Consider the following 68709-nt stretch of genomic DNA (forward strand, 5'->3'; position numbering starts at 1 on the left):
ATTTCTGGGCATGTCTTCTGTTTGCAGAACCTGAACGGGGAGAGGTCTCTGCTATGAAGAGTGCAGATGTGGATGCTTCTGTCTGGGTGCATGGAGCTGAGAGGCTGGCCAGGCCTGGCCCATGTGCTGCTGACTTTGCAGCCACTCCCTGGGCCAGAGGGGCTTCAGGCTAGAGTCTGAGCCTCATGGGTCAGCAGCTGTGATGTCACCAATTGTGACCTCAAGGACTTATGACCTCGCAATGGGCTTGTAGGCACTGCCTGTCCGGGGGTCCTGGGGCTGCTGTTCCTGTGGTAGTGTGGCAGCTGGGACCATGGCCAGCTTCAGTCCACCTGGCATCACATAAGCCCGCCCAAGGGGTCCTGCTGCTTGTCCTTTCTGGCTGGAAGCTCCGGGCATAACCTGGGACTGGGTCTCCCCAGAGAGGGTTCTAGCCAGGGCCCTGCCAGCCTCGGGGGCCACAGCGGCTCTCACACCAGCATCTTGCTGGGCAGAAGCAGTTCCAGGACACTCTGATCACACCTCATCATCATCACTGCCAGGATTCAAGGCAGCTGCCTGGTGAGCGCTGGCAGCCTGCGTGGCTGGAAAGGACAGTCCCAAGTCGGTTAGGGACTTGGGAAGCAACAACAGGGTGGTGAAGAGCCTGAGACGGGGTCATGATGGCAGAAGGCAGCCCTGGACTCTGCAGCAGCCCTGCCCCTGGGGGCAGATTCAGCAGTCAGCTTACAGGGTCATCCCCATGACCTAGGGGTCAGGTGGGAGGGTATGGGATGGGCCTGAGGGGCGGCGCTCCTGCCTCCCTTGATCCCTCAGTTCCTGTGGTAATGCTGCTTCCCTGGTCCAGGACTGTCTAAGGCTGCGTGGCCCAGCAGGAGGAGCACAGGCCACCCATCCTGAACCTCTCCCCCCACTCACTGTGTGAATGCAGGCAAATCGGTTAACTTTCCAGAGCCTCAGTTTCCTCACCTGAATTACGGAGGTTAGCATAGTATGTTCTCCATCAGGCAGAAAAATAAATGAAGTAAGGTTATGCATAGAATGTAGCAGACACTTAGCAGAGGCCACAGGCACCATTTTACAGCCTCCCATTGTGGCCCTGCTGCCTGTCTTGGCCCGGGCTTCCCCATGCCCCGCACTCCTCAGGGTTGAGCCTAGGCTGGAGGTGACTCGCCCAAGTGCACCTAAAAGGAAGGGGCTGAGCTGGGGCCTGGCCCAGGCTGTGGCTGCAGGACCGTGGGCTTAGGCCCAGCGAAGGCATCCCAGAGTCCTCAGGACAGCCAGGGCTGCAGGGGTGGGGGCCACCAAGACCCCCTTTAGCCAGCACTGGGGTAGAAAGCTGCACCCTGTACTAGGCTAGTGGACAAGTCAGTGGGGAAGCCCACCCTTCAGGGCCCAGGGACTTCTTGGTGCAGGCAAGGGACAGGTCATGAGCAGGGCTGGCAGTATTTCTGGGCCAGGGCAAAGGCCCTCTGGATGGCTGATCTTCCAGAGTCAGAGACGGGGTGCGGAGGCGGTAGGTGGGTGGGTGTGTTCTGGCTCACAGACAGGCTGGTCTCCCATGCCATGGCCATGGTCCTGGGGGCCTGTGTTCAGTGTCCAGTGTGTAGCCTCCTGTGTAGGGCCTTGAGTCATTCCACACTTGGCAGCAGGCAGCCTTCTAGCTGGCCCCGTACCCCACCCTCAGAGGGATGGATGAGCAGCATGGCACATTATGGAATCACTGCCGAGCAGGCTTGCCCAAGCCCACTGGCTTTTGGGGGGCCCCAGAATCCCAGATTTGGGAAGGGCTACCCGTGTTCCCCGGGTGCTCCTCCCCAGACATCATTGGATTTTGAATCATGCCAGGTGTGGTAGTAGGCCATGCCAGCTGCTTTGAATTAGGAAGGGAGCAAGGTACATTATGGGCTGGTGGGGGCAGCCTCTGCCTTGCACCAAGGAAGCGAGGAGCTCCCAGGTCAGGTAGCAGAGGATGGGGACAGAGCTGGTTGCAGGCAGAACCGTGACGGGGAGAGGCCAGCCACGCCCAGATGGCCATCTGCCTGTGTGTGGGGCTGTGTGTGAGGGCAGGTCTCAGTGTGAGTCCATAAGAGTGTCTGTATGTGTCTGTGTGTGTGTGGGTCTGTGTGTATGTGAATCTGTGTGGGGGGTGTCTGTGTGTGTCTGTGTGTATATGAGTCTGTGTGTGTCTATGTGAGTCTGTGTGTGTGTCTGAGCGTGTTTGAGTCTGTGTGTGTATGAATCTGTGTGAGTGTGTGTATGTGAGTATTTTAGTGTGTATCTGAGTTTGTGTGTGTGTGTGTGAGAGTGAGTGTGTGTGTGTCTGTGAGAGTGAGTGTGCGTGGGAACGGCAGTCAGTGAGGCGAGGTGGGAGACCTGCTTAGCGACCTCCTTCTCAGCCTGGGTCCTCTGAGGCTGGGGCGTTTGCAGCGGTTGCTGGGCATGGGTGTGTAGATGTGCAGTCCCCAAGCAGGCCCTGGACAGGTGCGAGTGCAGAGCTGCACTTGGGAGCTGTACCCAGGAGGCACTGAGAGGAAAGTGGGATGTGGGGAGGGAAGGGGAGGAGAGGATGCACTCTGGGGTGTGTCCTCACCACGGCTGCAGCTCAGCCAGCCCCCACAGGCTGCTGTGAGTGACTGTGCAGAGCATAACTCTGAGCTGCCCCCACAGAGGGGCAAGGGAGCTGGGGTATTTATCCAATTCCCTGCCCTCATTGGTGAGGGGTGGCTCTCACTCTCCGTGCATGGCCTAGTGTGTCTCTGCAGCCAGAGAGAGTCAAAGGCCTGGCCTCCAGGTGTGGAGGTGAGGGCGGAGAGGCTGTGCATGGGCCCCTGACAGCATCTGCTGCAAATCTCTGGCTGAAGCCAGGTCCTCACTGGCACGCAGGCTCCCTGCTCCTGAGGCATCCCCACCAAAGCAGCACATGGTCCTCTGGGCTGATGGCCTTCAGTGGAGCACCAGGTAGGATGGGACAGGGTGTGGTGTGGAGGGACCAGCTGGCCTGTGAGCTGGGCTGTCCCAGTGCTGCCCACTGGATGTGGGAGGAGGCAGACATTCCTCAGGGCCACACCCGTGCCCCTCTAAGGCACACCGAATGGCCCTATCCATCAAGGAACCTCCCAGAGGGCAGTGGGGCTGGGGGAGCCTGCGGAGACAAAGCCGGCTCAGCCCTGGAGGCGCAGGGTTGGGAGCAGGGAGGCAGGGGTGGCTGGCAAGGGTGTTAGAGGGTCTTTGAGGCCGGGGGTTGCTCTAGAGCAGTGGTCCCTAACCTTTTTGGCACCACGGTTTCATGGAAGATAATTTTTCCATGGACACCATGGTGGGTGGTGGTGGCTGGTTTAGGATGAAAGTGTTCCACCTCAGATCATCAGGGAGGAGCTGGATTCTCATAAGGAGTGTGCAGCCTACGTCCCCCACATGCTCAGTTCACAATGGGGTCTGCACTCCTATGAGAATCTAATGCTGCCGCTGATCTGACAGGAGGCGGAGCTCAGGCGACAATGCTCACTCACCTGCCTCCCACCTCCTGCTGTGTGACCCAGTTCCTAACAGGCTGCTGGTACTGGTCCATGGCCCAGGGTTGGAGACCCCGGCTGTAGAGTACCCACCATGTTGGAGCAGGGTGTAGCCTGCACCATGTCAGGTCTCCTGCAACTGCACCATCCTGGCCCCACACGGCAATGGCCCCCAAAGGCTGCTCATCTCTCCTCTTCATGGGCAGGCTGCTCTGGTAGGGGTGATGCCTCCTCAGTGTCATACACGTGGGGCTTCAGCACAGCAAGGCTGATTGAGAACCCCCAGCAGCCAGGGAACTATGCATCAGGGGTCACCTTGACCAAAGGGCTGGCCCTCCTGAGAGAGGACAGGAGCCACACACTCAGGCCTACGGTTCTGGTGAAGCACAACCTCCAAGCTTGTCGCTAGAACCACACCTGGGGAAGCAGCAGACTTCCTCCGAGTGGCCAGAGCTGTGCTGTCCAATGCAGCAGGCACTAGCCACGTGCAGCTAGCTGTTCACAGTTATTAGAATTAATACAACCGAAAACTCTTCAGTCCCTCAGTCATGCTCAGCCAATGACCTCATGTAGCCAGCAGCGGCCATCTCAGACAGCATGGACCTAGGGTATTTCCATCATCTCAGAAAGTTCTACTGGACAGTGCTGGTCCCAGAGAAAGGCCACCACCTGGCTAGGCCACAAGGACCCAGACCCCCAGACCAGGAATCGGCCCCCTTCCCTGACCAGGGCTTTACTCACCCGCTCAGGGGACCAAATGTGGCGCCCGGGGAAACTGGCAGGCAGTCAGCGTTGTCACAGCATGCTTCAGGGTCCGTGTGGTGGCATGCTGGCTGAGGTAGCTACCATGACGACCCACCAGTGAGAAGGAGCATGTGACATGCTGCCACAAAGGACACCAGGGGTCAGACCTTACCCTCCACTAGTCTCAATGCCCACCTAACTCTGCTCACCTGGGGTGCTTTAAAATGTATGTACAGCAGGACCGGACACGGTGGCTCACGCCTATAATCCCAACACTTTGGGAGGCCGAGGCAGGTAGATCACCTGAGGTCAGGAGTTCGAGACCAGCCTGCCCAACATGGTGAAACCCCGTCTCTACTAAAAATACAAAAATTAGCCAGGCATGGTGGCAGGCGCCTATAGTCCCAGCTACTCGGGAGGCTGAGGCAGGAGAATCGTTTGAACCTGGGAGGCGGAGGTTGCAGCAAGCCAAGATCGCACCATTGTACTCCAGCCTGGGGACAAGAGCGAGACTTCATCTCAAAAAATAAATAAAAACAAACAAAATGTATGTACAGGCTGGGAAATATAGTGAGACCCCATTTCTACAAAAAAATTAGTGGGGCATAGTAGCACACGCCTGTGCTTCCAGCTACTCGGGAGGCTGAGGTGGGAGGATCACTTGAGCCCAGGAGGTTGAGGCAACAATGAGCCATGATCACACCACTGCACTCCAGCCTGGGTGGCAGATCAAGACCTTGTCTCAAAACAAACAAACAAAAAACTAGAAATGGACTTACCATGTGACCCAGCAATGTATCTCAGAGAAATGAAGACTTATTTTCATGCAGAAACTTGCATCTGAATATTAATAGTGGCTTTGTAAGTGCCCCAAGCTGGAGGCCTGAGGAGCTGCACAACTGTGCCCTGGAACAGTGCTCAGCAGCAGGAGGGACAGACTGTGGGTGAAGTTTGGGCAGATCTGGAGGAAAGCAGGATGAGAAGGAGCCAGTCTCAGAAAGACACCTCGCGTGCAGTTCCTCTGCATAGCGCTCCTGAAATCACATGGCTGCCCCATGATGAGGACAGATGAGTGGCTGCCAGGGTTGGGGAACTCGGCTGTGGACAGGTGTGGCTGTGGAGGGGTAAGCATGAGAGAGCCTTGGGGAGAGCATCTGGTGAGGACCTTGATTATGGTGGTCACTACACCACCATCATCAGCTACACACAGGAAACAATTGCACAGAGCGGTGCATGCACAGGGCAGTGATGCAGGTCATTTGGCGGTCCACAGGCATCCCCAGCCCTGCTGGGCTGCTCTGTCACTCTGCCTTCTGCCCCCCACCACTCCTGCCTGTTCTGACGTCTCCTCCTGTCTTCCAGCCATGGATGAGAGGTGTGCTACAGCTTAACCTGCTCAGTGATGGACTCCAGTGCCCGCAAGAAGTCTCACTTGAGTAAGAAGTGGAGGATCCAGGCCCAGGAGAATTTTGCCAAGAAGTTTCCATACAGGTGCAGGACACTCACACCTCTGGAGCCCAGCCTTGCCTCCCCCAGGTCACCCCAGCATCCTGGGAACCCAAATGCATTCTGTGGGCCTGCAGCTGGGAGGGGGTTTATCCATAAGGAGCCCCTCAGCAGCCCTTGCCCAGCTGACAGTCTGGGGTCTGCCTTCATTACCCCCATCACAGCCTAAGCCGAGGGGTCTCTGGGTGGGCTCAGGCCTCCTTGGGTCATTCCAGAGCCCAGGCCAGCTACTTCCCCAAGTCACCCTAGGAGCATGGCCACAGACGACTGCCCCTCCTGAGCTGTGTTGGAATCGGTGTGCTGGGCACCCATTGTTTGTGAGCTCCTGGGACTCGCAACTAGCCAGGATAACAGGCTGCCCAAGGGGGCCTGGGCCAAGTCTCCATGGAGCACTCCACATAAGGACAGAGCCACAGGCCCAATAGGCAAAACAAACACAAGGGAAACCTCGCCAGCAATGCCCAGGGCGCAGGGCAGCTGGCCTCCCACCTGCAGGACAGCAGGCAGCACCTGGCACTGGGGCTCACATTGGCACCCTGCAACCTCAAGCTTCCCACTCCATGCTCACCTCCCACCCCAGAAACAGGTGTTGTGTGCCCAGCAGTGGCCCTGGATGCTTGGCAGGGCTGCCCACAGGGACCATGGGGTACCATCTGGGCAGCGACGCTCAAGGGAGGTGGGGATAATAAGCTCCATGCTGTGCCCCTGTGCCCGGCCAGCTGAGCACCTGTCCTTGTCCTTGCCCCAGGAGACTCTAGCCATAGCCTCGCACCCCATTCTGTCCCCCACTGCAGACACTGTCACATGAGGCCCAGGTGGCAGGTACACACCGCACAGGGTGGCCTCAGGTTGAAAACAGGGGAGGCCAGCACCTGGGGGCTCAGGTGCTCTGGACCGTTTGGCTGCTGTGGCCATGACAAGGCTCTGGAGGCGGCTGCAGCTTAGCTCCCACCTCCTGGCTGTGGATCCTCTGTGCCTCCGTTTCCTTGTCTGTAAAGTGTGAGTAACAACTGCCTCACAGCCCGCTTGTGAGATGACATATGGGCTAATATTTGTGAAGCACTTAGAACAGTACCTGGCAGATGGAAAGTTCCAGATGAGTGAGAGCTACTTCAGGAGGCTGGTGGCTGGTGGACATGTTGACACTCCAAGTGCTGTTGCAGGTTCTCGGGGCTGACAGAGCCTGACCCTGAGCCCCTGCAGCCCTGGGAGGTCGGAAACAACTTGAACGCAGTGGAGCTGCCTCTGCAGAAGAGGTTGGTGCCAACGAGGTCCATCCCAGTCCGAGGGTAAGTGCCTGCCCTGATGCCACTGTCCCCACTGGCTGTGTGCGTGCTGCCTGGCCTTCTGTCCCCCGGTTTTGCATGCAGAAGTTCACGTCATCCTCCCAGCATGTGCCACTTTAAAGCTGAGGAAACTGAGGCAGAGAAGGGGGATGCTAAAGCCTGGTGACTGTTCCCACAACCAGGCAGCATCCAGACAAGGGCACACAGAACCTTCCCTGGGCAGGGCCCAGGCCAGCGGGGGCAGGCCTAGTTGCACGAGTGGTGGAGAAATTGGCCTCGGTGCAGCAGGAGCTTAGCCAAGTCCTCTACATGGGAGAGCAGCAAGGGAAGGAACCGGGAGCTTCTGTGCTCAGTGCAGCTGCACTGGGCTGGCTAATGCTGTATTCCAAGGGTAGAGGCCCTGGCTGGGACCTCTGCACTGGGAGGCCCTCAGCTGACCACAGCACAAACTCTCATGCCCCCTCGTCACCCCATGCATGGGGTGCTCAAGGAAACCCTGGACACCTTTGGAAAGATCCAGTCACAGAAAAGCAGACCCTCAGGCACACCTGCTCCCTCCTAAACAGATATGGAGAAAGAGCTTCTGACCTGGTGGCTCCTCAGTCATGTCCGGCACGGGGAACAGCTGTGTGGCACTGAAGGGCTTCCTCCTCTAGCGGTGCAGGATCCCTAGCCTCCTGAATGCCCCTGCCTCCAGCTCACTCCAGTTAATGTCAGGGGCAAGGCAGGATCTGTGTTGACTTTTCTGTGCCCATTGTTTACTATACTGCATGTCAACTCTGGCCAGCCATAAGGACGCACATGAGCTCCCCTGAACGGACACCTGGAGAGACAGTAGCACCACACACACACACACACGAAGAACAGACGCACACGCACACTCAGCATACAAACAGAGCAAACAGCCCTGGCCTTTGCCGGGCGTCACTCTCCGTAGTTTGGCTATAGGCGCATCGGATCCCTGGGCTTTTGTCCCACATCTCCAAGCTGAAGCAATGGGGCTTAGCGGCCAGGGCTGGGCTCTGAGAGCTCAGATGTTCCTGGTCTCAGATTCTACCCATGCAAAATGGAGTGGCTTAGAGTCAGGGGCAGCTGTGGGGTCAGAGCAGGGGCCTGGGGCCGAACCCCTGCTGTTGGGAACATGTCAGGGAGCTGAAGGGGGCAGTGTGCAGAGCAGAGATGGGGGAGAGATAATTGACTAGGGACTGAGCAGCTCCCAGAGCCCAGTCACAGTAGGGAGTCGGTCCCATGCCAGGGCTGGAGGAGTGGGCATTGGTGAGTTTCCACATCTCTACAGCCAGGCCCATGAGCACAAGAGCTAGGGAAGGGGCTGTGGGTGTCAGTCTTGATCAAATGGCAGCAAAATCGTGGGGAGCAGACAGAAGGGAGCTTTCCCACCTGTCCTGTGGGGGAGCTGCGGAGTCAGTCAAGCCTGCGGGTGGCATGCTGGGTCCTGCATGTAGCTGCCGGGAGATGGGCGGGAAGGAGTGGGAGAGAGAGGGTGGCCTCACACTCAGGTTGGCGTGGCAGAGAGGTATGCCTCCAGCAGGCGCTAAAAATAAAACTCTCTTAGTGGATGGGCAGGACTCGAGACCATGTCCCCAGCCACTTATGGGTCAGGGGCCCAGGAGGCACTGGGGGGCTCCTAGATTCTGGCTTGGATGTCAGGCGGCTGGAGGAGCCTGTGTACCCACACAGGCTGCGTGAGTGTGCAGTGCCCCCATGGCTTCCTGGGACACCAGGCGGCAGCAGCTCTTTGTGGAGGGGCCAGGCCGAGCCTGGTTGGGAGCAGATGTTGGTTGGAGCCCTCCCAGATGTGGCCCTGACTGACTTCTCTGGGCTGCAATGGCTGCAGCCAGCAGGGATCCTGAAGGCCAGGTGTGGCTCTGTATGGCTTCTCTAGGCTCGGGGCTCCAGATTTTACATCACCGTCCAGCTCCTGCCCGACACCACTACCAGCACCACTGCCACCTCCACTGTGCAACCTTTGGGAACTTAAGTTGCTGAGTCGCCGCTTCCCCAGACAACTCGCCTTCCTGCTGTCCGCTCGGCACACTGAGCCTACCTGCCCCCAGACCAGCAAGGCGGCAGGGCCATCCAGGGGCCGCTCCTAGAGCCTGGGCTCTATGTGGCCTCCTTATTGGCCACCTTCTCCTTGGCAGGCTCTGGGCAATGGCCACAGAGACTTTAGTGAAGCGATCGGCCTTCATGGCCATCATAGACCAGGAGAACTTTGCGGTCCCCCCAAAAAGCTACGCCAAGCTAATAAACTTCGGGTTCCCACCTCACTTCCAGTTGGAATGATCACTTTGCCTCTCTGAGCCTTCATTTTCTCATCTCTAAAATTGTTGTAATAATGTTTAATCTTGCAGAGTTGGTGTCAGAATTAAAAAGTGTGAATGTCACTTCTAGGACTTTATCCCAAATGTACACTCACACAGGTAAGTAAATGCTGTTAACTCTGGTACTGCTGGAAACAGCGAAGGATTGGAAAGCAGCTAAACCGTTTCCTAAACACTGACAGGAAGCTGCTAAATTATACAGCTACTCCCAGAAATCTTAGGCAGCCATTCAAATGTAGAGGCAGCTCTTTATAGACTGACCTGAATGGTCTACAGGTTTATTACAATTTTTGTTAAAAAGCACAGCAGAAGAGTGTGTCTGATATGCTGCCATCTTGTGTGTACTAAAAATGGTGTGTGTGTGTGTGTGTATGTGTGTGTGTGTGTGTGTGTGTGTGTGTGTTGTGGATGAGGAGCAAGCAGCAATCATTACCTTTGAGAAGGAGAACAGGGACCCTGGGGATAGCACCAAGAACGAGGCACACCATTTTATGGGTTGTCATATATGAGCCTAATGCCGTATTCCTGTATTACAACATCAGTAATGTAAGGCGCATGGTGTGGCTACTGGAGGCTGGTGATGCCTTTGGAAAGCAAGATAGCAGCACTGGGAAGCGGGGTGCCTGCTGAAGATTTAAGGGTCCCCCCACTGTGTTCTACAGAGAGGAGCTAGAAAGTCACCTTGGAGTCCTTGGGAGGGTAAATAAAATCAGGACACTAATTGCAGCCCTCTCCCTGGAGAGGGAGTGGAGCGGGCAGGTGGCTTTATTGTCTCAGAAAGGAGGTGGAGTGAGGACCCTTATGATGAAAAGATTGAAGGGGGTTGGCTTCCCAGGCCCGGGGGGCAGGACAGGAATGGGTTCCCAACCTGCAAGAAGCAGACCCTGGAGTCACATCTGTGGTGTTCAGGGAAGGGCAACTAGGCCGCACTGTGCCGCCCCAGCCAAGACTCCAGGCTCCCTCTCCAGGTGGGGCCTCAGGTTCATGCAGGGGACTCACAGCATTGCCTGGGGGTGGAGTACAGCTTCCAGCAGCATCCGCAGACCTGCAGGAAGCAGAGACCCCTAGGGTCCCCTCCTGTGGGGATGGGAGCCAGGTTGATCTTCATTTGGACTGTATAAGCCTTGAGGAGATTGTCTCTTGAGGTGTAATGTATGCGCTGTTTGATATCAGCAAAATACAGCAACGCATGTCTACCATGCAGCATAACCAGGGAAAGAGACCCACCCTTACCCCTGCTGGGTGCTCCTTCCCCCACTTCCCCCCGTCCTGAGTTCCTCCTCCTCTGCCCATCAGGTCACCACATCTTTCTCCCTGCTTTAAAAACGTTATATCTTGGCCAGACGTGGTGGCTCACGCCTATAATCCCAACACTTTGGGAGGCTGAGGGCAGGTGGATCACTTGAGCCCAGGAGTTCGAGACCAGCCTGGGCAACATGGTGAAACCCCGTCTCTACTAAAAATACAAAAATTAGCTGGGCGTGGTGGCGCACCCCTGTGATCTCAGCTACTCCGGAGGCTGAGGCAAGAGAATGGTTTGAACCCAAGAGGTGGAGTTTGCACTGAGCTGAGATCACGCCACTGCACTCCTTGAAATAACACATTGTTTGCTTTTTTCAATTATGTAAGATGGTATCAAACCCCTTGCAACTTTTTCCCCTCCACAGCAAGTTGCTAAGAGTCATGTGATGATGATGCTACCGCTGTAGTTCCTTCATTTTCCACTGTTTCTCATTCCATGATGTGTCCATTCTCTTTTGGGTAGATGTCTGGGTTGTTTCCACTTTGTGCTACTGTGGGTGCTGCTGCTCTAGGTATTCCTGTCCCCGTCCCCTGGGGCGTACTCTCTCCCCTTCCCAACCCAGGATAGGATTTGCTGGTTGGTTGGTCGGAGGGCTCCTGAGCACCTCCTTTACCAGCTCGTGCCAGATCATTTTCCAGATAGTTCCCAGCCTCTCCATTCCCTCTGGTCCACATCTACACTACATGCAGGGCCCAGAGCTTTTGGGGCTGGAGCAGGCGGAGGTGCTGGCTGCCTGCTCTTCCACTCGTGATAGCAAAGCTGGTGACGGTTTGTAGAAAAATTTGGTAACTCTTTACCTGAATCCAGAGTCAATTATAAAAACATACATGGTCTTTAATTCATGCCTCCTCTCCTGGGCGTTTAAAGGAAGAATCTGAGGGCAGCCAGGATGTGTTTGCAGCCCCTGCCTTGTGCACCAAGTTTAGGTTTATATGCATGTTATTCCTACAAAGAAGAAAATGAGCCCCCAGGAAGTTGCACCACATGGAAGCCCTTGCCGAGGAGCGGGCGACAGCTGAAATGTTTAACAGGAGAGGGATGGTGCAGCAATACTCTCTAAGCACAGCTACTCCATATACTTTAGAAATGCTCATGCAGTGGCCCAGATAGCAACACAGGCCCTGTGCCCTGCATCTCAGTGAGGCCATCTGGGTCCCCATGTGCCCTTAGGCTGTGAGCAGTTACAGTCAAACACAGATCCACAGGTGGAAAGGAAAAGGCACGGTGGAGGTGCATTGGCGGGTGTGGACCCTCTCCTAGGAGTTTATCCTGCAGTCACACTCACACCCGTGCAGGAGGAGGGTATGCAACAACATGTCGGCATTGCCACAGAAAAGGATCCAAACTAACCTAGCATTTAAGAGCAGTGGGACAAATCAGCACGTCGTCGTGGAATTACGGTTGATTCCCTCTTTGTCTGAGTCCTGCAGAACCAGCTCTGGAAGCAAGGATGGAGTGTGAGTAGTTTATGTGAGGGACAATCCCAGTTAGCTCATAGAGAAGTAGGGAGGAGACAAGGAAGGGACCAAACTGGACAAGGAATGTGCTCTTGAGCTGGCAACCACAGCTTAGTCTGCTGGGACCACTGTAGCAAACACCATAGGCTGGGGGTAGTTAAACAATGTTTATTTTCTCCCAGTTCCAAGGAAGGCTGGACGTCCAAGGTGAAAGTACTGGCTGCCTTGGTTCCCTGATAGGGGCTCTCTTCCAGGCTTGTAGATGGCTGCCTTCTCCCTATGTGAGAGGGAGAGGCAGGGAGGGAGAGAGAGAGGACTCTCCAGTGGCTCTTCTTTTGAGGTGGGATTAGTAATCCCACCATGGAGACCCCACCCTCATGACCTCATCTCAATCTGATCACCTCCCAAAGGCTCCATTGCCAAATAGCATCACATTGTGGGTAAGGGCTTCCACATAAGACTCTGGGGAAAACATAATTCAGTCCACAGCAGCCACTGAGGGCATTTGCTGCCCAGTCCCTGTGGGGAAATCTTGGGCACCATGCAGATTGTGTCTCAGTGTCCTTCATGCAGGGATAAAAACTGAAGCATTTATCCCCCAACTTCCATCAGATGTGAGTGAGGACTGCTCCCAGGGGGCACTAACTCCTGCACACCCAACCTTCCTGTGCTCAGGCCAAGAGGCCCGGTGGTCAGAGGGAGCCTGTGGGAGGGTTGCAGATGCCAGGGAGTCCATTGACGCACCCGACCTAAAACTGGCTGTCAGTTCCCAGACTCTCTTGCTGCTGAGAATGGCAGTAAGGTAGGTTCAGGCCAATGGCATTGCACTGGAAATGGAATGGACCTCCAGTTTGTGTCTTTTTTTTTTTTTTTGAGACGGAGTCTCGCTCTGTCACCCAGGCTGGAGTGCAGTGGCGCGATCTCGGCTCACTGCAAACTCTGCCTCCCGGGTTCACGCCATTCTCCTGCCTCAGCCTCCCGATTAGCTGGGACTACAGGCGCCCGCCACCACGCCCAGCTAACTTTTTTTGTATTCTTTAATAGAGACGGAGTTTCACTGTGTCAGCCAGGATGGTCTCGATCTCCTGACCTCGTGATCCGCCCGCCTCGGCCTCCCAGAGTGCTGGGATTACAGGCGTGAGCTACCGCGCCCGGCCCTAGTTTGTGTCTTTAAAGCAAGCTTGGGTGCCCTTCTTTTCCCTTCGACATTGGGATACTTGAAAAGTGAATTGCTCACTCTCATGGAAAAGGGCCAGACCCTAGAGACTGGGGAGCAACAAAAGAGAAGGGTCCTGGGCTCCAAGTGGCCCAATGGAGCATCTGTCCCACCAGCCCTGAGCCCCCTTCCTCTAGATAACAGAAAACACGTTAAACGACTGTCATCAAGCCTTTGTCCCAGACAGCTGCACCTTTTTCCTCATGCAGGAGCCACAGCATGATGGAGAAAGGCGGCATCCTGAGATCTGGGCCCACTGACCCCTTGGAGTGTGCTGGTGACACACATTTGGAGCTGCACCCAGCAGCCCTGGGCCTTGCCTTCACCCTGCTGCTGTCACACTCATTGCTGAAGCCCACAGAGGCATTCAGCTGTGCTTCTAAAACAATAATGCATGAAATTTCACTGTTTGTGAGAAACCAGGGATTTATTTTAAATTTTAAGCGTTGGAAACATCCCTCTCAGGAAGCTGCCTAGATGATAAAGACACAGAATAAAACTGAAAAAAAAAAAAAAAACCCTACCCCATAACTGCAGAAAAATTTTTGGTTAACATTTTCCTGACAATAAAAGCCAGAAAAAAAGCAAAATAATACTTACACTTATTTTAAAGAAGTCTGTAACCCAAACCAGCAATGGCATCCCATCCTGGGAAGTGTCCCACCAGCACTGTCCAACTTTAAGAGACTGAAAACCTGGGAAGTAAAAGACAATGTCAAGGAAGTTAAAATGCTGCGTGACCTTGGGTCTGTGCCATCAGCCCCTGTGGGCACTGGACTATGGTTTTGACAATCACTTGCCTGAAGGAGGTGCCAGATGGAGAACCACCTGGGCACCCCCCTGTGTTGTCTAGCTCTGCACATGTGACCCTGTCTTTCTTGGATCCTCTAGTGATCCATCTGGGACCCCACAGGGTGGTCATCCTGTGATCTGTGAGGACACAGGTGTTCTGGCACCAGCCAGAGAGGAAACAGTCCAGAGCAGGCCAGAGCAGGTGGAGTTCCCCAAGGACAGCCTCCAGAGCTGCCCCAACTCCCTCAGTCCTCGAGGGCCTTGGCTGTGGCCCTGCACACACAGCAGAGGGTGCAGGGCTACATATGGTGGATATGGCACCTGCGTGACACTGGGTGCCTGTAGTGTCTGCACATGGGGACATCAGTGGGGGAGCAGTGGAGTAGCTGCCCACACAAGGGACTGTGAATGTGACAAGTGCCAGCATGTCCAGACGCTGAGGGCATGACAGCAGGAGGTAGGGCACATCTAATTGTGAGATACCTGGGAGTGAGACATCCAGATTGGTGTCAGTTTCAGCAAACAGGTCCCATCCGGGGCTGTGTGGGAGCTGAGTGAGCTGGGGACGAAGGCATGTGTCATCGAAATGGGTGTGCAACAACTGCACACACAGTGGCCTAGAACACAGTGTGTGTGGCCTCTGAGGGAGCATGTGAGGGCCAGGGAGCCCCTCACAAAGACAGTGGCCCCAGTGTGGCCAAGGCCCCACCCTTCCCTCCTCAGCCTGTCGCTAAACAGTGGGGCTCTGGCCCAGTGTCTTAGTCCCTTTTCTATTACTTATAACAGAGCTCCTGAAACTGGGTAATTTATAAAGAAAAGAAATTTACTTCTTACAGTTATGGAGGCTGAAAAGTCCCAGTATTAGGGACTGCATCTGGTGAGGGCCTTCTTGTTGACGGGGGCTCTGGAGAGTCCAGAGGTGGTGCAGAGCATCACGTGGCGAGGGGGCTGAGTATACTACCTCGGGTCTCATTTACTCTTCTTATAAAGCTTCTGGTCCCACTCCCATGGTGACTTATTAATCCATCAACCCATCAATCCATTAATCTACCTATGGAATAATTGATCTGTGAGGGCAGAGCTCTCATGACCCAATCGCCTCTTAATGGTTGGGTCACCTCTCAAGACTGCCACATTGTGGATTAAATTTCAACATGAGTTTTGGAGGGGACAAATATTCAAACCATAGCACCCAGGGAGCCCTGGAAATGGTGCAAGACCCTGGGCTTTGTGTATCCCTCCTGTGGGGGAAGGGCCCAGGCTGGGGGAGGCCTCATGGGGAAACCAGTGGCCGCAGCAGCCCCTTCCCAGGTCCACTGGAGTTGGCCACCCCATTCCTGCTGGCAGGTTCTCTGGACACAGCCCTGGGAGAGCTCAGAGACAAATGGCCCAAGACACACCCACACTCACACATTCACATACACACAGCACTCACACACTCATGCACACATGCACACTCACATGCATATACGCACATACTCATGCACACTCACAGTCACACACGCACGAAGGTGGGAGGCAGCACAAGGCCCAAGGCCTGGCTGAGCTGGTGTGGGCTTCAGTCTTTGGCCCAGGTCAGGGTGAAAGAGTAGATGTTCTCCAAGTTGTCAGTGCCAGAATTTAGCACCCCCTACACAGTGCACCCTCTTCACCTCACGCCCCATGTAGCCCCTCACTCCTATCACCACTGGGAGGTACCCAGGCTCTGTGGGCACTCTCGTCTGATATTCTTATGCCACTTGGCAACAGGGAAACAAAGGCTTGGAGACGGAGTGGTTCGAGATCAGACATCTCCAGGCTCCCAGAGAAAACGGCCCAATGAAGCAGACAAACTCCAACAAATCAGAAAGTAACAAAATACATTTATTTCAAAACCATGACTGCCCAGCTCACCAAAGTCCCATAAAACCTGTGACTGCATTGCACCAGGGGCTCTGTTGGCATGGAGCCTCAAGACCCAGCGTCTTGCCAGACTGAGACCGAAGGTGGTGCCTGGGCAGGGCCAGCCACATGGGAGAGGAGCAGAGGCCCGATGGCAGTGGAAGGCAGCTCCCAGCTGGCTCCCGGGATGGCCCCATCGTGAGGCCAGCCAACGGAGGGCTTTCGTCCTTGGCCACACCTGTCCTTGCCAGGGTGGGCCAGGTGGGGAGGGCACAGGCTGGGGCCACACCAACACGGGTGTCAGCATTCTGTTCTGATGCACCATAAACAGGTTCAGGGGCAGGGCTGACCCCCCAAAATGGCCTTTAAAAGCCTAAAACCCTGGTTACCAAGTCCTTGCCCATCTACAGGGCCTGGAGAGGTGCCTGTCAGCTGGAGCAAGTGGATGAAGCAGGCCTCAAGCGACAGGCCGAAGCAGGCACACGCGTACAGGGCCACGGGAGATGGGCTGCCCCCAAGCCCGGCCAAGTGTGCCCTGCGCCCGCTGGGCCGGAGGCCAGGTGAGTGCACGCAGTGGCTCTTGAAGAGGGGTCCTGGGGCCAGCAGCACCTGCATTCCCCGGGGGATCCTGTCGGAAAGGCACTTGCCCCGTGTGGCCACAGGCCCTCCAGGACCGCTAGTGCAGCCGCAGGTAGGAAGGGGTGGAGTAGTTGAAGAGCAGGAAGTCCATCTTGTAGAGGTCAAAGAGGCGCCGTTGGTAGAAGGGGCTGATGTCCCGGAAGAGGCGCACTGCCAGGTCGCGGGAGGCGGCGGCCCCCCGGGGCCGCGGTGGCCCGGGGAAGCTCAGGTCGGGTGCGCCCGCCAGGCCCAGCACGAAGGCCGCGTCCTCCGCCAGCGTCTCGAACTTGCCCACGACGTCGTAGCGGAGGCGGCACGGGTGGCAGAGCGCGTGCGCGCGCTCCCAGTGCTCGTTGAAGGGCTCGTCGCGCCGCGTGCGCGGGTCCAGCAGGTAGGCCAGGAACTCTGCGAAGCGCACGTCGTGCCCGCGGGCCCGGGCGTCTGGGAGCGCGCGTGGCCGCAGGCGCTGAATGATACGTGCGCCGTAGCGCCTCTGGAAGGCAGCGCTGTAGGGGCGCGCGAGCTTGTTGCGGTAGGCCGACGCCAAGCGCTCGAAGGGCTCCCGCACGAACAGAAAGGTCAAGTAGGCACGCAGGCGCCGGTTGATCTCGGCGGGGCTGAAGTCGGCCAGCGAGGGCAGGCGGCCGGGCGCGTGCGCCTCGTGCGCGGGGATGGCGCGCGGGTCGCCGCGGTTTTGGCCGCTCAGCGCCAGCAGCACGCGCTTCCAGTTGGTGCACGCCACCTTGGGCACGTAGCAGTAGAGCAGGCCATGAGCGTCGTCCACCAGCACGTGCCGCAGGTCCTCTGGCTGCAGCAGGTGCTGCCGGCGTGTGTGGCGGCTACAGGCGCTGCTTAGCAGGTCGCGCCGCTGCCGGTGCACCTCCGCCAGGGTAGAGCGCGGGTTCTGTAGGCGACAGGGGACGAGACGGGGACGCGTCAGGGCAGCGCGGGCTTCCTGACTCTGGCTTTGCCCCGGCGGGATGCGCCCGAGAATTGGGAGCAGGAGCTGGACCGGGCACCCAAATTTGAACCCCAGGGCTGCCACTGATCACTGTATGGTTTAGGGCCCGGGCATCTGTCCTGGGCCTGGATTTGGGAGAAACGGATTCTGACCTTGCTGAGGCTGGGAGAAGGACGCGCTGGGTATGTATGCTGTGGGGCACTCAGAGGAGGAGTGATAAGGAATTGTGGCATCAGAGTGCGCTCCGTGTGAGTACAGGCACACATGGACTCGTCGCTGTTTACTAAAAGCAGGATGCTGCGTAAGAAGCAGCGCTGTTTAATTCCACACCCAACTGAAAACTGCAGCCGCTTGTGGGCTGTGGAGCTGCTTTGCCTCAATAACAAATGGGCTGATTCTGTACTTACCAGTCAGCACTCTCCTTTGCACCTTCACTCCTTTTATTCCCACAGCAAATTCTTATCTCAGAGCTGGGGCAGGAAGCCTGCCCCTTCTGAGCCTATCCTTCCTATGAGAAGGAACACCAACTGGCTTTAACCTAGCACCTGCTGCGGGCCAGCAGCCTCATCGCTCTCCGAATTAGATCCGGAGCCCCTCACAGCCTCAGCCATGCAGAGACCCAGGCCAGTGCTCTTCCATGCCTCCAGCTCCCCTTTCTTCAGATCCCTCCTGCCCCACCCGGGGTTCTTATCTCCAAGATTAACACCCCTGCCTATGATTTTTTGTGTAAGAATTCATAAAAGAAAATGTTTTAACTTCTTAAAATTACATTAAGAGGCTTCAGGATATAATTAAAAAGACAATAACGAGTTGCTGAGGATGTGGAGAAAGTGGAGCTTTCACGCATTGCTGGTGGGAGTGTAAAGGGGTGCCGTTGCTGTGGAAAGCAGTTTGGCAGTTCCTCAAAACCAGTAAACATGTGACTCAGCAATTCTGGTCCTAGGCATATTCTCAAGGGAACTAAAAACATACGTCGTGCAAAAACTCGTACATGAAGTTCATAGCAGCAGTATTCACATTAGCCAGAAAATCCAAGTGTGCACTGCTGAGTAGGCAAATGTATGCAGCCATCCATGCAATGGAATATGACTCAGCCATGAAAAGGAATGCAGTGCTGACACATGCCCACATGGGCTGACCTGGAGGATGTTATGCCAAGCTAATAGGACAATCACAAAAGGACGAGTGCCGAACAGTCCCACTTAGTGAGGTCCCTAGAGCAGTCACATCCAGAGAGAACGAAACTAGAACCTGAGTGAACTGTAGAGGACTGCTGATAGACACTGGGCTGCTGATAGACACTGGGCTGCTGATAGACACTGAGCTGCTTTTGAGGGTGATCACAATGTTTGAAAATTAGGTAACGGTGATAGTTACAAAACCTTGTAAAAATGCTGAAAACCAATTGTAGCGTTTGAAAGAGTGAGTTGTATGGTATGTAAGTTCTCAGTTAAGAAAAAAGCCTTCAGGGTGTTTCCATTTCAGAGGAGGCCAAAGCAGCCTTTGGGGGAACACCAGAGTCAGGGTCTGCTTAGGAGGGTCTGCCAGTGGGGTGGGAATGCGTGTCTGTGGTGTGCGTGTGTGGTACACGTGTGTGGTGTGTGCCTGTGGTGCATGATGTCTCTGGTGTGTGGATGTCATGTGTGTGGCATGCATGTGTGGCATTTGTGTGTGTGTGGCATGTGTGGCGTGTGTGTGTGGCATGTGTGGCGTGTGTGTGTGGTGTGTGTGTTGTATGTGTGTGGTTTGTGTTGTATGTGTATGGAGTGTGTGTGGTGTGTTTGTGTGTAGTGTGTGTTGGTATGCATGTGGTACGTGCATGTGGTGCACACTTTTGGTAGGTGGTGTGTGTGTGTGTTGTGAGTTGTGTTGGTGTGTGTGGTGTTTGTGTGTGGTGTGTGTATGGGGTGTGTGCGTAGTGTGTGTTGTGTGTGGCGTATGTGGTGTGTGTGTGTAGTGTGTGTCATGTGGGTGGTGTGTTTGTGGTTTGTGGGAATGTGTGGCATTTGTGGTGTGTGTGTAGTGTGCTTGTGTGGTATGTGTGTTGTGTGTGTGGTGTGTAGGGGGTGTGGGGGTGCATGTGTGGTTTGGGGTGTGTGTGTGTGTGTGTAGTGTGGCATGTGTGTGGTGTGTCTGTGGTGTGGGGTGTGTGTGTGTGATGTGTGTGGTGTGTGTGGTATGTGTGTTTGTGGTGTGTGGTGTCTGTGGTGTGTCTGTGGTGTGTAGCGCGTGTGTGCTGTGTGGTATGGAGTGTGTGTGTGGTGTGTGTGGTTGGGTGTGTGTGGTATGTGTGTGGTATGTGTGGTGTATGTGTGTGGTGTGTGGTGTGTGGTGTCTGTGGTGTGTGCCATGTGTATGATGTGGGGGGTGTGTGGTGTGTGTGGTGTATGTGCTGTGGGGTGTTGTGTGCTGTGTGTGGTGTGGAGTGTGTGTGTGGTGTGTGTGGTTGGGTTTGTGTGGTGTGAGGTGGTGTGTGTGGTGTGGGGTGTGTGTGTGGTATGTGTGCAGTGTGTGTGGTGTATATGTGTGGTGTGTGTGTGATGTCTGTGGTGTGTGTGCAGTATGTGTGGTGTGTGTATGGTGTGGGGTACGTGGGGTGTGTGTGGTGTGGGGTGTGTATGTGTGTGGTGTGTGTGCAGTGTGTGGTGTGTGTGTGTCCGTGTACGCTCCTGCACACATGTGCACACTGTGCTCCTGATGCCTTTAAAACTATCCCACAGACGTCTAAGATACACTAAGTGAGAAAACCAAAGGGCAGAACAGGGCTTCACACTGATGTTGAAAAAGGGAAAGAAATAAAAACCGTTTCACAAAGGGTGGGTGGAGGGAGACTTATTCTTTTAGAGATACGTTCAGACTTAGTCACAGAATCCACAAGCCTGGGACTGGCTTCACAATCATCCCAGGTGGGAGTAGCTGGTGGGAAGGCAGCGCTTCCTTGAACCCTACGTCTTGCATATATTTGAATTTTTCAAAATGAAAAGAGGCAGACAGACATAGGACAGACATGCCTGTAGGTGAGATTCTGAAGAAGTTACCATAAGCACACGGCAAACCAGTGTACACTACTTACACTTACACACCTAGAGCATGTCTGGAAGGACACCCAGGAACCTGGTGGCCTCTGAGAGGACAGGTGCTGGACAAGGAGACCTACTCTTCACTGTACCTAACCTTCTGTAGTGTCGAATGCCATGTCACGTGCTTACATTTAAAAAATCTCGCCATTTTGAGAAATGGTGAACCCTGAGGACATCATGCTAAGTGAAATAAGACAATGACTTAGCCACCCTCACCATGGGAGGCCTGCCAGGTCCAGCCATGCTGTGGGGGTCTGGGGACACCTGGGAGACCCTGATTCCACTGTCAGGGCTGACCTCAGAAGCCTAGCTCCACCTGGTGCCAGGAGAGGCTGTCCTCCCGGGGCCCACAGCCAAGGTCTGCTTTCAGCTTTTAGATGACCCAACACATTTCTTGTGGCAGGGAATGTTGGCCATCCGGCCACCTGTCAGTCTTCCTCCTTCCTTGCCGGCAGACCCCGGCTGTGTCAGGGCATGCGCCCAGCTTCGTGTGCCGTTGCTGAAGCACTGGGTCGGAGGTTTCGGAGGGGATGTGGCTTGGCTCTGCCTGAGGTGGTATCAGGGGAAGTTAGCCAGATGGCTCCCAAGAAAGTCTCCCTTAGGGTGAAAAGTCAGGGGAAACCCTTACCCCACCACTCACTTTCTGCCTGGGATGCCCTCCTGTGAGGTGTCTGCAGCCCTGGCAGTCTCTTACAGCCAGGAGGCCAACTCTATAACAGAAGTCAACATCCAGAGGACGATGGTGGGCACTGGCTGCTGCTGAACCGTGGGCTGCCGGTCTCCGAGCAGCTCAAGAGTGAGCACTAACAATCCTCATGGCTGGAAGCAGCTTGGGCTGCCACTGCTGTTGCTCATAGGTCCATGAATACCCATTTTACAGAAGAGAAAACTGAGGCTCAGGGGAAATGAGTTGCCTGAGGTCACACAGCGCTCAGTGGGGAAGCCGGGGCTCCAACTCAGGCCCCTTGGGACTCTAAAGCTAGACCTATGCCCAGTATCCAGAGCTGCACCTACAGCTCCTGTCCTCACTCCCCACCCCGCTCCCCGCCGCTGGTATGGCTGCCTGGATTCCTCACTGGCTCTAGTCCATAGAAGTTCTGTGATCTTTGCAGGGCACTTGCCTCCCGGTGCCTGTTTCCTTGTCTGTAAACAGGGGCAATAACGGCCCCACCTATGGGTTGCCGTAATGAGTCCACAGAACTAAAGGGCCTGGCACGAGGTCAGCACTTGTTGGCCAGATGGTTTTTATTACTTTCTTTCTCCAGCCGCAAGGTGCTAAGCCTCCAGGGACTTGACACCCAGTGGTCACAGGGTCCTCAGGGCGTGAAGGGCCATCTGCCCCTCAGAAGCCGCCAGAGCTAGTGGAACCCAGCGCCCTACTGAGTGCCTGTCCTACCGTCAGCCTGCTGTGTGGCCCAGGGCCAGTCAGTCACTCTCTCTGCGAAGGAAGGCCTCCCTACCTGCTTTAGGCTTGGGCCAGATGAGCTCCACAAGCCCCTTCGGCTCAGCCCTCAGGATTTGGTGAGCAGCCACCTACCCAGCACCACCCTGATCTTTCTCTACACAGCAGTCCAAGGGATACCCCCAAAGTGAAACTCTGATGCTGTCCTTCCTGGCTTAAAACCTTTCATGACTCGGCCGGGCGCAGTGGCTCACGCCTGTAATCCCAGCACTTTGGGAGGCCGAGGCTGGCGGATCACGAGGTCAGGAAATCGAGACCATCCTGGCTAACACGGTGAAACCCCGTCTCTACCAAAAATACAAAAAATTAGCCGGGCGCGGTGGCGGGCGCCTGTAGTCCCAGCTACTCGGGAGGCTGAGGCAGGAGAACGGCGCACACCCGGGAGGCGGAGCTTGCAGTGAGCTTGCAGATTGCGCCACTGCACTCCAGCCTGGGAGACAGAGCAAGACTCCGTCTCCAGGGGGGCGGGAAAAAAAAACACCTTCCATGACTCCCTGCTACCCTTGCACACGTGCAGGGCCTGCGTGCTGCCCCCACTTCTCCAGGCTCCCCTAGTGCTCCCTCTCCTGTCCTCCACTCCCCGCCAGGCCTTTGGCACAGCTATTCCCTCTGCCTGTGGTGCTTGGCCCCTCCTGTCTGCCTGTTGACTCTTGCTCTTCAGTCTCAGCTCCAATGTCCCTTCCTTGGAGAGGAGTTCCTCTCCCCCTTCTAAACTAGGACCCTCTCAGGAGAGCTCTTGTTGCACCTCATACTCCCCTTTAGAGCAGAATTAGTTAAGTATTAGTGTGGGTGGGGATCGGATGACATCTTCCCCTGCTGAACTGGTGGCTCCACTAGGGGAGGGACCTGGCTGACCTGCTTGCTGCTGGATCTCAGCATCCTGAACACAGTCTGCATGAGTGGGTGCTCAATACATGCTGTCTGAATAAGTACTTCTGTGTGTGTGTGTGAGAGAGAGAGAGAGAGACAACTAGAGTGTGGGGTTCTTGGTGGTAGGGTACAGTTGTATGTGTGTGTTTGGGGTTGTGCATGGTCCCTGCACGCCCCCAGCTGAAGTTGGGTGTGTGGGCCAGCGAACCACCTGGTCCATCTGCTTGAGAATCACGCCGGGGCTGGGGGTCCCTGCACACCTCCCCACTGCAGCATGCACTGAGATTCGGTCTCCCACTAGACTGTGAACTTCCTGAGGGCAGGTACAGGGTCTGTTTTGACTCCTTTTTATCTGCAACACAAAGAACTGTGCCTGGCCTCAGATTGTTGATGGATGGGAAGATAGGTAGGTAGAGACCCCAGGTCTCTCATGTTACCCCCAAGATTTGCCCTTGTCACTGCTCTCTGACAAAGCCTGGGTTTGGGGAGGACGCCCTTCCATGCCTCAGTGTGGGGTCCAGTCTCATGCCAGCAGGCCTGCACTGTTGCTGTCAGGCTCCTGGCTGGGATGGAGGGGGGCATGCCTGGGTTGGGGGGTCTGTCCACCTACCTGATTCAGGTCATAGAGCTTCTGCAGGGGGCTTCTCCTCTCCCTTCCAAGCCAGCTGGAGCTCAGGGCTCTGTTTCCAAATACTGTGGGCATAAGGAGAGAAGCGTAGCCACCACATCAGAGGGACTTGCGTGGAGCTGGGGGATTGGCCAACCCATCTAGGCACATTTGACCCACCTCTGGCACTCAATTTCCTTCCCGGGTCTTGCCTACCCCCTAGGGGCACGGTGGAATGGTGGACGGCAGGGAGTACTAATGGGGCAGAATTACACCAGGGTAGTGTCTTGTGTCATTCCTGCTCCCATGCCCTACCCTCCAAAGTTGGAGGGTACCAAGCAAGAGGGGCCAAGTGGGAAGGTGATACCCAGCCCACCAACCCTCTAGGAAAGGCCAGATCACCCAACCTCACCCACTGCCATCTGCCCTGGCCTCATGTCCCACCCCTGTGGGGCTCACCAGGCTGGCTGGCTGCCCAGCACCCCCAGATCCTGTGTATGGGCAGCCAGAAAGGTTTGGGCAACAGTGTAGATGGCACAGTAGGCTGCAGCCTCTCAGCGCCACCTTGCTAGGCTGGGTGACCCGCTGTGGATGCCTGTGGCAGCTTCCCCATCAGGGAATATGCTGCTTCGCATGGAAGGAGGTTCAGTCATCTCCAGATGAGGAGAGGGATGACGTCTGTCTGTCTCCTGGCTGAGGAAAGTGATGCTGTCCGTCTCCCGACTGAGGAAAGTGATGCTGTCTGTCTGCCTGTCTCCCGGCTGAGGACAGGGATGCTGTCTGTCTGTCTCCCGGCCGAGGACAGGGATGCTGTCTGTCTGTCTCCCGGCCGGGGACAGGGATGCTGTCTGTCTGTCTGTCTCCCGGCCGAGGACAGGGATGCTGTCTGTCTGTCTGTCTCCCGGCCGGGGACAGGGATGCTGTCTGTCTGTCTCCTGGCTGGGGACAGGGATGCTATCTGTCTCCTGGCTGGGGACAGGGATGCTGTCTGTCTGTCTGTCTCCCGGCCGGGGACAGGGATGCTGTCTGTCTGTCTCCCGGCCGAGGACAGGGATGCTGTCTGTCTGTCTCCCAGCCAGGGACAGGGATGCTGTCTGTCTGTCTCCTGGCTGGGGACAAGGATGCTGTCTGTCTGTCTCCTGGCTAGGGACAGGGATGCTATCTGTCTCCTGGCTGGGGACAGGGATGCTGTCTGTCTGTCTGTCTCCCGCCTGTGGACAGGGATGCTGTCTGTCTGTCTCCTGGCTGGGGACAGGGATGCTGTCTGTCTGTCTCCTGGCTGTGGACAGGGATGCTATCTGTCTCCTGGCTGGGGACAGGGATGCTGTCTGTCTGTCTGTCTCCCGGCCGAGGACAGGGATGCTATCTGTCTGTCTGTCTCCCGGCCGGGGACAGGGATGCTGTCTGTCTGTCTGTCTCCCGGCCGAGGACAGGGATGCTGTCTCTCTGTCTCCCGGCCGAGGACAGGGATGCTGTCTGTCTGTCTGTCTCCCGGCCGGGGACAGGGATGCTGTCTGTCTGTCTCCTGGCTGGGGACAGGGATGCTATCTGTCTCCTGGCTGGGGACAGGGATGCTGTCTGTCTGTCTGTCTCCCAGCTGAAGACAGTGATGCTGTCTCTCTGTCTCCCAGCTGAGGACAGGGGTGCTGTCTGTGTGTCTGTCTCCTGGCTGAGGACAGGGATGCTGTCTCTCTGTCTCCTGGCTGAGGACAGGGATGCTCTCTGTCTATCTGTCTCCTTGCTGCAATCCTCAGTTTTCCTAGAACTATTATGAGTAAAATTCTGTTTACCTATAAGTGTATTCTGTTACTCAAAATCTTTTTAAGGAATATCTTTTTAAGCATAGTCAATTAATATTAATATGTTCTCAGTAATATAGCCAATATATATGATCATATGCTTCTGGATCCCATTCTCATGAATATGATGATGCATATTAATAAACTAATAAGGTGTAAGGTGATCTTTGAAAAGATCTCAAAAACTAGTGAGGCTTTTGCTAGACTGACCAAGGAGAAAATAGAAAAGACTCAAATTACTAAAAACAGGAAAGAAAGAGGGGATATTACTACTGACCTAAAAGAAACAAGAAAGGATTACAAGAGAACTATGAACACATGTAGCCTAACAAATGAGAAAACATGTAAGAAATAGACAAATTCCTAGAAAGACAGAAATTCCTGAAATTGACTCAAGAAGAAATATAAAATCTCAGCAGACCCACAAGTCAAGATGTTGAATTACTAATAACAACAACAACAAAAAATCCCACAAACAAAAGCCCAGGATCAGAGGGTTTCACTGGTAAATTTTACTAAATGTTTGAAGAATTAACACCAATCTTTCATAAACTCTTCCAAAAAACAGAAGAGGAGAGAACACTTCCTAACTCATTACATGAGGCCAGTATTATCTAGATGCCCAAACCACACAAAGACATCACAAGAAAAGGGAACTACAGAGCCATGCCCTTTATGAATATAAGTGCAAAGTTCTCAAGAAATACAGGCAAACCAAAAATAACATCCTATGAAAAAGTTTATTTTCCATGACCAAGTAGAATGGATCCCAGGAATGCAAGATTGGCTAAATATACACAAATCAATCAATGTAATACACTACATTAATAGAATCAAGAAAAAAGCCCACACGCTTATCAAGAAATGCAGAAAAAGCATTGGACAAAATCCAATACCCTTCTTCATGACAAAACACATTGAACAGCTTAAGAATAGAAGGAAACTTTGCCAAACTGGGAAAGGGCATCAACAAAAAACCCTCAGATAACTTCATAGTGAAAGACTGGCAGCTTTCTCCCTAAGATCAGGAGCAAGGAAAGAGTGCCTGCTTTTGCCACTTCTATTAATTGTACGGGAGGTTTTATCCAGGGTAATTGGTCGGGGAAAATAAATAAAAGGCATTCAGATTGGAAAGTAAGAAGTAAAACTATGTCTATTCATAGATGACATAACCCTATATATATAGAAAACCCTAAAGAATTCACAAACCATAAGAGCTAATAAATGGGTTCAGCAAGGTTGCAGGATACAATATTAATATACAAAAGTCAATTATATTTCTATATACTAGCAATGAATAATCAAACAATATCAAAAATAATAAAGTAATAAAGAAGAAGTTGATCACAAAGGAAGTATAAGACCTGTACACTGAAAACTATGAGACACCATTGAAAGAAATTAAAGACCCAAATGAATGGAAAGACATTTCAGGTTCGTGGATTGGAACACTTAATGTTGTAAAGATGGCAATACTCCCCAAAGTCATCTACAGATTCTTTGCAATTCCTGTCAAAATCCCAGCTGCCTTTTTCTGCCAAAACTGACAGCTGATCTTTAAATTCATGTGGAAATTGAAGGGATTCAGAATATCCAAAACAATCTTGAAAAAGAACAAAGTTAGAGGATTCACATTTCCTGATACCACAACTTTACTCTATGGCTACAATAATCAAGACTGTGTGGTGCTGGCTAGGAGAGACATACAGATGAATGAAATAGCATTGAAAGTTCAGAAACAAACCCTTACATTTATGGTCAGTTGATTTTTGATGAGGATGCCAAGACAATGCAATAGGGAAAGGACAGTCTACAAGAAGTGGTGCTGAGACAGCTGGATATTCGCATGCAAAAGAATGAAGTTGTACCCCTTCTTCATACCACAAAGAAAAACTAACTCAAAATGGATCATAGTGCTAAACACTGAAGTTAAAACTATGAAACTCTTCAGTGAAAACACTGACATAAATCTCCATGACCTTGGATTAGGTGATGATTTATTAGATATGATGCCAAAAGCACAAAGCAACAAATTTTAAAAAACAGATAAATTAGACTACATCAATATTAAAAACATTTGTGCTTCAAAGCACACTATCAAGAAGGTGAAATGACAATCCACAGTTGGAAGAAAATATTTGCAAATAATCTCTCTGATAAGGAACTAGTACCCATAACATATGGAGAACTCTTACAATGGAACAACAAAAGACAGCCCAATTTTTTAAATGGGCAAATAATCTGAACAGACATTTCTCCAAAGATATACATATGGCAATAAGCACATGAAAAGGTGCGCAACATCACTAGCCATTAGTGAAATAGAAATCAACACCATGAGGATGGTTATTTTAAAAGACAGTAAATAACAAGGATGTGGAGAAATTAGAGCCCTCATATATTGCTGGTGGGGATGTAAAGTGGCGCATCCATGAGGGAAAACAGTTTGGCAGTTTCTTAAAAAGCTAAGCTTAGAATTACCATACACCCAGCAATTCCTCTCCTGAGTATGTTCCTAGAACTGAAAACTTGTTCACACAAAAACTTGTACACAAATGTTCCCATTGGCATTATTCATGATAGCCCCAAAATGGAAACGACCCAAATCCATCAGCTGATGAATGAATAATAAAAATGCGGTATATCCTTAACATGGGCTATTAATTGGCCATAAAAGGAATGAAGGACTGACTCATGCTTCCGTGTGGCTGAACCTTGTAAACGTTATGTTAAGTGAAAGAAGCCAGACATAAAAGGCCACCTAAGACACGATTCCATTTATATGAAATGGCTGTCTTAATATGTCCGTAAGAGTTCATAAGAACATTGAATATTCATAAGAAGAATATGTTCAAGAATTCAGGAACATGTGAGAAAAGAAGAATAAATGCTTCTGTGATCCTTGGCCTTCAACCAAATGAAGAGTCTATAAATGTCGCTAAGAAGAATCTCTTCACTTGAGACAAACTTCTGGCACACCAGTAAACTTGGGAAATCTGAGGAACTGGTCTGTTGGCAAACTGACCTAGAGCAGTGGTTCCCAAACTTCAGCTTGTGTGAGGCCCATTAAACTCAAGAGTCCCTGGTCCCACCTCTGGAGTTTCTGGTCCAGCAGGTTGTGGAGCGGGGCCCAAGAATCTGCATTTCCAGCAGCTCCAGGTGAGGCTGCGGCTGCTGGTCTGGTAGTGTGCTTTGAACCGGCTGCGCCGGTGCAGTGCCCAGCAGGCAGAACATGGTCTGTGCTGAATAAACAGAGGTTCGTGGAAGGAACAGATGGCAGCTGGATGGGCCTTGCGCTAGCCTCCAGAACCCTGCTGCATGTACCTAAAGCCCATCGTCCAGAACCCTGCTGCGTGTACCTGAAACCCACTGTCCAGGGTCCTGCCGACCCCTGCCTGCCTCAGGCCCCCTCTGCGCCCCCGGGCATATCCTGTAAGGCCCAGGAACAAGGGCCAGATTCCAGTGACCAGGGCATGCAGAGGAGGCTGAGGCCCTCGGAGGTTCAGGACTGTCTGTGTCTTCAAGCCACTGACCAGCCCAGCATTTGACCTTGCATCTCCAGACAGTCAGGGATCTAAACTGCCGGACATGTCCCAGGAATGACACCGTCATCAGAAAAGGAGCTGACAGGCTGACACGAGAGGGCAGCAATGCTGGCTGGTCATGCAGGTGCAGGGAGACCCAGGCTGGGTCTGGCCTGAGTCTAGCAGCAGCCATGGGGAGCTCCGCTGGTGCCACACCAGGCAGGACAGGGCCAGGCACCCCATGAGAGGAGGCCTGACCTTCTCGCCATGTTGCAGATGAGACGCGTCCCTTTCCTGAGGACTGTGGCTGGGGACTGAGGAAGAACTGGTGCTCAGCAGCCTGTGTTCTCTGGGCAGGGGGTGGAGGGGCAGTCACAGTGACTAACAAGCAGACCCAGGCCTGTCTCTGCCCCAGGGTCCTGCTACTCAGAGGCTCCCAGTCTTCCGGAAATGCCAGCCCTTGCATAAGACCTCTCGTTTCCTGGCCAAACCGCAGCCTGCAGGAAAGTGGGTACCATAACAGACCCCAGGGGCCAGTGGGTAGAAAGGAAAAGGGAGCAGGCACCAGAGAGAGGCCCAGAATAGCTGCGGCCAGTGATTACAGGGCTGGGCCACCTCCACCCAGCCCCACCCTGCCCCGAGGAGCCTGGGCCCTGCAGACAGGCAAGCTGCCATGGAGGGACAGATGGGCACAGGAGGTCAGAAGGGGGGTATCTTGTGGATCCCTGGGTCCAACCCTGACTTGGCCAGCTGGGGACTGGCCCCAAACAGGGCCACAATGGGGCATCCACCTCCTCCACCCCCATCATCCCAAACCCCCTTGCCTGTATCCTCTGTACCCCAGCACCTCCACTGGGCCCTAGGTCCCAGGTTCCTGGCCACCCCCTGCCAAGGGGACAGTGGAGCAGACAGGACAGGGAGAGCCAGGCAGTGTAGCCCAGGAGAGCCAATCCCAGAGCGGCACAGGGAAAGCCACGTGGTGACTGCTTAGAAAAAGGAAACAAAGCCAGCAGGAGGTTAGGGAGACAGGGGAGAGAGGACAGTGGGAGGGGAGGAGGGACGGGAGGAGTGCCAAAAACAGTGACAGAGACCGGGAAACAGTGCTGGACGACAGGGCCCGAGGCTGGGAGAAAGAGGAGGAAGAGACAGAAGGAGATAGAGGGTGGTGGGGGGTGCAGACCCCAGCACAGCGCCAGGTGCTTAGTGCACACTGACATACTTATCCCTGTCATGTAGAAACCATCATTATCCCACTTGACGGGGGGAAACTGAGGCAAAGAAGTTTGCCTGAGGCCTCATAGCTTCCTTGCTGTGCCAGAAATAGAATTTGACCCCAGGCCACCGGTGCCAGCGTCTGTACCCTTAACACCCATGCTGTCCTGCCTCTGGGTGCCCCCTCGTCCTGACCTTGACAACTGTCCACCCTCACGGCACCCATAAGCCAGTGGGCCCCACTTCACTGACCCACGAGGAAATAGCAGCCCAGGGAGGGAGAGCAGAGAGAGCTGCTCAAGGCCACACGATTGCTGCACACAGGACACCTGCACACATCATGTTGCAAGGCCTCCTCTGCCAATCAAGATACCGGGCGAAATACCACACTGGAAACCTACAGCAGAAGCACGACCATCATCCTCGGCATGCCCACCACCCTCCACACGCCCACCTCAGCCAAAGCAGGGCTCACACCCTGTGCAGGGTGAGGGCACAGCCATCATGTAGGGGGATGCTGTTTGGAGACTTCCCAGTCCAGCAAGCAGAGATGATGACACCCGGCTTCTGGTTAATAAGTTCCAGCAGGTCACAGTGTTGCAAGAGCAGACAAGCAGGGCAGCCGGGCCCCAGCAATCTCCCGCCAGTAGGCATGGGCTCCCACATGGCCTCCGAGGGCCTCTGCCCTGCCCCATTCCTTTCCCCAGGGGCTTTCTGGGGTGACCTGCATGTCTCAGAGTTAGGGACATTCCTTCTGGGGATCAGGCCCAAGGGAGGGACACGGACAAGCCCTTCACGTATTATAAGAAGCAATTCTGTTGTTTAGGGGGAGAGAACTAGAGATCTCTCCACGTGTATTTAGTTCAAACTCCATTTGCTGAACTCCACAGACCATCTGGAGTGGAACCCCAGTCTGCCCAGATCCTCTGTGGGCACAGTGCCGTTGGCTGTGCCTCCAGAACCCTCCGGATCCCCACTTCCACCTTCCCTGCCCCCAGCCAGCCCTAGGTAGGCCTCAGGGCTCTCCCTGGGACAATTACCAAGACTGGAAGGAGACACCTCACCTGTCTCCTATTTCTCCTCGCCCCACCTTGGTGATCTCTAAACCCATGGGGATTCCCACTACTTACAGCAAACCCTGGTTCCCGCCCAGGCCCACCAGTACACCACCCTTCCAGGTTCACCACTCGGCTCCAGCCACAGCAGTCTTTATTGCTGAAATATTTTGATTTCTGTGTAGGTTGACCCCTCTGGAAGGGCAGTTCTACAGGGAAGGAGAGTTTTTGCTTTTCTGTAACCCCTGTACCTTGCCCAGTGCCAGTGACTATTTACTTAAAGACTGATGCCCTCTGACAGCCATAGGAAGAACACCCCAGACCCTAGCATCCCATTCAAGGCTGTTCATGACTGAGCCCCAACTTAGAGTATCTCCCTGCCTCCCATCCCACCATTCTCTCTCGAGGACCCAGAGCCCCACCCACAGCACATCCCTTCACACCCCAGGCCATTTCACTCCTCCATGCTTTTCTCTGTGCCATTCCTTCTGCTTGCAGTTTCCTCTCCTCATTTTCCTACCTGTTAAACTCCTATGCAGCTTTCAAAGGCCAATACAAGTGCCCCTGCCCCGTAGAATGGAAAGAAAAAGGATTTGGGGTTTCAACTGGGATTTAAATCCTGGCCCTATACTTCCTGACTTGAGCAAGCAACTTCCTTTCTCTTGATCTTTTCTCTTCTGCAAAACAGGATTGCCAATTCCTGTTCTGCAGAGCTGCCCACATGCCAGCTTGCCTCTTCTCATGGTACTCTCTGGAGGTACGCCGAACTTGGGACACTCCAGCAGTACCTGAAGATGGACAGCAGCACGGGGAGCATCTACCAATTTGGCCCCAGCAGCCACTCCCACTCCTTCTGCCCACCCACCAGAGGAGGAAGCCTGCCAGGCCTTCAGCCCACGTGATTCCAGGCCTTCAGCCCACGTGATTCCGATAGGCTCCCCTCCGCCTCCGCCACCTGCTAGGATAAGCATGTGGCCTAGGCCTGTCCAGTCACAGCCTCCCAGCCCTTCCTGCCACCTGATTGGCTCTGAGATGGGCACTTGAGACCCAGACCAGGCCAATGGATGCCTCCTTGGGACTTTGGCTGGAATCAGTGGCAAAGGAGCCCTCTGTAGCTTTGGGTTGAGTTGCTGAACTGTGCAGCTGAGAGTGAGGCTATGGCAGAGAAAAGCTAAACTACAGCTGGAGGTGTGATCTGAACCCCAAGATCTATGCTTGTCTGAGGCAGAGGCACCTGGCCTTTTCAGTCACAGGCACAGACCCACTCCCTCCCAGCTGAAGGGAGTCTGAACTGGGTTGGGTTTGTCCTCACCAAGGCTACCACTGTGTGTCAGCGGGTGGCCCACGGTCTTAGCTTCCTTGCCTGCCTAGGGGTGAGCAGGGGCTGGGACGGGATGCAGAGGCCCACCTGGCTCCAAGAGGAACACCTGTGACTCCAAACACTAGGACAGATACTCAGCCCTGCAGCCGCGGGAGTGGAATGGGGGAAGGGGGCTAGTGACCACACTGCTCTTGCCAGTGTCTCAGAGGCAGAAGACATAGAGCTGAGATCTTGGATTTTCATATTAAAAATGTAAGCTCCTCGAGGCAGGGGTATTTCTAAGTTTTGTTCCCCACTGTCTCTCAGCACCTAGATGTATGCTTGGCGTGAGCAGGCAACCAACAGGTCTGTGGTCCGTGGTGTGCCAGCCAAGGGGAGCATGGCCACCATGCCCAGGCAAGAACACAGAGGGAGCCAAGGGGCCGCAGGAGACCCAGGGGTCTGCCTTTGGGCGCTGTCGCTGGGCACTGGGGGTGAGGGTGGGGTGATGAGGGCAGCGGTGCTGTGGGCAGCTGCCCCACCTTTCTGGAATCTCCTCCTCCCTGGGATCCTAGGCATTAGGCCAGTGCTGGTGGTGGAGCCCTGGGGCTGAGGCTGTGGGTGTGGAGGGGCTGCCGCACACCTCCCCCTACTAGAATGTCTCCGAGCTCCCTGGGGCAGCAAGAGCCCCAGGCCTGAGCCAGTAGCCCTTCAGTGGCCCCTTGCCCAACCTATGACAGCACCTCTTGCTCTGGAGAAGGAGGGGACAGTGCTGGGCCTGCCCTTCAGGGAGAAGGGGCTGAAATTCCTCCTGGGTTCTGGAGCCCTCACCCCCAGGTCAGAAGCCCTCACAGGGCACAGACCACATCCCTTCCAACTCAGGCATGGCTGCAGAGACACTGCAGGCCCTTGTGAGGCCATTTCCAGAGGCCAAGGGCAGGAGATGCCCCTCCAGCAGGACTAGCCTGGCAGAAAAAGACCTTTCCCAGCTGAGTGCCCTCCCTGCATGCCACCTGCAGGCCCACAAGCATGGTCTCAGCCAAAACTTCAGCTCAGGGCTTGGGAGGGAGAAAAACCAGTGGGAGAGGCTGGATAGGTTGGTCTGATTAACTCTTGCTCGCCCAGGGTCACTCACAAAGCACGATGGCTGGAAACAGGCCATGGGAGAGGTACAAGAGAGCCTGACAGAAACAGAGAGAGATTCTGAGAGGCTGGGTGAGAAGGTCATGGCCAAGGGTAGGACAGGCCAGGTGCAGAGCCCAGACTGCACAGAGGCTGGGAAGGGAGGTTTGGAGCCACCCTCCTAACACCTGCTGTCTCTTCTCAGGCTCTGCAGGAGAGGGAGGGAGGTCAGAAGGAACAAAGCCCAGAAGGAGACTAGTACCTTGGTTTGTTTCTCATCCCTCAAACCTGGGTAGAGTAGGTGACAGGAGAGAGGTGTCCCACAGAGACATGGGGACACAGACATTCCATGCAGTCACTCAAAGATGTATGCTCCTTTGCAGACACTCCCCAGGACCCAGGCGCTCAGGTGTCCTCTAACATCCCACGCTGAGCCTTGAGGGGCCAGTAGCCACCAAGCCCTGCCCTGTCTTAGTACTGGGTAAACATCTGTCTACTGAATGACTGGGTGGACAGAGGCTGTGGCAGTCACAGACACTGAGTCCACACCCCAGACTGCCAGGAGACTGTCTGCTCTATACCAGTAGCCAGCTCACGGAAGGGGTGGTGGGGTGCTGGAAGGAGAGACCCCAGCCCTATCCCATGGGCTTGGGGAGGCATCCAGGTTTGACCTGCTGTGTTCTGGGCACACAAGGGGTAGGGGGCAGTGTGAGGGGCAGGGGGAGTGGGCAGAGGCCTCCCCAAGTCCTGATATCCTCAAGTCTTGGGCCACTCCCACCCCCCACTGCCCAACATCCCAGCCCACCCTGGACCTAGTTACTTACTCCCTGGGACTGTGTCTGCCAGGTTCCAAGGGTGGGGTCCAGGATTCTCAGAGCCCACACTGGGGGTGGGGAGGCAGACCTAGATGTCCCACCTGGCACACATACCACATATAAGGAAAGGCAAACAGCCCTGAGGTCAGGAGGCGGGGGTGCTGGCTGGGCCCCTCCAGCCCCAAGTAGATTGTGTAGCCAGCAGGTTGCCACCACACCCGTCTCCCCACCTCTCTGGCCTGCTTCAGTTTGTGTGAAATGGGTTGATGGGAGCCTTCACATGAGCTGAGGAGAGACTCAGAGCAAAGACTCAGCACTGGTGGAGCCCAGAGCACTCAGCTCTGCGGAGTCATGGCTAGTTGCCTCAGTTTCACCAGCCAGACCACGAGGTGACTGCACAGGAGTCCCAAGCCCTACCCGGTGTGGATTTCAGGGTGGAGCAGGGAGTGGCCCCCACTGCACAGTAGGACAACCGAGGGACCCGACCGAGTGGCCCAAGCTTCCCCTCCTATGCGCATGGGCCGAGCAGCGCTCACGTCCAGGGGCTCCCGGGTGCCCAGGGGAAGGGGGCGAAGGTAAGGGAGACGGCCTTCCTGGATTGGTCAAATGCCCTCTACCCCCCACAACTGACCCCGGTCTCCAGGCACCGGCTGTGGGACCCAGATAGTCACCGCTCTGGGAGTGAGGAGATAACTCCGGAGGAGGAGCAAGAGCCTTTGCTCGTGGTGGCGTCTAGAGCCTTTCTGTGCCCCACCAGCGCCCCTGCCCGCCACTCCTAGCCCCAGCCAGGAAGGAGACGGCAGGTGTCCCTGCCGCTGTCGAGAGGTCAGGCCGCGGTGGGAAGCGTTTGCTTGCGGATGTGCGGCTGAGCTGGCGAACACTCACCCGGGCGCAGGGTACGGGGCGCGGCGCACAGGAGCAGGAGCGCGGCGCCTAGACAGGCGGCAGCCAGCACGCGCTGCCGCCAGCAGCGCCTCCCCATGCTGTGCCCGGCGCGCGGCGGAGGACAGTCCGCTGGGTCCGGCTGGGGGCGGAGGTGCCCTGGCCCAGGACCCGGCCCCGGCAGCGCAGCGCCTACCAAGACGCGCGGCGCCGCGCAGGGCAGGGGAGCACGGCGCCTGGACTGCAGCCCTACGAGCCCCTGCGAGTCACTGGGGACTGAGTAGATGGGACACGGTGGGGCGGCAGGCCCGGTTTTCTTTTCGTATCCGCACCCTCACCAGATAGAATGGGGCCGAAGTCCAGGGCGCGAGGGCGGAGACTGATTGGGGAAGCCCCTCGCCCCTAGGCTCCGCCCCTAGCGTTTGCCCAGGGGTGCAATTATCCACCCAAGGCCAAGAGGTATTGTCGCGCTGGCGTGCGCCACCCCGGGCGGTGTCCCCTTGCCTTTTTGCTGCCTTAGATGCCAGGGGCCCAAGGGCTGATCCGAGATGAACCAAGGATCCTAGTAGAGCCTTGCCCTATCCATGGCTCTCTGGGACCCCTGCCCTTAGTAGGAGGCCTAAGAGTGTCCCTCTCTCCCCGACCCAAAGCTTGCTTTCCCTGTAGCCTTGCTTTTCTCTGGGGTTTCCAGGTCCTGCCTGAATCTAGCTCGTGCAGGTGGCTCTAGCCTCTGGACAGAGAGAGAGAGGGTCTCAGCTTACAACTCCCGGGGAATGGAGCTTGTTGTGCCTCAGCGTGTCACCCACAACTCTCTGGGCACCACGTGAGCACTGAGGACTTGCCAGGGACTCTGTGTGTGTGTGTGTGTGTGTGTGTGTGTGTGTGTGTGTTGGGGAGTGGAGGGGGCGAGGTGAGAGTAAAGTCCAGCCTTTGGAAGACACACACATCCAGCTAGCCCTGTGGTGGGAGCCCACGCCTAACTGCAGGGTCTTGCTGCCCGGAAGTCAGGCTAGCAGGGAACCGGAGGGTGCGGCTGGCACTGTGAGCGCGGATGAGTGTGTTGGAGACAACATTTAGCAGTGTGAGTGCATGGGATAGGGTACTGCATTAAACTCCAGGGTTTTTTGGAGTTTTTTGTATAAATGTAAGGGACACAAGTGCAGTTTTGTTACATGGATATATTATGCAGTGGTGAGGTCTGGATTTTCTGTGTAACCATCACCTAAATAATGTTCATTGTACCCATTAAATAAGTCCTCATCCCTCCCACCCTGCTCACTTTCCTACCCTTCCAAGTCTCCAGTGTCTATTATTCCGCACTCTAAGCTCCAGTTGTTAAACTGCTTTTGAAAAATCTGGTGACTCCAAACTCACCTGGTACCACTTATTGCTGTGGGAGATTAGGAAAGTCACCGCACCTCTCTGTGCCCCATTTCCCTGTACAGGGGGATAATCCTAAACTTCACTGCTGTGAAGATTAAATGAGATACAGGAAATGTTTGCAACAGTGCCTGGCACTCAGTGAGTGCCAGGTAAGTATTTGATGTTAGTAATTAACTTGTTTATGGTTACTGCCTGTTTCTGGCAAATGACTGGTTTCTGTTACAGTTGTGAAATAAAAATTTCTTCCTATTACATTTATTTAAGTTGTGGAAGATCTATTTAAGTAAGAATATTAAGCAAATAATAGTTCTGCTGATTCTGAGATCAGTTTTAAATGCTGATGATGGTCTCAAAGGACAGAGGGGTGGGAGTCCCCATTCACAGTAAGCCAGAGCTTCTTATCATGACTTTCCTGGCCTTGGGGAGCCTCCAGCCCACCCCCAGACTGGCCCAGGACCCAGGAATTCCAGGTCATCTGCATTCCCTGCCGGACCTAACTCGCATCCAAAGGTGGCTTCCAAATTTCCCCAGACCGGCATTCCCTGGCCCCACTGCCAGTCTGGAATCCTCAGCGCTCCTTGCCCTTATGTGCTGCCACCTGGTGGTCAAAATTGGGAATAACATCTCAGCCCTTCATCCGGAGATGGCCCTGGAGATGGGGTCCCTGGAGAGAGGAAGAGATGGTCTTGGGTCTTGGGATGGGAGGGTGCAGATGCCTGGCTAGACACCCAGGACCTTGAGAGCTTCCCTGTGAAGACGCTCTCTCCCAGGGACTCGCATTCATTCATTCATTCGACAGATACAGAACACCCACTCCATGCTGAGGTTCGCGTGGAGAGGGTGAGACCCCTGCAGTGTTTGCCCTCACAGCATTTCCATTACAGATGGGAAGCACGGAAAATCAGGATAAAGAGAGAGCACGGTGAATGCTGCTGTGAAGAAAACAGCAGGTACCAGGATGGGAAGTGTGTCCGGTGTAAGGAGGGTGCTGGGGCAGGCTTCGGGGAGGTGGCATTGGAGCAGAGATATGACTCCAGGAAGCAGAAGCCAGCAGGTACCATTGCAAAGGCCCTGAGGTGATGTTCCAGTTGCTGTTGCTAGGTAACAAACTGCCCTAAAAATTGGCCGCTTAAGACAACCATTTAAATTTTGCTCACAATTTTGTGTATCGGGAATTGGGGCATGGGCTTGGCTGAGTGTTTCTCATGGGAGTCTCAGGCTGCTGCAGTCAGAAGGCAGCTGGCACTGCATCACTGGGAGGCTCACCTAGGTCGAGTGTCCCGCTGCTCACACTGGCAGGTGGTGTCCGTCTGGGAGCTCTGCTGGGCAGCGATGCAAGGATCCCCTCAGGACACCCTTCATCCTGGGGGCCTCCTGGGGCACCCTCCAGCCTGGGGACCTCCTCAGGGCACCCTCTGGCCTGGAGTCATCCTGGGGGCACCCTCTAGCCTGGGAGTCTCCTTGGGCCACCCCCTGGCCTCCAGTCCTCCTCGGGGCACCCTCCGACCTGGGGCCCGGTATGTTGCTCCCACAGAGCCTGGCCATGTGGCCATTTTCTGACTTGGCCTGGGGCTGCCTTTTGTTAGTTACCCGAAAATCGCTGAGGCTGGACCAGACCCAGGAGTGGGGCCACACCAACCAGCAGTGCCCGAGAATTTGCAGGCATGTTTTAGAACCACTGCTGCCTGTCCCAGGAGCAGCAGGGAGGCTCTGGAGTGGGCAAGAGTGAATGGGTGAAGTCAGAGAGGCAGACAGGGAGTCCAGATCCCACAGGTAGGTTTTTCTAAGCACAGAGGGAAGCCGTCCATGAAGAACAGCTGAATCACAGACGCCACCTCTGCTGCTCTGTGGGAGGCAGGGAGGAGGTGGGGACCAGGAGGAGCCAGAGCTGTCTCTGTGAGAGATGCTTTTTTCTCGTGGAGGAAACCATTAGAAAAATAATACTTCATCTTGTCTGGCGTGTATCCTGTGCGAGGCACTATTCTAAGCCCTCCATGTGTGTTATCTCATGTGATCCTGAGATGCATCCTATGAGGTACATAATAGACTTTCATTTTATAGATGAGGAAACTGAGGCACCGAGAGGCTCAGTAACTTACCCAAGGACAAGCTAGGGAGTGGTGTAGCCAGGGTTGTTTGAGCCTAGCAGCCTGCCATATTTAACTTCTGTGATCTTCATTCTCTCTCTCTTTTTTTTTTTTTTTTTTTGATCTTTTGCCTAAGCTGGAGTGAAGTGGCGCAGTCTCGGCTCACTGCAACCTCCACATCCCAGGTTCAAGCAATTCTTCTGCCTCGGCCTCTCAAATAGCCGGATTACAGGCGCCCACCACTATGCCCGGCTAATTTTGCTTTTTTAGTAGAGACGGGGTTTCGCCATGTTGCCCAGGCTGGTCTCAGACTCCTGACCTCAGGTGATACTCCCTCCTCAGCCTCCCAAAATGCTGGGATTACAGGCATGAGCCACGGCGCCCAGCCAAGATCTTCATACTTTTAAATAGTTAGGCAATGTTTGTTTTTAATGAAACTATTTTGGGGTCACTAGATTTGTGTGCAGTTGTAAGAAAGAGAAATCCCTTGTCCCCTTTACTCTCTTTCCCCCAGTGCTGAGATCGTGCAGAACCACAGTGCAGTAGCCCAGTTGGGATGTGACATGGACGCCATCCACATGAGTTCTGCACAATGTTCACCTTTTCTCAAATTGGTTGCTGATGTTTAAAACTCAGGAGATTTCAGAAAACCTGCTGGATTTCTGGCTGTTCTTGGGCCATGAGACGCGGGACTTCCTGTGCAGTGGGCCCTGGGACCAGGTCTCGGTGCAGTTTGTTGAGGCTCTGTCTGTTGGGGAGTGCAAGGTGAGCTGGGCATGGGAAGCCGCTGACTGAGAAGCAGTCTCCCCACCCTGAGGGGCAAGGGACCTGCGTGCTTAGGGGCTGCTCCCTGGGCAGGTGGGGAGGGGCTGCTAATTCTCTAACCCTTGCAGCTGCCCTCTGAGTGGAAGAGGACACTCAGGGTCACCAGAAGACACCCTTGAGAAGGCAGCCGAAGGTGCTGGCCATTGGCATCCAGGCCGCACAACGTCTGTCTTGTGCACTCTGTTCCCAGGGCCTGCAACAGCACCTGGCATAAGAAAGACTGAGTGTGGGATGCTTAAGCCTGAGCACCTTTCTGCATGCTCTGTCCCAGGTGGCCCGGCTGGTGAGGAGCAGAGATGCCACAGGCCCACTATGAAAACAAACCTTTTCCTTCTTCATTCACACAACACGATGCGCCCCAGTCACCAAAGTATATGTGGGCTTTTTCCAGCAGCCAGCTTTTCAGCTGGGTGTCTCCTCCAGCTGGGTGTCCCAGTCAGCTCAGCTCTGACACCACCTGCTGGGGATGGCATGAGATCCCACAGGTTGAGGGCTTAGTCCCACAAGATCACCCCCTACTTCAGATGCTGCAAACATGGGTTGTGGTCTATGGACTGTGGTTTTGACCACAGTCTGGCTATAAACTGGGGTTTCCAGGGTTCATTTAATTTGCTACTGTGGCTCACAAAACTCAGAGAAACACTTTATTATTGATGTGTACTTGTTTCTTATAAAGGACATTACAAAGAATATAGACGAACAGCCAGATAGACGAGATGCCCAGGACAAGGTGTGGGGAAGAGGCACAGAGCTTCTATCCTTCTCTAGGCCTGCCCCTCTCTAGGAACCTGCCTGTGCTCAGCTGTTGGGAAGCTCTTCTGAACCCTGTCCTGTTGGGTTTTTAGGGAGGCTTCATGACCTACACGACTGACTAAATCATTGACCTTTGGTGATCAACTCAACCTTCAGCTTCTCTCTCTTCCCCAAAGTCAGGGGGCTGCTGAAAGTTCCAACCCGCTAATCACAGGTTGGTTCCCTTGTCAACCAGCCCCCATCTTGAGGATATCAGGGATCTGCCAAGAGTTCTCTCATTAGAACAAAAGGGCTCCGCTCCTGTCACCCAGGAAATTCCAACAGATCTAGGAGCTCTGTGGCAGGAACCAGGGTCAAAGACCAAATGTTAGAACAAAAGATTCTCCTAGAGTTTCTATCTACCAGGGCCTCAGGAGCTTTGTGGCAGGAACAGGAAAGAGACCAAAGCCTGTTTCTTATTCTATCACAGTCTCTCATCGCCCCCATTAAGGGCGCCCTCCCTGTGCCACAAAACGGCCAGCATGGATGGGAGGGTGCTAGGGCCAGACCTTTGGGCCCTCAGGGCTCCAATCCGAGCTCCCCCTATGACTGGCTGTGTAACCCTGGGCAAGTCCCATCCTTCTCTCCACCTGTTTCTTCATCCTTAAAATGGGGACAACGAAACCCTCAGGGCTGACCCACAGGATGCTCTCAGAGGAGCAAACACTCAGAAGGCAGCTGGGCTTCCACGTGTGGGCCCTGCACTGGGGCTTTCCTAATGGCGCTCTGCCCCCTTACAGCCAAGCAGTCCATCGCCACCCACTTGTGTAGACAGGACATGGCCAAAGGCCACAGGGCTGGTCAGGCTCTGCACCGGGTACACCCAGGTGCGTCGCTTCCCCAGGACTGCTGGAATTCAACTTCGGCCACTTCTTGGCTGTGTGAGGGAGACCTGGGCCTTGGTTTCTCCATCAGTAGTGTAGGGTTTATGAAGAGTGCTTTCTGGCAGAGTTGTTAACAGATTTGGGGATGTGGGTCATCCCTCAGGCAGGTCTTTCAAAAAGAGCTTTGGGAAGTGGTACAGCGGTGTGCCCCCCAGCGGGAGCCAAGGAGGGCACACCTGCTGCCGGGGGCTCCCGCTCCACCTGTCACCCCACCCCCCAGCAGGAGGTAGCAGGAGGAGGGGATCTACACTCTATGCCCAGTTCAGTGTCACATGGCTCCCCATCTCCTCATCATCAACATCAAATGTTTGGTGTGGTGCCCTGAGGGCTGCCACAGCGCACCCCAGTATTAGAGCCCCACCCACCCTCTAAAGCTGTCCTGGACAGCACAGCCCTCCTGGAAGGGGAAGTGGGCCCAGTCCCCCTCCCCATCGTGAAGCCTGCCCTCCCACAGAGCTCTGCCCTCCCCGGGTCAGCACTGCAAGTGCCCTGCCTGAGGCCAGTGACCCTCCGACCTGCACATGACTCCCTGCACAGGCCAGGGACCCAATGAGGGACTGGAGGAGGTGGCCCTGCAGCTGGAGGTCCCCGCCCTGCTGGGCCTTATCTGCCCAGTTTCTTCCTAGTCTCCCCACAGTGCTGGCCTCTACCTCCATCTCAGCTACACATGTCCAGCCTCCAGGCGCTATGCTCTGGCCTGCCCCTGCGGCCCCTCCCAGAGAACCGGGGACGCCAGGCTGGGGTGCCCCATGCCCCAGTCAGGACCCCCAGCCTCAGCCTTGAGGAGAAACAGGTAAGCAGTGGGCTTGTGCTCCCGAGGCCTTGGCTTCTAGGCATCCTCCAGGTGAGCACCCTGGAGCACCCAGGCTCCAGGCACCCATAGTGAGCACCCAGGCTTCCTGCCCTCTCGGTGGGAGCTGCTCAGCCGCCCACCCTGGACTCCAGAGGCTCCAGCTGGTGTGGGTGCAATGCATGGTGGACTCTGTCTCTTGGGTGCAGCCGCCCTTGGGTGCAGGATCACTGTGTCTGTTTACAGATGAGGACCCTGAGGCTCAAGGTCAGCAGCCGGTCAGTGGTGGCACTGTGGCCACCTCCAGTGGGAGGAGGCCCTGGGCGGGTGTGAAGTGCGCCACACCCAGCACCGGGTCTGCCCCAGCAAGCAGAACGTTTGCGCACAGGTCAGCTCTTGCTTTCATTTGCAATGTAGCCGGTAGGCGGGTGCTAAGGAAAGATGGGCTGAGGCCAGTATCCCCTCACCTAACAGCAAAGCCGGCCAGGGATGGTGCACGCTTGCCAGCGACACCCTGTCTGGGAACCTCCCTTTTGTCATTTGTAAGCTTGAGATGAAAATGGTGATACCAGAGGATTGTGGAGAAGAGTAAATGAAATAAAGTGGGTGACATGGTTATATAGACTTTCCTCCTACTTTTTACTGGAAACTACTCAAGAATTTCGGAAACAGTAGAGAAGTGGAAACTACAAACAAGCATAAAGATTAAAAGAGGAATCCTACCTCCCCAGAAAAAGACAGCTGCCCTTTGCACCAGAGCCCCCTGGACTTTCCTGGAGCCACCCACAGAGGCCTAACAGGACGCAGTGGGGACAGTAGGGGTCGCTCAGGGAGGAGCTGGCGCTGGGGAAGGGGAAAAGGGGAAGCAGGTTGGTGGGGGTGGGAGGGGAGGGGAGTTGGGGGGCTAGGAGGATGCTGGGGATCCTTGTAGGAGTATGGCACTGGGGGCAGGTGAAGCAGGCGCTGGAGGGAAAAGGAAATGGGGGAGGGGCCAGCAGGGTAGGGTAGGTGGTGGGCTCTGGGGGGAGGGAGGAGGTAGGGGTTGGGAGGAGGGTAGGTGGTGGGGGTGGGGGTGAGGGGAGAGTAGGTGGTGGGTGCTGGGGTGGGGGTAGGGTAGGTGGTGGGGGTTGGGGGTGGGGTGAAGGTAGGTGGTGGATGCTGGGGTGATGAGGGGGTGGGTAGGTGGTGGGCTCTGGGGAGTAGAGGGAGGGTAGGTGGTGGGGGTGGGAGGAGGATAGGTGGTGGTTGCTGGGGGTGGGTGGTGGGTAGGTGGTGAGTGGTGGGGGTGGGAGAAGGGTAGGTGGTGGTTGCTGGGGTTGGGAGGAGGGTAGGTGGTGGGTGGTGGGGGTGGGGGAGGGGAGGTGGTGGGCGATGGGGTGGGGGATGGTAGGTGGTGGGTGGTGGGGGTGGGGAAGGGTAGGTGGTAGGTGCTGGGGAGTGGGGGGAGGTAGGTGGTGGGGGTTGGGGTGGGAGGAGGGTAGGTGGGGGTGATGGGATAGGGGAGGGTCGGTGGTGGGCACTGGGGGTCAGGGGATGGTAGGTGGTGGGTGCTGGGAGTTGTGGGGAGGATAGGTGGTGGGTGCTGGATGATGGGGGGTGGGTCGGTGGTAGGCACTGGGGGACAGGAGGAGGGTAGATGGCAGGTGCTGGGGCACAAGGGAGGGTAGGTGTGGACATTGGGGGCGAGAGGGTAGGTGTTGGGTACTGGGGGGCAGGGGGAGGGTAGATGGTGGGTGTTGGGGGGGGGAGGGTAGGTGGTGGGTGCTGGGAGATGGGGAGAGGGTAGGTGTTGGCACTGGGGGGCAGGGGGAGGGTAGATGATGGGTGTTGGGGGTGGGGGAGGGTAGGTGGTAGGTGCTGGGAGATGGGGAGAGGGTAGGTGTTGGGTACTGGGGGGCAGGGGGAGGGTAGATGGTGGGTGTTGGGGGTAGGGGAGGGTAGGCGGTAGGTGCTGGGAGATGGGGAAAGGGTAGGTGTTGGGCACTGGGGGCCAGGGGAGGGTAGTGTCAGGTGCTGGGGAGGCGGGTAAGTGGTGGGTCCTGGAGTGGGGCAGGCAGGTGGTGGGTACTCAGGGGCAGATTGCAAGCAGGTAGTCCTGCCCCTTTGCTCCCCTTGGCCCATCTCCCGGTTGTCCAGGTGTTGTTAATGTTTCTTCCCCTTGGTCACCCCCCTACTGGGTGCCAATGCCTTGACCTTCACCCTGGAGCTCAGGGAAGGCCCTGCAGCCTGCACATCCCCTGCAGTGCCCTGTAGCTGTGATCAGCTCCCCGTGGCTGTGATCAGCTCCCGGGGTGTCTTGTGTTGGGAGAAGGTGGCTCCAGGTGGAGGAGTGGCCACCTGGGCTTTGCTGGGTTATGTCCCTCTTTGCTTGAAGGTCAGGAAGCCCTTGGAGTAGGAGCGGGTGCAGGTCTGAGGGCTATGGGCGGCTCCCTGAGTCCTGTGGCTTGCCTTCTATTTTTTGTTTAAATGTGTTTCGTTGATCTTTAACATACATATTTGAAGACAATTTTATGAGATAAGAAGTTGAATGTATAAAAGTGTAAATTCCCCAGTTCACCTTCTGAAGTCACTATAGCCTTTTATTGATTGATTGATTGATTGATTGATTGGCATTTGTAAGCTGAAGATGAAGACAATGACACCAGGGGCTTGTGGAGGAGACCGAATGAAATAAAGTAGGTGACACGGTTATGTAGACTTTCCTCCTCCTCTTTCTTTACTGAAAACTACTCAAGAATTTCAGAAACACATTCTATGCATCTATGCAGTGCAGAAGATGTCTGTGAACCCTCTTAAAAATACAAGCAGAAGCGTCTATACACGTTAGGTTTTTTTCAGGTTGTTCTTTCTTGGTGCATTTAGAGGGTCCCGTCTTTGAATGGCTGCGTAGTGTTTCATGCTTTGGATGAACTAACGTGTGCGTCATTCTTTGCTCATCTTTAACAGAGCTCTGTGACTGGAGTGGGGCCTTCCTTTGCCAAGTTAATCAGGACGCTCTCAGCATGCGCCCGACACAGCTCTCACCATGCACAGGGAAATTTCAGTCACACAACTGAAGCAGTTCCCATGTTAGAAATGTCCTCAGTACCTCCCGCCATGTGCAGTTTGTGCTGGTGACCTTTCCCCCAAATCCACCCCATCCACAGCGCCTGTGCCAGGCATCCAGTAGCAGATCCGAAGATGGCTGGCGTCTGTGTCCCCATCACTACCAATATACTCCCCTCCTGAACTTCTTGAGGGCAGAACTCCACCGGGTTCATTTCCAGGTCTCCAGTGACAGCAGCAGATGTTTGCTGAATGAATGAGAGTTGCACTTGGAGCCCTAACAAACATCCCATCAGATTTCAACCGGCAGGAGGAACTTGAGAGGACTTCTTGGAAGAGGTGGCTATGGCAGCTTGGGCAAGGTTCTTAGCCTGGGAAAGAAGAAAGGCCATTTGGAGACAAGGGGAGGCAGTGTGCACAAATGTGGAGACGGAGCCATCCGAGGTGTGTCAGAGTGAAGGAGGTTCTTTGCAGGCCGGGGCTTGGTGTTGAGCTTGGAGAGCCAGACCCAGCCGGCTGATGGAGGACTCTAAATTCCAGGAACAGCATGGCCTTATCAAATGGGTAATAGGGAGCCCATGAAGGTTTCTGAAAAGGGGCATACCTGCTGCTTAACTATGCCCACCAGAGTATAAAGGCTTCTGTGGAGGTCCCAGAGGAGTGGGGAAGGCAGAGGCCCAGCTGGAAGAAAAAATGGGCAGCATGGTGGCCCACGAGTGTGGGAGATGACAGTTTTGACAACCAGGCACTCACACACACTTCGGTGTGCCAGGGGCTGTTCTAAATACCTCAATTCATTGAGTCTCCAAGGCAGTCCTCTGAGGGGGATACTGTTATTATGCCCACTTTACAGATGGGGAAAGAGCAGTCAGAGATTGGCAGTGGGCATGTGCCATGTGGCAGGCCTGTGTCCACAGCAGCCTTGCAGAGCCACTGCAGCCCATGCAACCCAGAGTGCTATCCGCACCCAGGAAGTCTGGCTGCAGGTCCTGGCTCTCAACGCAGCCTCGGCGTAGAGCTGGTGGGGACCCTGATGAAGCCTGTGCTGGGGGGTGCAGGAATAAGAGTGACTCAGATGAAGCCAAGCCATTTGGATAGTGGCCATGGTTTCTGGCAGAAATAGTGACAGAAACTTTCATGTGGGTGAGGTTTAAAAGTGAGCTACTGCCCCACAAGCTGACTGCCAGGTTAGAATGAAAGTAAGTCCTAGGCTGAACACACACACACACCCTGCACTGTGGGCTGAACAACGTTGCAGGCTGGCATCCTTTCATTTCGGTGCTCAGCCACCATGCAGGACAGGCGTGTGCCTGGCACAGGTGCCCTGATGCCCGAGGCAGGGTTCTGTTACTGCCTGTATTAGCTTCCCATGTCTGCTGTAATACATCTCCACAAGTGTAGTGGCTTAAAACAACACATATTTATTCTCCTACAGTTCCAGAGGTCCGGTCACGTGACCTGTGTGAGCCCCATGGTCTTGTTTTAATGCTGAGTGCTGCCTCCTGTCTGAGGCATGGAGGATTACATCCAGGCCAGTGAGAGTGAGCCTTTCTTCCCGACTGAAAAGAATATTTATTGCATGCCTGTTAGGTAACTCTAGATACAGAGGATGAAGTATTAAGCAAAAAATAGAAAACAATTTTCATGAACTAAATAAAAACATGAAATTGCAGATTAAAAGGCAGTTTATCCTGGAAAGAAAAAAAAACCTTGATATAGAATAATCAACACAAAGACGTATCTAGGCCAAATTACTGAATTTCAGCAATAAAGAAAAATTCAATGGTTAGCAAATGGAAATTTTATACAAGGGGGAAATGTGGCAGACAGAGCTTTGGGGCTGTATTTCGGATTTGGAAAAAGGGCACAAGTTTGTGCTTCATTTCAGAACAGATTGAGCTTCTTACACATTTCACCTTTAAGAATGGCCAAGTCATTTCCATCAGCTGACACGATTTTAAATTCACTAATTTTCACAGAACCTTTGTTGTACTTTTTGAGCTATGTAATTACCTGAACAATGTTTCTAATGCATTTGACACAACTGATTATGAAAGAGGTCCTCCTTGTCTAGCATATGAGTAAAATGTCCCATCAAGCCCCAGGGCTGAGGCTGGCACTGCCTTTAGAATAGCGAGGACAGTGGTCTCAGGTTGCAGCTACCGCCTACCAGCAGGCTGCGAAATCAGTTTAGGAAGTGCAGCAGTACTGATTTGAAAGTGAAATGAAAGGAGCTAGAAGAGGATGGATGTATTAGAACCCATGTGGGAAGGCTGAGTCTTGTTCTTGTTGCATGGAGTATAGGTGTATGTATCTGGGTAGCCATAGGAATTGCTTTCTGTGGCTCACAATCAAAAGAGTTCATGTGTGTGTATAAATATATGTTGCTTTTGACAGCTTTTTCTTGTATGCGCTTGCACTTGCACAGGGTACTTAAGGCTACGTGGGGTCTACTCTCCCCGCTGGAGCCTCTGCATCCTACACCATAGCCACAAGCCTCGGGCAGGCCCCTCTCTGGTCCCTGCCTGGGGGTAAGCAGCGCCATCCCCAGAACAGGAGTGGTTCACCATAAGCAAGAAGAGAGAGGGATCAGTCTGCCTTCATGAAAGGGGCAGGAGGGAGCAATCAGGGAAGGTGTTCTGTGGAAGGTGACACTGTAGATGGGCCTGGGGTGAGAACAGACGGTCTCTGGGTGGACAACAGGCTTCTAAGTGGAGCAAAGGCAAATCCATTTGGAAGGAGGATGGCCCATCACCAGGCCTCAGAACACTGGGCCTGGACCCCCAGCCCCCACTGCCTCTCTGCTCTCCTACCCCAGCTGGCACTGAGGAACGCCCTGCGCTACTTCCCCGCGGATGTCCAGGACCTGCTGGCCCCAGAGTTTGCCCAGGAGCTGCAACTGTACGGGCACATCTACATGTACCGGTTTTGCCCCGACATTGAAATGAGGTCAGCCTTGTGGGCACAGCTTCAAAGGGACCCAGAGGGGCAGGCAGCTCCCACAAGGGACTGTGCTGGGGGCCAGGAACAACGGGAGAGTCGGCAGTGAGGGGGAAACCCAGTCTGTCCAGACTAGGAGGCAGGGGAGAGAAGATTCTGTGTTGTCATCTCAGAAGCTGGAGCCCAGTGCTGGCTGCAGCCCCTGAGCCTGCCAGAAGATGGGAGCAGCTGCTCAGGACTCTCAGGCCCGGCCCATCTGTCCTGAGCAGCCAGTCCTGTGCAATTCTGGAGCCAAATTGTACACAAAACCTCTTTTAAAAACCATGACTTTTTGTTCTGCCAGAGGGCAGGGAGAGCTTTGGGGAGCTCTGGCAGTGACTTCAAATACCTCACGATCTCGATGAGGGTCTCAAACCACAGTGTGCACAGCACCCCTGGAGGCCTTGTGGGAACACGGGCTGCCAGGCCTTACCCCAATTTCAGACCCAGCAGTTCTGGGGTGGGGCTTCGAGTCTGCATATCTGCAGTTGTTCTTGAAGGTGCCAGCGGCCCAGGCTTGCCTTGAGTCATCCCAGGGTTGTTCCCTTTAAAGTAGGAGCCATGTTCCTCACTCCAGCCAGTACCTCCAGGCCTGGCACCTGCTGGAGAATTGGTGCCCAAAAGTGTTTGTTGAATTAATGAAAGAAGAAATGAATAAACTCTGCTTACCCAGAGGGACAGGCTTCTGGAGAGCAGTCATCAGTTCTGCTTTGCCAGCAGCTGTCTCCCAGGTGGAGTGTGCCAAATACGGAAGGAGAGCAGGGTGGGCTGGGGCCTGAACGCCACATCCCTCAGCCCTAGTGGCTCTGGAGCCCCCACTGTATGTTCCTAGCTAGTTCTGCAGGTCCCGGGTCCGGCTATCCTTGCCTGAGCAGCCAGGGGCTGGGCGGGGCCAGGCTAGATGCTGTGCTTTGGCGGGAAGGGCAGCCTGGCGGTTGGGCTTTCCCTTGCAGGGCCTACCCGGTTGAGCAGTACCCCTGCCAGACGAAAGCGGCCGCTGCCATCATGCATATGATCATGAACAACCTGGATCCCGCCGTGGCCCAGGTAATAGCCAGGGAAACCGAGGCCCAGCACTGTCCAGCAGAAACAGAAGGCGAGACACCAGCATCATGCTTTCAAGCTCTTAATTTTGAGATAATTATAGATTTACAGGAAGTTGCAAAGCTAGTAAGAGAGGTCCCTGGCCCTTCCCTCGGCCTCCCCCAGTGGTTGCATCCGTGGCTGTAGTACAGCCTCAAAACCAGGACGTCACTGTGGCTGCAGTGGACACATGTCCAATTTTAAATGTTCTAGCAGCCATATGAAAAAGTAAAAATAAACGAATTTACACTATATTTTATTCATCCTGATATATCAAAAATATTATTTTTTTACTTTTTACTTTCTTTTTTTTTTTTTTTTTAGAGAGACAGGGTCTCACTCTGTGGCCCAGGCTGGAGTATAGTGGCTTGATCTTGGCTCACTGCAGCCTTAACCTCCAGGGCTCAAGCATTCCTCCCACCTCAGCCTCCCGGGTAGCTGGGACTACAGGCACCCGCCACCACGCCCAGCTCCGAAATACTATTATTTTAATATGTAATCTATATAAACATTATGAATGAGATATTTTACATTGTTTTTCATCCTGAGACTTTGAAATCAGGGTGTATCTATGCAAGGAGCAGAGCTGAAAAGCCATGCATGGCTGGTGGCCACCATATTGGGTAGCATGGATCTGGCCCCTTAGGCCTGTCTTGGGTACCCTGAGCCCGTCTACAGAGCAGCTGCCCACATTTGAGAATGGAATGTCTCTGGGGTGTGTCCCTGCATTCCTTGGGGGAGATATGTTGCCAGAATGTAACCACTTTGCCTAGTAGGTGGGAACGCCCTAAACCCTGGCCCTGGCCCTAGGCCCTGGTCACAGCTCAACCCTGCCTTTGACCCCAGGCTGAGTTCCCACTGTGACCCCAGACCCAGATCCGCCCCTAACCCCAAGCTGAGCCCTTGCTCCAGTCGCATCCAGGGCCGGTGTTCTTGCAGATGTGTCTGTCTCTGGGCCTCACACTTCTGGCTTCTCTCCTTGCCCCATTGGGCCCCCAGGGGATGAGGGCCCTTTCTCTCCTTGTCTGCGACTCCATAGGCCCTTCCCAGGCCTTCCTCTCAGATGACCCTGCGTCTTCCTCAGTTTCCCCAGGAGCTGGTGACTTACGGAGGAAATGGGCAGGTGTTCAGCAACTGGGCTCAGGTACTGTGCACCATGTGACCTCGCCCCCACCCCTGGCCTTTCCCCTAGTCTGGTCCTCTGGCCTAGGAGCTTACAAACCCATGGCTCAGGATACAGGCCTCTGCCTCCCTGGTGCCTGAGGCTCCAGCATTGTAGACTGTGTGGGGAAATTTCAGGTTATAGGAATGGACGAGGTGGTGTTGAGGGAGGCACCAGGGCCACTGGAGTGGAATGGAGACCTGGGGGCCTGCGGGAGCTGTCTGGGCATGGATGGTGGTGTGGGGCTGGGCGTGGGGTGCTGCTTCCGCGGACAGATTCCCCACACTCTGCTCCTCCCCCAGTTCTGGTTGACCATGTTCTACTTGTCGAAGATGACAGAGGAGCAGACTTTGGTCATGTACAGTGGGCACCCGCTCGGTCTCTTCCCCAGCAGCCGCAGCGCCCCCCGGCTCATCATCACCAATGGGATGGTGGGTCCTCAGCAGTGGGCACAACACCTGCCCAGGGCTCCAAAGAAAGGGTGCTGACGCCAGAAAGAAAGCCCAGTGCCCCAATGCTGTGCATCACCCCCTGGGCTCTGTGCTCGCCCTCCAAGACCTCAGCCCCTCTGTCTGCCCCCATCCTCTTCTCCAGGTCATTCCCAACTACTCCTCCCGGATGGAGTATGAGAAGCTCTTTGCCTTGGGGGTTACAATGTAAGTCGCTATTTCAGTCTATTTACACGGTGTTTCCCTGTTAGCCATGGGTCATTATAAAACAAAATGGTGATATTAAATACAAGTTTGGAAAGACATAGTCACAGAACTGTAGCATAATTGATTTTATTTTTATGCATTCCCTAGTAATTTTATGTATATGCTTACAAATTTTATATTCTTGAATGCAAGAGAACCTACAATTTTAGATCCTGCCTTTTCCCACATTTTATTATGAAAAATTTCAAACATACAGAAAATTGACCGAATTTACAGTGAATACCACCAAATTTTTGTGATGAATGTGCTACTTACCATACTCACTTTATCATGTGGCTGTCTATCTGTCCCTCTGCCTATCCATTCATTCAACTTGTTGTTTTGGGGGGGTTTTTTTGTGTGTGCATCTCAAAATCAATTGTAAATATTACTGACTGGAAGTCAATATTTGTTTACAGTTTTTTTTTTCTTTTGAGGTGAAACTTGCATGTAATGAGATGCACACATCTTATGTGCACCACATTTCGGGTTCTGACAAAGTGTGCATCTGTGCAACCAAAACCATTAGGCACAGAATGCTGCCAGTGCCCCAGAGAAGTCCCTCACGCCCCCTCTCAGGGAATGAAGGCTTTTCATTTGCTACAGAGGTAAGGCAAACTATTTCTTTTTCTTTCCTTTTTTTCTTTTTTTTTTGTTTTTTTGAGACGGAGTTTCGCTCTTATTGCCCAGGCTGGAGTGCAGTGGTGCGATCTCGGCTCACTGCAACCTCTGCCTCCTAGGTTCAAGTGATTCTCCTGGCTCAGCCTCCCAAGTAGCTGGGATTACAGGCATGTGCCACCAGGCCCAGCTACTTTTTTCTATTTTCAGTAGAGATGGGGTTTCACCATGTTGGCCAGGCTGGTCTCGAACTGCTGACCTCAGGTGATCCGCCCACCTCAGCCTCCCAAATTGCTGGAATTACAGGCATGAGCCCCAGAGGCTGGCAATGCAAAGTATTTCATCAAGCATTATAAATGGAGCTACAATGAAAAGGAGATCCCTCTCACATCCTAGATTCTCCAGTTGACCTGTCTCCAGTGTCTCCTGTGTTCTTCCAAACACTTTCTATGCAAGCGGACTTGGCAATTTAGGTGGTTAGACCATTGGGGCCGGCCTCTGTGCCTTGCCTTTCCCACCTTCACAAGACAGCTAGGAGATTGCTGTATTTCAGGAAGCAGATCTCACGCATTCTTCCTTTACCTGCAATGTTCAATTGCACTAATTTATTGAACCCTCTTGCCTCCCAATCTGGCTTGCTTCCACGGCACAGTGCAGGGCCCTGACCCTCTCTGCCATGTGGTGTTTTATGGGTCACATAGGCTGCTGCTCACTTCTCTCGTCTTCGGTGGAGGGGCATCTCAGCAGCTTCAGGTCTTGGCCCCTGCATGCAAAGTTGTGGTGAACATCCTTGTGTGTGTCTCCGCCTGGCATAAGCATGTAGTGTGGGCATGCTGTGCACGTCCAGCTGGAGTCCATACGGCCAAATATTCCCCAAAGCAATTCTACACCAATTGCACTACAGTTTTTAACAGAACAGAATCTGCTTGTAAAATGTCTGGGAGGCGAGAGGGGACAAAGGTGTCCATAGCCTTCTTGTGTTGTCTGTGCTCTCTCTATGTATTTTATGTAAAGGAGAATATATTAATGCCTCTTGGGTAAATACTAATTTTCAGCCTCCTAAAGGGAGTGGCTGGGAGGGCCTGGGCCTGGCACTGGCTGAGCCCTGGGCTTGGCTTCTCTCCCTGTGATCAGGTACGGCCAGATGACAGCAGGTAGCTACTGCTACATCGGTCCCCAGGGAATTGTCCACGGCACTGTGGTGAGAGATGGGGCCACTCCTGGCTGCGGGCGTCCCAGCATGGGGGGTGGAGGGGGCGGGCTGCAAGTGGGCAGTGATCCCCTACCTTTTCTCCCTGCAGCTCACCGTGTTGAATGCTGCGCGTCGGTACCTGGGCATCGAGGACTTGGCTGGGAAGGTCTTTGTCACCTCTGGGCTTGGTGGAATGAGTGGGGCTCAGGCCAAGGCCGCAGTCATCGTGGGGTGCATCGGTGTGATAGCAGAGGTGAGCTGGGGGCTCCTAGCCTTCGCTCCTGCCTGCCTGCCTTCCTCCCTCCCTCCTTCCTCCAGGACCGCTCATACTACAGACCCCCTCTTCTCATCCTTCCTTGCCCAGCCCACCCTTGCCTCCTCCACAAAGCCCCACTGGACCTCACTGGGTGGGTTTCCATGGTGACGTAAGCTTCCTGCCTTCAAAGTGCCCATCACCCTGCATGGGTAATGCCTGTCAGCTGCCCTCCCACAAAACTCTGACCTAGCTTTCCTGTATCCCACCGCATCCCTGGAATACAGATGGGAGGGAATGAATGTGTGTGAATAAATGAACTCATAGACTCCCCACCTTGAACAGGTGGGGAGGCAGACAGGTCACCCTCCATAGAAGTGAGTACAAGAAGCTTTCCCTCAGTGGCCCCATCTTAGTTATTTGAGTTTCTATAAAGGAACACCTGAGGCTAATTTATAAAGAAATGAGGTTTGTTTGACTCAGTTCTGCAGGCTGTACAGGAAGCATGGTGCCCACATCTGCTTCTGTTGAGGTCTTCGAAAGCTTCCACTCATGGTGAAAGGTGAAGGGGGTCTGGTGGGTCACACAGTGAGAGAGGGAGAGCAGGGAGAGGAGAGGGAGGTGCTGGACCTTTTAAACAACCAGCTCTTGTAGGAACGAACAGAGCAAGAACTCAGTCATTACTGCAAGGACTGCATCAAGCCATTCATGAGGAAGCTGCCCCATGACCCAAACACCCCCCACCAGGCCCCACCTCCAACACCAGGGATCAAATTTTAATATGAGATTTGGGAGACAAATATATCCCAACTATAGCAGGCTCTCATCTTTCTTTGGTGGGTGCTAAGGAGAGGAAGGGAAGTCGAAAGTGGAGGAGGCAAGGAGCCTTGAGGCAAGCCTTGGCGATAGGTGCCGGTGGAATTTCCACTCAGTTGATGCCAAACCTACATCATACATACCTGTGCTTGTTAGGAGTGCACTGAGCTGCAGGTAACAGGAAACCTACCTACAGCAGCTTGTATAAATAGGGTTTTATTTTTCTCATGTAACCAATAGTGTTGGCATTGGTTTGGCAGCTCAATGATGCTAATATCTCTAGATTCCCTTGGGATTCCCTTGTAGAAACAATTGCTGCCCCCACCCCAGCCATCCTATCCATGTTCAAGACAGGAAGAGGTGAGAAGGGAAGTGGCTGCTACAACTGTATTTTATCAGGAAAGTCATGTCTCCAAATCCCTTCTTTTATCTCGTTGGTTAGTCTTAGATGAAATCGATGTTTTTATCTGCAAGGGAGGATGGAGATAGTGGACAGGTCCTTGTGATTATCTTGGACGTAGGTTATCTCCTGGGGCTGAACTGTGTCACCCTGAACCCCTACCTGGGTTCTGCTGATAAGGGAGGTGGGAGAAGGAATAAATAGAGGAGGCAGCTTGTGGTGTCTTCCCTGAGACTGTGTTATAGAAAAGCAAGGGACCTACGGGAGATGTCGCCTTCCTAGTTGAGGATGATACACTTAGGGAAGATTTGTAACTGCGTGTCCCCGTGTCTCATGGCCCCAGGTGGATAAAGCAGCCCTTGAGAAACGCCACAAGCAGGGCTGGCTGATGGAAGTGACTGACAGCTTGGACCGCTGCATCCAGAGGCTCAGGTACAGTTCCAAGCTTAACTCCAGACACCTGACACCTGACACATGGCAGCAGGAGACCACAAGAGGACCCCCAGGGGGCAGCTTGGTGTGGGCCTGCTTAATGCCCGACAGCTGGCCGCATGTGGGCACCACACGTACATGTACATGTACATATACATGCACACACATGCGCACATGCACACAAGGGCTGACCCGAGGGTGGTGATAGGACAGAAGCCACTGGAAGGGCCTCCAACATTCCGTCATTGCCAGCATGGAGGCAGCCACTGGGCTGCCGGCTTGGTGCTCAGACACTTGGTTCTGATGGGCTTTGGGCAGCCTTCTTGGGGCTCCCATGCTCCACCCTGGTTCTGTGAAGCACGTGTCTTCTTTTCCCTGCTGTGTGGGCTCGCAGAATCAGCCTGGCCTGTGATAGGGGCTGCCCTGTGCTGTTGCAGTGGCGAGCCTGCAAGGCGTGCACTCCCTCCCTGTGCTCCAGGCCAGAGCTTCGCCCGTGGTGCTGAGGGGTGGTCAGTGGGTTTCTCTGCCTCACCCCCAGGCAAAGTCTTCAGAGGTATTTCAGTGGGATGGTGGGAAGACTGCCCTGGGGGCTCCTGCTTGGATGCCACTTTTGAAGCATCCTCTCAATTAATTTACCATGCAGAGCAGAGTCCTGTTACAGGAAGACACTTTGGTGCGCTGGTTGCCCACCTGGCTTCGAGCAGAATCTCCACAGGGGCTTAAAAGCTGTTTCTGATGAAAATGTAAACAAAATTTGAGAAATGATGCAGTGAACTATTTTGACCTAGATCATCCTAAAATACCAATCCAACCACACTGCACCCTCTTTAGAACTCTCAGATAATTTTTCGTCAATGATAGAAGAAATTCTACACTCCAGGTGTGCTGTGAGGGGCTTCCCTGACCTAACTCCCATCCCTGTTCAGGCCGTTTAGCATCCTGATTGTGTGCATGTACACACACACACACACATAAACACACACACAAAACACATGCACATACATGTAGCCACACAGACACACACACATACATAAAGACACACATAAACACACATACACACACACACAGAGAACACAGCACACACATGCACACATGGTTACACATACAAACACACACAACATATGCATGCAAATAAACACACAGACACATAGCACAATAACACACAAGACACACACACACAGACGCACACATAAACATAGACACACAACACATGCATGCACACACAGGCACACACAGAGTGCACACATGCACACACATAAACGCACACATACACACACATAAACACAGACACAGGCATACACACATGCACACACAAACACAAACAAGTATAAACACATAACACATACACAAACATAAATACAGACACAACACACACATGCATACACACAAACATGCATAAACACACAATACATATGCACACACATGCACACACAACACAATGCACATATATAAATAAACATATAAACACATAACATACATACACACACAACACACACACATGCATGTAAACACACACAAACATGCATGTAACAAACACAGAAACATGCACATAACAACACACATGCACACATGCATAAACATGTGCAGAGACACATAGCACACATAACACAAACACATACACATACAGGTGCACACAAACACACACACATAAACACACAGACACATGCACACACCATAAACACACACAGACACACAAACACACGTATATGTCCACAATATCTATTCTCACACACATGCATACACATATGCATATACATACATATATACATATATGTACACATGCATGCACATCCACACATGAACACACACACATACACATACATCAAAATCAGTTTAAGGAACTGCTTCAAGCAACCTGCCTGCCACACTTCCGCAGCCCCTGAGCTGGGGAAGACCCATGGGAATGGAGTGAGCTCCTGAGCTCCCAGGAGCTCACGGTTCCCACAGGGTCGTTGAGCTGGGATGGCAACAAGCCCCGGGTTGGGCCAGCCTCCCTGCTGCCCTGCGACTGTGTGTCCTTTCCTACCTTGTCAACCTTGCACCCCTGGGGGAGGGGAGGTGCCTGGCTCCCTCGGGCTTCTCCAGGCCGCTCCCGGTGAGCGTTCAATCTGCTCTCTCATGGAGGCCACACCACCTTCTCTGCGTATTGCTGCTTTTTGATACCGCTACTACCTGCAAGTCCTGTTCAAATCTTCTGTTCCCCAAAATATGCTTTGATTTCTTGTCCTATTTTTCCGAATAATTTTGGGAATCATCTCTAGTGAATCCTGCGACTCTGGGGCCACCTTGATGAGTTCTGTAACGATCCCTGTGGAGGTCCCACATCGATAACCTGAATTCCATAGATCGCCCAGGCAGTTTTGCCGCTGCCATGTGGGTTTTCTGATCTGGGGCATTTGGGTCTGGATTTTCCCTTTATAGTTTTGTGTCCTGAACAAAAGTCGGGGTCCTGCAGGCATGCTGCATGGCCCAGCCCCATGGTCCCCACGCTTGCACATGATACCTCTTGTGGCCTCCTGGGTCTGCCCCTGTGTGCAGCTGGGGTGCAGGTGTGTCCGGGGCACCTATGCATAGGTGCGGGGGGCACCTGTTCTGCTCTTGTGTCCTTCCAGGGAAGCAAGGAAAAGAAAGGAGGTGCTCAGCCTTGGTTACCATGGCAACGTGGTGGCGCTTTGGTGAGTGGGGGTTGGGAGTTGATAGCCAGCTTGAGAACCCAGATGGGCCCCCCTGAGCAAAGACCCCAATGCTGACCAGGAGCTGCTGGGACACAAAGCTTCGAGCCTCAGTTCAGCGCCACCCTTGTTGGCCCACACCCTTACCCAAGCTTGAAGCGGCCGTCCCTGCTCTGCCCACAGCCTTCCCGTAGGTTCTCTTTCCAGGGGAAAGCAGGGTCTAGCTCAGGCTGTGCCTGCTGGATTTGTGAATGGGAAAATGTGCTACGGTCCCCGCCCGGCTGGCCCCAGACTCTGGGCCCAGGCTGTGTGTGGCTTGCACTGACCACCCCATGGCTTCCCCAGGGAGCGCCTGGTCCACGAATTGGACACGACGGGGGAATGCTTGGTGGACCTGGGGTCAGATCAGACATCCTGCCACAACCCGTTCAATGGCGGCTACTACCCCGTGCAGCTCAGCTTCACGGAGGCCCAGAGCCTCATGGCCTCCAACCCTGCTGTGTTCAAGGACCTGGTCCAGGAAAGGTGCTACTCGGGGTTGGGGGTGGCAAAAGCATTTGGCCTGGGCAGACCACCTTGTCCTGCTCTGGCCGCCACCTGGTTCTCCAGCAACCAGCTGTGTGGCCTTGGCAAGACATTAACCTCTCTGAGCCTCTGCCTCCACCCATCAGATGGAGTCATGACACACTTACCTCTTAGCAGTGCAGGGGGACAAGCTGGAGTGACATTTGTTGAATGCCCAGTGTAGTCCTAGCATGGCGCCAAGTAGATGCTGGGGTGTGAGACTTTTCTGGGACATCTGTTTTTCCCCAGGGCCTGATGGCGTTGGGGACCAGGAAATGCTTGTTTAGGGAGCTGCTAGTTGGGCCTTGAAGGGTGCAGAGGTTCCAAACAGATGGCAGGGGCAGGGGCATTCCAGGTGGATGGGGCCAACCCAAGGAGCAGGGGCAGTCCAGGCAGTAGGGCTGGAAGTTGGCAGGGAGCATGGCAGGCAGTGCTGTGTGTGCCATGTGGGGGCGGCCCCAGGGCCTCACAGCGGTGGTGCTGACCCATGGCTTGTTGCAGCCTGAGGAGGCAAGTCTCAGCCATCAACAGGTTGGCCAAGGAGAAATTCTTCTTCTGGGACTATGGCAACGCCTTCCTCTTGGAGGCCCAGAGAGCAGGTAGGAGGGAGGAGGAGGAGGGAGGGGCCACAACCCTGGGCCCAGCCTCTTGGGCCAGTGCCTCTGGCTCCCACCTCACTCGGAGGCTCAGCCATGGGTGGCCCCGCTAATCCCCACCGAGGCTTCGCTGTGCCTCTGTCAGGCCTTCTGCATGCTGGCCCTGCCAGATGGCTCAGCCTCTCTGGGCCTCAGTTTCTCCACATGCTTTAGGAACATAAAGTCCCATAAGGAGAGCAGGTACAAGACTCAGGCGTAAGCTCCAGTCCCAGAATTGCAGCTTTCCTTTTCCGTGATGGAAACTTCCTTCCGTAAAATGGGCAATTCTTTCACGGGGCATGAGGTTCAAAAGCCACAGTGTCCGCGGTAGGAAGTCCCCCAACCCTGTCCACCTCCCTGCAGGTGGCGGGCTGTGGTGCGCTGGAGGCTGATGCGGCGTCCATGGCAAGCACATGCATCCTGTGCCCGGCCACATAGATGGCGGCAAGCCGGCCACGGCTGCCCCTGCTTTTCTCTTCTTTCACTTGAAAAAGACCTTGCGGGTCCTTCCCCAGCCTCCCACTGGGCCCTGTGTTTAAGTTGCCATCTAGGGTGGCCATGGGTGTCCTGCCTTGGGCGGTGACTGTCCAGGCTCTGCCCACAGGAGCGGATGTGGAGAAGAAAGGTGCTGGCAGGACAGAGTTCCGCTACCCTTCCTACATGCAGCACATCATGGGGTGAGTGACAGGCAGCTGCCACATCTAGTGTGCCCAGTGCTGCCCCTGCCCCCTTCAGGGTCTGGGTCCTGGGTGTTTAGGTTGGAGAAGCCTCAGCCTCTGACTGCCCCTGAGGTCATGCGCTGAGACCTCCACACCGCCCCAAAGTGACCAGGCTCCGTTCGTGGGTTTTCCACCACAGACAGGCAGGTGAGGAGGAAATGCAGATGAGAGACACCTCCTGCAGGGCCTCAGCGAGAACAGGGGACTGCCAGCCCTAGAGGCCGAGGCCACTTCCTGGCAAACACCTGCCCCTGAATGGTGTTTCTTCACAGGCCCTCATGGGTGTGTCTTCACAGGCCCTTGTGGGCAGCTGATGGCTGGATCATGAAGCCCAGCACCTGCTGTGGCCCTGGGGGTCGTGGGCCTCTCTGGCCATGGGGGTCAGGTCTGGGGAGGGCCAGCAGCCCAGGACAAGCAGGGCATGAGGGCAGGAGCCAGAGAGGAGCCTGGGCGAGGCTGAGAAGTCTGGGCTTTCTGCTGTGGGTGGGAGGGGCCACATGACTTCTGGAAGATGTGCCAGTCCTCAGTGGGTGCCACATGGGACCAGAGAGAGATGGAGGTGTGAAAGGCAAATGCCACTCACCGTCAGGCTCACTGTGGGGTGTAGAGGTGGGAGGGGCTGAGCACTGGCAGCCGGCACTCTCCGGAGAGGGAGGGCTGCCCAGGAGGAGGTGCCCCCTGGCCTAGCAAGTGCAGAAACCCAGGGAGGGCCCAGGCCGTGGCATCCTCCCCCCAGGACAACCCTGCCTTGAAGCCTGCCTCCTGGGAAGATAAGCTCACCTAGGCCGAATTCCCCAAGGCCACCGCCCCAGGTTGACTCTCCTCTCAATGTGACTGTCACTTTTAGGCGACAGATTTTCTTGTCATCTGTAACAGCAATTGGGGGCATTTCTGTTTGCCCAGGTCCCGGATTCCTATTCCTGTGGCTAGAGATGGTACAACTAGGAGGCAGGGATGGAGGGCTGGGGGCACTGGGACACAGAGAGGGGACAGGGAGGCCCCTGGAACTTGCTGTCCAATGGCAGCTTAGGGGGTTCCACACCCCAATTCTGGACGCTGAGCCCTCCTCCCTGGCGTGCTCACACCTGCACCCCCTCTCCCGCCCAAGCCAGCGGGCCCAGGGTGAGGAGGCATCTGTGCTTGCAGGGACATATTCTCCCAGGGATTTGGACCTTTTCGCTGGGTCTGCACATCGGGGGACCCCCAGGACCTGGCGATCACAGACGAACTGGCCGCATCTGTGCTGGAGGAAGCCATCGCTGATGGAGGTGATGCTGTTGGTGGGGGTGCCCCTGGGTGGGTGGCCCCCAAAACTCCTGCCTCCATAGCGACAAGCTTCCATAGCAGGTCCACCTAGCTAATTCTGGGAGGGAACCCGGGTGCAGATGACTTTAAGTCTGGTGGGTGCTCAGCTGGCAACACAAAGGGACTCAAAGAAACTTGAGTGAGTTGCAAAGATCCTGGTCCCCAAGTGTCATTCTCAGTCATGGAGGCACAGTTCCCACCACCAAGCCTCTGCCTCCAGAACTGTCCTGGGCTCTGCCAGTGAGGACCTCTGACTGCGAGTGACAGAAAGCCCTTCAAAGTGGGTGAAGCAGGATGGTCCAGGGCTAGGGTGGCCAGGCAGCAGTGGCCGGGGCCAGGGTTGCTGGGCAGTGCTCAGCACGCCATGGTCCCTCTCAGACGCAGCCTCCCCCTCCACGTGGCCAGGGCAGTGCTCACAGCAGTGCTTCTAGTTCCTTCTTGCTGCCTTCTGTGATGAAGCTGCCTCCACATGCTCCCGCCAGCCTTCCACGCCTGCCAGGTCCACAAGGGTCTCCTCTGCATCAGGGTCCCCCAAGTTCATCCTGGGTTTTGCTGATGCTGAGTGTTGCTTCCGCCAGAGGGTTGTGTTTTTCCGTGTCTACATGGCCCGCCTGGTTTTTAACCAACCTTTGTTCTTGTTGAGTGGGTCTGACATTGTTATTTCGTGGTTATTTTATGACACTTCCTCTGTCATTGCAGTTCTTACCCTGGTCTCTCTGCAGCTTTCCTGCAGGTTGGGTGGCTTTTCTGTGTGGGTCACCAGCCTCTGCTGTGTGCTTCACATCTCTAGGGCCCGTACCCACCCTGCTGCCAGCCAGGTTCAGTGCGCTGGGCAGGGGTCCAGGTTACACAGACCCAGGGCAGGAGAGCCAGGCAGAGGGGAGATGTGGTCACCTGTGGAGGAGGAGGTGGGCAGGGGCCCAGGCAGGAGGGCAGGGGAAGCAGGGGCCTTCTCCTGGGGGTCTGGTCAGATGTCTCCTGGGCTCCCCTGGTGTGAGAACAGCAGGCAGCCAGTGGGGAACGACCAGCCCTCCAGAAAGAAGCCCTGAGCTGCTGCACCCACGAGGACCCTGGTGTAAAGACTCCAGGCCTGGCTGGTTTCCAGGCATGCTGACCTAGCAACACGTGCTGCAGCACACACCCTGCGGCATCTCCACCAGGCAGATATTCGTCAACAGCTGTGATGTCACAGGAGTGAGGGATTTCTATTACCTTCATTTTTAGTATAATTTGGTAAAAGTGTGAACTTATTTAAAATTTTAAGGATATTTGTGTTAACCACTGGCTCACACAATTTCTGGAAAATTACCAATCTGCTTTCACGAGCTGGTCAGGCAGGCTCCCGTGCCTCCTCACACACACACATCCTCCGTGAACTTGGCCAACTAGCTCCTACATAGGCCAAGTCTATTTCCACCTCAGGGCCTTTGCGCTGGCTGTTCCCTCTGCCTGGTATGCTGTTCCCTCAGAGCTTCCTTGTCCGGTTCCTTCCCAGCCTTTAGACTCAGCTTGATGACCACTTCCTCAGAGAGCTCTCACACCCACCACCCTGGGGGCCCCTCACCACGGTCCTGTGTTCCTCACAGCCCACAGTGGTCTTTGTTCCTGGTGCCTTGCTCGGTGCTGGTGTACAGTAGGCACTGTATAGCTATTTGTGGAGGGACCGAGTGCGTCAGGCAGTGGGCTGCACGGCTGTGCATTAATTCGTGGGACCATTGGCACTGCTGGTCCCCAAGTTCAGAAAGGCAGGGGTGGGGTGGGATGGGCTCCCTCACCTTGTGTCCTGGCTCAGTGGTGGGCTCAGGGCAGGGTCTGTGCTGAGCTGAGCAGCCTGCCTGAGGGCGGGTCTGTGCCCCTGGAGGGTCTCTGATGCCTGCTCTCCTCTCCCTTGCAGTGAAGGTATCTGTGAAGCTGCAATACATGGACAACATCCGCTGGATCCGAGAGGCTGCCAGGCACCGGCTGGTGAGGGCCCAGGCCTGGGGGGAGGCTGGGGTGGCTGTGCTGTCAGGAGACTGCCAAAGGTGAGGTGCTGCCAACGGGCGTTCAGCCTGGTCCACGGCCTCCAGCTTGCCAAGCCCTGAGAGGGTGCACACACCAGATCCTGTGTGACTGTTTGTGCCAGCCCCATGGTGGCCACACTGGGAGGGGAAGCAGCCCAAGGGGCTGCTGGAGAAAGAAGCCCAGGGCCTTTAAAGGGTGGCTTGGGAGAGGACACGGAGAATTTGGAACCCTTGTGCACTGTTGGTGAAATGGTGCAGCCACATGGAAAACAAGAGGAAGCTTCTGCAAAAAAAATCAAAAATAGAATTACCCTATGACCTAGCAATTCCACTTCTGGATGTGTAGCCCAAAGAATTGGAAGCAAGGACGCAGAGAGATACTTGCACGCCCATGTTCACAGCAGCACTATTCACAATGGCTAAGCTGTGGAAACCACCCAGGTGTTCACTGATGGATGGAGGGATAAACAAAGTGTGGGTAACCATGAGATGGAATATCTCACACAGAAGGGAGTGCTGACACACGCTACAACATGGATGAACCTGGAGGACACCATGCTAAGTGAAAAACCCAGTCACAAAAGGACAAATACCACATGGTTCCACGTCTATGAGGTCCCTAGAGCAGTCAAACTGATAGAGACAGAAAGCAGAATGGTGGATGCCAGGGGTTGGGGGATGAGGAATGGGGAGATGGATGGGGCAATGGTTTTACATTATGAATTGACTTAATGCCACTAAACTGTGTACTTAGAAATGATTAAGATGGTACATTCTATGTAATGTATGTTTTATAATCTAAAACATAGAGGGGAAAGTGGCCTGGGGCTCTGGGCCAGTGACCAGAGTTGGGCAGGTCGTTCTTCATCCCGTTACTCAACAAATAGAGGCAGCCTGGCAGAGGAAGGAGTTTGGGCTCTCGAGCCAGGGTGCCTGGACCTGAGCAGGCTCCCATATCCTCAGCTGTGTAACCTGGGGTGAGTGGCTCAGCCTCTCTGAGCACCACACCCTCATCTGCAAAGGGGAGACGGCAGTGGCAGTGTTTGGAGCAGGCCCCTGTGGCCCTGCTTGTACAGGTGGTGCATAGTGGGGCTGAGCTGACAGATGTGTCTTGCCCAGTTTCTGCTGGGTGTGTGTTCGGGAAAGCACCAGCAGGGAGGAGTGGGTGGAGCTGCCTCACACAGAGTGGCCAGGGAAGGGGTCCAGCATGTGTGTCCAGATCTACATGCAGAAAGGGTGGCAACCACGTGACAATTGGGTGAGGCAGAGGGACCAGCCCATGTACAGGCCCCACGGTGGCAGCAGGCTGGGTGTACTGAGGACAAAATGGAAAAAAAAAGTGGGCATTTTGTTCATACACCTTTGGCCATGGACTGTGTCTGAACTAGTGGGTCTTAGCCCAGGAGTCCCAGGGCCAGGAGGGGCCTGCCCCTGTCCTGGGCTGTCTCATCTGTGCACAATGGTTTGCATTTGTATCCAGCCTCAGAGCCCCCATGCCAACAGCATCTCTGTGGCGGTGAGGAGTCAGAGATGCCAAGGCCAAGACTTGGAGGCTGAAGCTGCAGGGTCAATGCAGAGATGGGGTGGAGAAGAGAGGGGGATAGCCTGAGAGGATGCCAGCATGGCTGAGAAGGGGCCTCGGGAGGTGCAAGAGTTGAGGGTGTAAGGGGTGGAGCTGCAGCTGGAGCTGCCAGCAGGGTGCGTCTGCTTTGACTTAAAGCTCCCTAGCGATTGTGTGCCTCCTGATACTTACTGTTGTTTCTCTTCTGAACGGGGACTGCAGAAGGTTGCCTTTAAAATTTTTTTGATTTATTTTCTTTTAACGTACACTCTTGACAAAGTGGGCAATCCTATGTCAGTTCCTCGCCAATTTTTTTCTGGATCCAAAAAAATCTGAAAATCTCTGCAGTGCTGATTCACACGAGTAGTTTTTCCGAAAAGGATTTGAGGCAGCTGGTGTGAGTAAAATAAGGCTGTTCTCTAGGAACCCATGAGGGAGGAAGAAGCAGCTAGACTCACTGTCCCGGCCAAAGCTGAGCTCGCGGCCAGGTGCACAGCTGCCTCTGTGGCCAGGCCTTGCCGCCTTTTACCGGCTCCGCCGCCTTTTAACTGGCTCCTGGTCGAGCTCACCAGCAGCTGGGGCAGACACCTGCATCTTCTTTGGAGAAACCAGGGTTTCTCAGCCTCGGCGTACTGACATTTGGGGCTGGATAAATTTTCTTTAATTATGGTAAATCATACATAAACATAAAATTTACCATCTTAACCATCTTTGCCATTTTTGAACATGCAGTGCAGTGGCTTCAAGCACATTCACACTGCTGTGCAGCCATCACCACCATCCATCTCAGAGCTTTTTCATCTTCCCAAACCAAAACTCTGTCCCCATTAAACGCTAACTCCCCACTCTGCTCCCACAGACCCTGGCACTCAACAACCTCATATAAGCAAGATCAGAAGTGTTTGTCCTTTTGTCCATCCATGTTATAGCATGGGTCGGAATTTCCTTCCTTTTAAAGCTGAATCACAATCCACTGTACGGATAGACCACGTTTGGTTCATCTGTGCACCGCGCTGGACACCCAGGTCGCCTCCATCTCTTGGCTGTTGTCATGCTGCTGTGAACACACGTGTGCACGTATCTCTTGGAGTCATTTGGGGCTTCTTCTTCATCATGGGGGCCGTTGTACAGTGTTTAGCAGCATCCGTACCCATGCCAGTAGCACCCAAAAATGTCTTCAGTCATTGCCAAATGTCATCCAGCTTGAGGACCGCAGAGCTACACAGTGACTCATTTCATGCGCTGAAGCTTTGTCTCCCGGGGACAACCACCTGTTACTGCCAGGAGAGGCAATCACTGGGTGGCTGAGCTCCTGGGTGCGGCAGACAGACAGCCAACTTGCGGACAGGTGGCTCCACCTCTCGGGGCCGTGTCATCATCTGGAAAATGGAGCTTATGATGAGGATGACAGTATCTTCCCATAAGACTCACAGCCGAGAGGCTGTGTGGCATACTAAGAGTGGAGCAGGCCAGATGCAAACTTGCCCTGGGTGGTGTTGATGTCATCACTGTGGGATGAAGCAGGAGCAGTGCTCACAGTAGGTAACCTCCCTGGAGCACAGATAGCTCAGGGGATCCAAGGCCCCTCTGGGGATAATCTGGAATTGGGGGAAGGTGTCTGGGGGCCCAGACTGCAGTAAACATGTGGGGCTGGTGTGGCTGTCTAGTGGGCTGAATGTGGGGGCTCACCTCAGGTCACAGATTTGAGAGCTACCACACACCTTGGGGGTCCTCCTGGACCTTGTTAGAGAGGCACTCAGGCTGCCAAGGGCCATGTCCCACGGTGGAAGTGCCGCCTGCATCTCCCTGCACCATCAGGTCCTGGTATTGCTGCCTGTGTCAGCTGAGACGCCTGTCGCCCTTCTCTCCTCAGGTGGTGGGCTCCCAGGCAAGGATCCTGTACTCAGACCAGAAGGGCCGTGTGGCCATCGCTGTAGCCATTAACCAGGCCATCGCCTGCAGGAGGATCAAGGTGAGGTGTCCTGTGCTCCAGGGGAAGCATCCCTCAACCTCTTCCCACTGCCTTTCCTGCCCTGGGCCTTCCCGCCTGTGCCTCAGCTGCACCCCACAGCCTTCTGGGTGGGATGACACCCCTGTTGGGCCTCGGCAGCTCAGTGCTCAGGAGCAGTGGACCAGCCCCTCCCAGGAGCTTAGGCCTCCCACAGCTGAGGCCCAAACTTCCCCCACTTTAGGGAGATCAGGTTTTGCTGAAGGCTTTGGTCCCTGGTACCAGCTGAGTAGAAGGGCTCTATTGGGGAGGCAAGGGTGAGGCGGCGGTGAGGGGGTGGTGGGAAGCAGGGCCTGGAGGAGCAGGAGCAGTGCTCAAAATAGGTAACCTCCCTGGAGCATAGGTGGCTCGGGGGCTCCAAGGCCCCTCTGGGGATAATCTGGGATTGGGGGAGGTGTCTGGGGACCCTGCTCTGTGTGTGTCAAGCCCCATCATTGTTCCCTCCGTGTGACCTTGGGCAAGTCCGGGGCCCTCTCTGAGCCTTGGTTTCCCTCTTCTGTGAAAAGAGAATAAAAAGCGTATGTGTGAGGACTGAGTGAGTCAGCTTCCACAAAGTAACTTTACACATCTTTATGGAACTCCCTTTTCTCAAGCAATGGCAAACTTCCCTAGCTTTTGCTCATTTTGCTCCCAATCAGCAAGGCCTGCCTCGAGGACGGAACCCTGGGCGTGCTTGCTCCGAGGGACTCTGGCTCCTCCTGCCACAGAGTTCTTGTGGGCGTCTCTCTTTTCAGAAGCGCCAGGAATGTTACTGGCCAGATGTAAGATAGGCATTGGGACAGAGGTGTGAAGGCCACCCTGGCATGATTCTGGGGGTGGCACCAGCAGCAAAGGCAGCAGCCAGCCGTGCTGGGCACAGCCAAACACACCCACCCAGTGCTTCCTGGAAGCCCAGGTGTTCCCGGGGACTGCTAGGAGGTTCTAGGCGCACTCGCCCCGGGCTGCGGTCAGCTGGCTAGCAGAAACGGGTCAGTAAGCATGCGTTCATTCACTGGACAGTGCTAGGCTGAGTGCGGCTGCTGTGCAGCATGTCTTAACCACCAGGGACATAGCAGAGAACAAGACAGACCTGTGTAGTGTGGTGAAGGGTGATTGACGCAAAGCTGAAGGTACACACTGAGACAGGGTTTCAGAGGGTGAGGAGCGGCATGCAGGACATGAATATGGCGAAGAGGGGTCGTCAGGACAGCCTCTCTGAGTTGCTGACATTGAGCTGAGACCTGAATGGCCAGAAAGTGTCAGGATATCTGAGGGAAGGTGGTTTCATTGCCCAGGTGAAGACGTGGGAACAGGCCTGTTGAAGGAGGGAAAGGTGGGCCTCGTCACTCAGGAGCACAGGGCATCCCAGGCTTTTGGCAGGATGGATCCTCTGGCACAGGGGGCCTGTGAAATTTCGGGATCCCCTGGGGGGATTGAGAAGTTCACGCCCATCAACCAGCCCTATCTGCTTTATGGGACACTTGGAAGAAAAGTTGCCAGGGCCTGGTGATGGGAATAGGACTACTTAGCTGGAACAGCTGGGCTGCTCCCCAGGTACACTGTGAACCAGGTACTGACCTGCCTGCTCCCTCTCCTGACTGAACCGTGCAGAGCCAGGCTGACACACTCCCTATGCCGAGTATCATATGGCTCCCCCTACCCCTTCTCTTTAGCCAGGGTTCCTCCCAGTTCCTTCACTCTTTTTCTTAAATTGCCAGTTAGAACTCATTTTCTTTTCTCTCTCTCTCTCTTTTTTTTTTTTTTTTTCGGGAGAAAGTCTCACTCCACATCCCAGGTGGGGTCTCAACTCACTGCAACCTCCGCCCCCCAAAATTAAAGTGATTCTCATGCCTCAGCCCCCTGAGTAGCTGTGATTACAGGTGTGCGCCACAACACCCGGCTAATTTATGCATTTTTAGTAGAGACAGGGTTTTGCCATATTGGCCAGGCTGGTCTCGAACTCCTGACCTCAAGTGATCTCCCTGCCTTGGCCTCCCAAAGTGTTAGGAGTACAGGAATGAGCCACTGTGCCTGGCCAGGACTCCTTTTCATAGCGGGCCTGCCTGTGCACAGCATAGGGGAGCCAGCTGACCTGCCCTTAGCCACAGCCCTACCTGACCTCCAGGGCTGCATGACATCCATCTCACCGGGGCTAAGCAGCAGCCAGCTGCCTCTCCTGGGTATCTGAGCAGCCAGAGAGTCCTGGGGAACAGGGAGTGCTGCCAATGAGTGTATTAAAAAATCAAACTCAGTGTGAGTGCTTTCTCCGTGCGAAAAGTCTTTGTCCTCACAGAGACTGGTAGCACAAAAAGGCTCTTAGCAATTACCTCGTCCAGGAAACCAAGAGCTATTCCCAGAGGGAAGTGACCTGCCCAAGGTCTCATGGTAGGTGCTGCCAATACTCCCCCAGTGATGTCCCCCAACACCTCCAGGTCATCAGCCAGCCATGTCTCTATTGCACAGGTCAGGGGCCAGGCT

The 68709-nt window shown here is 54.4% G+C and overlaps 3 protein-coding genes across 4 annotated transcripts in view; 2 read left to right on the top strand and 1 right to left on the bottom strand.

The window, feature by feature from the left end:
• The first annotated feature begins 227 nt into the window (after positions 1–227).
• Positions 228–9355, top strand: CUNH3orf22 (chromosome unknown C3orf22 homolog). The gene is made up of 4 exons (XM_033210923.1): positions 228–561; positions 5622–5750; positions 6929–7054; positions 8955–9355. The coding sequence occupies exons 2-4, from the start codon at positions 5662–5664 to the stop codon at positions 9163–9165; spliced, it is 426 nt and encodes a 141-aa protein (XP_033066814.1). The 5' UTR covers positions 228–561; positions 5622–5661; the 3' UTR covers positions 9166–9355.
• A 6648-nt stretch (positions 9356–16003) lies between these two features.
• Positions 16004–35691, bottom strand: CHST13 (carbohydrate sulfotransferase 13). The gene is made up of 3 exons (XM_033210922.1): positions 35353–35691; positions 23644–23726; positions 16004–17564 (listed from the first exon to the last, which is right to left on the bottom strand). The coding sequence occupies exons 1-3, from the start codon at positions 35447–35449 to the stop codon at positions 16719–16721; spliced, it is 1026 nt and encodes a 341-aa protein (XP_033066813.1). The 5' UTR covers positions 35450–35691; the 3' UTR covers positions 16004–16718.
• Positions 35692–41939: 6248 nt separating this feature from the next.
• Positions 41940–68709, top strand: part of UROC1 (urocanate hydratase 1) — a 35486-nt gene continuing 8716 nt past the window's right edge. The window contains exons 1-17 of one of the 2 annotated variants that reach the window (XM_033210925.1): positions 41940–42113; positions 47974–48104; positions 49088–49181; positions 50302–50361; positions 50682–50810; positions 50974–51035; positions 52827–52893; positions 52994–53137; positions 54697–54785; positions 56733–56880; positions 57360–57460; positions 57803–57982; positions 58523–58620; positions 59261–59333; positions 60522–60643; positions 62575–62645; positions 66118–66216. In XM_033210925.1, coding sequence (XP_033066816.1) covers positions 41988–42113; positions 47974–48104; positions 49088–49181; positions 50302–50361; positions 50682–50810; positions 50974–51035; positions 52827–52893; positions 52994–53137; positions 54697–54785; positions 56733–56880; positions 57360–57460; positions 57803–57982; positions 58523–58620; positions 59261–59333; positions 60522–60643; positions 62575–62645; positions 66118–66216 — 1794 coding nt within the window. In that variant the 5' untranslated portion in view covers positions 41940–41987. The remainder of the gene's footprint in view (positions 42114–47973; positions 48105–49087; positions 49182–50301; positions 50362–50681; positions 50811–50973; positions 51036–52826; positions 52894–52993; positions 53138–54696; positions 54786–56732; positions 56881–57359; positions 57461–57802; positions 57983–58522; positions 58621–59260; positions 59334–60521; positions 60644–62574; positions 62646–66117; positions 66217–68709) is intronic. The other variant, XM_033210924.1, reaches the window with a different exon arrangement.

The sequence above is a fragment of the Trachypithecus francoisi genome, unplaced genomic scaffold (assembly GCF_009764315.1).
Source record: "Trachypithecus francoisi isolate TF-2019V2 unplaced genomic scaffold, Tfra_2.0 Lachesis_group0, whole genome shotgun sequence".
Lineage (NCBI taxonomy): Eukaryota > Metazoa > Chordata > Mammalia > Primates > Cercopithecidae > Trachypithecus > Trachypithecus francoisi.

Bases quoted from the DNA above. Each gene is read 5' to 3' on its own strand.
- CHST13 (XM_033210922.1), bottom strand. From the start codon at position 35,449: ATGGGGAGGCGCTGCTGGCGGCAGCGCGTGCTGGCTGCCGCCTGTCTA. The intron at 23,727-35,352 runs GTGAGTGTTCGC...TTATGCCCACAG, and splicing joins GCCCCGTACCCTGCGCCCGG to TATTTGGAAACAGAGCCCTG. The intron at 17,565-23,643 runs GTAGGTGGACAG...TGTCGCCTACAG, and splicing joins AGCTCTATGACCTGAATCAG to AACCCGCGCTCTACCCTGGC.
- CUNH3orf22 (XM_033210923.1), top strand. From the start codon at position 5,662: ATGGACTCCAGTGCCCGCAAGAAGTCTCACTTGAGTAAGAAGTGGAGG. The intron at 5,751-6,928 runs GTGCAGGACACT...GTGCTGTTGCAG, and splicing joins GCCAAGAAGTTTCCATACAG to GTTCTCGGGGCTGACAGAGC. The intron at 7,055-8,954 runs GTAAGTGCCTGC...TGGCTTCTCTAG, and splicing joins AGGTCCATCCCAGTCCGAGG to GCTCGGGGCTCCAGATTTTA.